Source organism: Puccinia triticina, chromosome 12A (genome assembly GCF_026914185.1).
Source record: "Puccinia triticina chromosome 12A, complete sequence".
In the NCBI taxonomy this organism is placed as follows: Eukaryota; Fungi; Basidiomycota; class Pucciniomycetes; order Pucciniales; family Pucciniaceae; genus Puccinia; species Puccinia triticina.
The window spans coordinates 3585222-3655917 of NC_070569.1; the positions used below are offsets into that span (position 1 = coordinate 3585222).

The 70696-nt window shown below is 46.9% G+C and overlaps 9 protein-coding genes across 9 annotated transcripts; 7 read left to right on the forward strand and 2 right to left on the reverse strand.

The window, feature by feature from the left end:
• Nucleotides 1-210: 210 nt before the first annotated feature.
• On the forward strand, nucleotides 211-5909 carry PtA15_12A325 (uncharacterized protein; the record flags this gene model as incomplete). The annotated part of the gene is made up of 11 exons (XM_053161922.1): nucleotides 211-1553; nucleotides 1668-1939; nucleotides 2031-3674; nucleotides 3745-3854; nucleotides 3936-4074; nucleotides 4154-4287; nucleotides 4375-4521; nucleotides 4603-4775; nucleotides 4861-5401; nucleotides 5490-5780; nucleotides 5844-5909. The coding sequence occupies 11 exons, from the start codon at nucleotides 211-213 to the stop codon at nucleotides 5907-5909; spliced, it is 4860 nt and encodes a 1619-aa protein (XP_053025891.1).
• Nucleotides 5910-6833: 924 nt separating this feature from the next.
• PtA15_12A326 (uncharacterized protein) lies at nucleotides 6834-8261 on the reverse strand (the record flags this gene model as incomplete). The annotated part of the gene is made up of 2 exons (XM_053161923.1): nucleotides 6834-7858; nucleotides 8237-8261. The coding sequence occupies 2 exons, from the start codon at nucleotides 8259-8261 to the stop codon at nucleotides 6834-6836; spliced, it is 1050 nt and encodes a 349-aa protein (XP_053025892.1).
• Nucleotides 8262-10005: 1744 nt separating this feature from the next.
• PtA15_12A327 (uncharacterized protein) lies at nucleotides 10006-12302 on the forward strand (the record flags this gene model as incomplete). The annotated part of the gene is made up of 9 exons (XM_053161924.1): nucleotides 10006-10286; nucleotides 10375-10425; nucleotides 10490-10640; nucleotides 10740-10808; nucleotides 10886-11511; nucleotides 11588-11651; nucleotides 11731-12034; nucleotides 12135-12224; nucleotides 12298-12302. 9 exons carry the CDS (start codon nucleotides 10006-10008, stop codon nucleotides 12300-12302), a joined length of 1641 nt encoding a protein of 546 aa, XP_053025893.1.
• An 877-nt stretch (nucleotides 12303-13179) lies between these two features.
• Nucleotides 13180-14957, reverse strand: PtA15_12A328 (uncharacterized protein; the record flags this gene model as incomplete). Its single annotated transcript, XM_053161925.1, has 4 exons — nucleotides 13180-13955; nucleotides 14029-14580; nucleotides 14660-14686; nucleotides 14753-14957. The coding sequence occupies 4 exons, from the start codon at nucleotides 14955-14957 to the stop codon at nucleotides 13180-13182; spliced, it is 1560 nt and encodes a 519-aa protein (XP_053025894.1).
• A 294-nt stretch (nucleotides 14958-15251) lies between these two features.
• Nucleotides 15252-16801, forward strand: PtA15_12A329 (uncharacterized protein; the record flags this gene model as incomplete). Its single annotated transcript, XM_053161926.1, has 3 exons — nucleotides 15252-15376; nucleotides 15621-15879; nucleotides 15947-16801. 3 exons carry the CDS (start codon nucleotides 15252-15254, stop codon nucleotides 16799-16801), a joined length of 1239 nt encoding a protein of 412 aa, XP_053025895.1.
• Nucleotides 16802-23630: 6829 nt separating this feature from the next.
• Nucleotides 23631-24150, forward strand: PtA15_12A330 (uncharacterized protein; the record flags this gene model as incomplete). The annotated part of the gene is made up of 2 exons (XM_053161928.1): nucleotides 23631-23959; nucleotides 24021-24150. 2 exons carry the CDS (start codon nucleotides 23631-23633, stop codon nucleotides 24148-24150), a joined length of 459 nt encoding a protein of 152 aa, XP_053025896.1.
• Nucleotides 24151-27958: 3808 nt separating this feature from the next.
• On the forward strand, nucleotides 27959-29700 carry PtA15_12A331 (uncharacterized protein; the record flags this gene model as incomplete). Its single annotated transcript, XM_053161929.1, has 5 exons — nucleotides 27959-28075; nucleotides 28185-28604; nucleotides 28716-28746; nucleotides 28843-29022; nucleotides 29108-29700. The coding sequence occupies 5 exons, from the start codon at nucleotides 27959-27961 to the stop codon at nucleotides 29698-29700; spliced, it is 1341 nt and encodes a 446-aa protein (XP_053025897.1).
• A 739-nt stretch (nucleotides 29701-30439) lies between these two features.
• Nucleotides 30440-32300, forward strand: PtA15_12A332 (uncharacterized protein; the record flags this gene model as incomplete). Its single annotated transcript, XM_053161930.1, has 8 exons — nucleotides 30440-30482; nucleotides 30560-30599; nucleotides 30802-30890; nucleotides 31074-31150; nucleotides 31248-31573; nucleotides 31649-31929; nucleotides 31997-32154; nucleotides 32253-32300. The coding sequence occupies 8 exons, from the start codon at nucleotides 30440-30442 to the stop codon at nucleotides 32298-32300; spliced, it is 1062 nt and encodes a 353-aa protein (XP_053025898.1).
• A 37168-nt stretch (nucleotides 32301-69468) lies between these two features.
• On the forward strand, nucleotides 69469-69723 carry PtA15_12A333 (uncharacterized protein; the record flags this gene model as incomplete). Its single annotated transcript, XM_053161931.1, has 2 exons — nucleotides 69469-69635; nucleotides 69666-69723. 2 exons carry the CDS (start codon nucleotides 69469-69471, stop codon nucleotides 69721-69723), a joined length of 225 nt encoding a protein of 74 aa, XP_053025899.1.
• Nucleotides 69724-70696: the final 973 nt, after the last annotated feature.

Below are 70696 nucleotides of genomic sequence, written 5' to 3' on the forward strand. Positions count from 1 at the left end.
TGCCCAGCACTATCATGACCGGCAATATCGTCTCTCTGCGAGGTTTGGAAATAATCATCCAGTCAGTAAAAGTATGTCCAACTTTCCTTTTTCATATCTAATTTCTGCACAAACTTATCCAGCGTTACTGACCGAGAAACTTGCGTTGACAGCCTTTGTATCGTGACTTGATTCCATCCCATCCAGTTCGATTGGTATCCCTAGTCTACCATGTCGCGTGCGCGCGATCTCCGAGCCTTCCAACAGCAGACACCACCCAATGCCCAACCGAGTGAATCAGCAAGGCCTCAGCAAGGTTTTCGATCACCGGCTTCACTCACGTCTGCCCATGACTTCCGAGAGCGAGAAGACCCATCCCTGCCCCCTGGTTCGGCACCGCCCATGAGACCACAACGCAGTGCTGCCCGACAACCTGGTATCATCGTCAGTAATCCATCCTCTGTCGCAAACTCAAGTGGAACCAAGCATTCCTCACCAGCACCACCTCAAGGTGCCCCCTATGAAGCTCGCTACCAACACACTCGTGGCCGTTCCGATTCCTCTAACCGACTAGCTAGCACCAACCTTCCTCGCCCAACGCCTAGTGGGAGCAGCAACAAACTTTATCAAGCCATCAATAGTCGACCGGACATGGCACGTGCCCCCAATTCAACTTCAAGAATACCAGAAAATGGGAATGGTTACCTTGATCGAAATTATCGAGCACGAGATGACGGTTATCCTTCTGAGCCTCGCAACCGTCTTTTGAATGATAATGAGCAACGTCCATCAACTGCTTCTTCCACTGGATCATTTGATAACGAGGGAAACCGTGACTTATTATCAGCAAACGATCTGAGAGATGCCAAGAGGATGCATGGCGCCCGCAATATCATCGAAGCCTTCTCAACTCAAGCTGATAAACGATCTAATCAGAAAGCACGTACTGTTCGCAGTCCACCTCCCATGGATCAATCCGAATCTCGCATGATTCCCAGCATGTTCCACGATCAATCATATCCCCGCACACCCGGCTTTGGAGAGATCGAACGAGTACTCCAGAAAATTAAGCTTTCCTGGGATGCTACCGGAATTGCCGGATCCTCGAACCAGGATGGACCATTTGGATACTCGGTTACTTCTTCTACTACCGTCCCCTTTTCAGCCGTTGGCCTAGCCTTAGACCTCCTAGACAGCGAGAATCCGGAGCTCGCAAAGTCTGCGAGTAGAGCCAAGGATATGATCAATAAGAAGGGTGGCATGGTACCTTCACTATCAGCATTTCTTCAACTCAAAGCCGAACTTGAGAAGGCCTTACAATTGACGATCCAGGGAAATTACCGCCAATTCGACGCATCAGTCAATTGTTACAAGCTTGCCAAAGTTAGTGTCGATAGCAACTATAAGAAGGTGGCTGAGCTCAAATCGAAATTGGTGGAATGTAGGGCTACCTTAGGCAATGGTAGCCCATCATCAGCCTTCAACAACGCCGTGGGTGGAAAAGGGACCGAAATGAAAGTACTTCAAGCAAGAAGGGAGGTACTGCGGGAAATGCTGAAACTGATGGATACCATGTGCGCGCGTAGTCTGATATTTCACGTCATCCTCACACCAATCACTCTTCCACCTTGAAGTCGAATCTCGCCTGATCACGTTTTTATTCCCTCTTTCGAACAAACATGGCGCAGTGAACGGCTGAAGCAAGTGCCTGAAAGGCTCGAAGGCTTGATATCATCCAAAAGTTTTCTATCTGCAACTGTCCTCCTGGTAAGGTCCTTGAAGGTTATTAACAAGCCCGAGCTAGCTGAAATTGGTGGTTTGAGCGACTTACGGAGTTATTTGGTCAATCAAGAATCTGTGATGTTCGAGATGTTGATCGAAGAATTGCACAATCACCTGTACCTCAAAAACTACTTTTGCAACTCGAAGTGGCGGGCCTATCGACCAGGTCAAGTTACCCGTCAGTACTCATTCTTCTTCTTTTTTGCCTTTTTTCATGATGTGAACCTTTGTCATGCAACCCTCTCTGAACTTTCGGTATTTCATTCTAGTGCCAGTAATTCAGACACCCGATGAGTCAGCTACAGCCCCCTTTGGTTTCTCTTTTGACTCGGATCCCACAGCCGCTCATCCATCATCGTATCATGCTTCAGCGTCATCTAGACAGCACAAAAACACGGAAAACTGCAATGGGCCCTCTAGCCCAATACCTTACCTGCGAAATTACTTAAACGACCTCATGACACAGCCACAATCAAATCCACTCGTAGAAGAAGCTGATCTCTTTTTAGAGCTTTCTTCTACGTCTCTTCACTCTGAAATGGGCACTGAACACGCCCGGAAGGTGTCCACATCGACTGGTGGAATGGCCGCCAACAAGCGAAGAAACCAGTCCGCCAATCCTGAACTAGATTCGTTCAAGTATATCGAGAGTTTGATTGAAAGTTTCGCCGTTCTTGGAAAACTCAGTCTAGGTCTTGATACCGTCCTTCAACGGGTTCCTGTCGAAGTTTATACACTGGTCGAGAGTACTTTGAATGAAGTTGATGAAAGACACGAGAATACGAAACGATTCTTTCGATCCTCATCTACGAACAAAAACGCTTTGAAGAGCAACATGAACATGATTGTCTTGATGATTACCACCAGTCAAGCATCACCGCCTGGAAACCCAGAGCTGAAGTCCACGTCTATTCGGGCAAATCAACGGTTCTCTCTATTCAAACTAAATAATAACGAGTTGAGGGAATTAGAATCGGTCATTCACATCCTTCAAGACTTTTTTTGGACACTTTATTCTAAGTTTGACGCCACCTTACAGTCTTTCAGAGTCCTCCACGAGGTCTCCTTGCGGATCAGTGAACGGAAGAGTTTCAAAGAAGAAGGCATGGAATCTAACTTGGTTTTGTTTTCATTACTAGAGGTTTGGAAACCTATCCAGAGTGAATTGCTAGCGTTGATCCATGCGTATTTGACGGAGTCGGGAGACGATCAGTTTGCAAGTACAGACAAAATGCAAGCAAACTCGATCAATAAAAGTTCTGCGACTACTTCCACCACTCGAAACCCGATGGCATCTATCGCAGAGGTCCTGAAAATCGGCCTTGGTGGAACCACTTCGACAAGTAATGCGAATACGGCCTGGAAAGATTCGAACAAACAACTGTTCAAATTCAAGGATGCAGGTGCCAAGCAAACACAGAAGGATTTCAAGGCACACGAGGCCAATTTATATTCGGCTTTGAAGGTCTCCGTGCCTGGATTGGTGCTCGATTCAACAGCTTCAAATCTCCAAGCAAATGGCGCAGTGGTGTTGACAACCGGGGTGATGATGACCGATGACAACTCGGGTGCACGTGGGAACAGTACTCATAAGTTGCTAGTCCAGCCGGACGCATTCCATATCGCCCACTTATTCAAGCCGACCTTAGAGTTTCTGAAACGGGCCAAGGAAGTCTTGCCGAGTGGTGTGGTCATGGTCTCAAATGATGACCCCTCACATTCATCTGCTCCCATCTCTGGGGCTGATGAAACCGGTCTCACTTCTATCACGCGTGAGGATTGGGACGAGAATGCCCAGATGAATCTGGCCCAATTCGGTGGATTTTCGGGGTTCCTAGACGAGTTTGTTTTACACACTTTTCTACCTCAACTAGAGGAAAAAGTAATTTATATGTTCGAACACTCGGTCAATGGTCCGTAAGGACTTGTTTTTTCTTAGGCTCCGGATTTTCTGTAATGCTAACTGAACCACTCCTTTTACAGCACCTGATGCATTTCAAGACGACACATCTCAGCAACATGAAACTAACGCGCCGGCCATTAACTCAGTATCAAACCGACAGAAGCAGAGTTCGCATGTGCCCATTGCCAAAGTAAGGCCCAAACCTCTGTTTACGTGTCCTTATACTGTCTCCTTGGCAACCCAATGTCTCGATACTGATTTGAAGGTCCAGTCACTTCGAGCTATAGTGGCACTAATTGAATGTCTAGTCGGCTTGCTGCAATCCACGTCATTTCATCAAGAGAAGTATGGCCGACTGATGATCAGTATCGTGGTGCAATATTATCAAAAGTGTCTCGAACGCTTTAAAGGTTCATTCTTCCCAATGATATATCTCACCATTCAGGCTCAACTGCCACGTCTTACCATTAGATTGTTTTTTGCTCTTAGAGTTGGTCGTTCGAGAATCGACGGAAACTGCAGCAACAATAGATGAGACTAACCCTCACGCAAATCTCAAGCTTGCAGCCGATTGGGCTCAGAAACCAGAAATCATCAAGCATTTGAACCTATTGAAGTCTTCGGTAAGTCAGCTCCTCTTTCAAGTTATGTTTCATAATTTTGGGAATAAAGCACCCTGGGGCTTAATATGTTTCCAATCGTATCCATAGACAGACAAAAACAGTACGAAAAAGCTACTGAAGAAGCTGTGCAAGAGAGAGGAACGATGCCTGACGTCTCGAGCTGATTTAGCGCCGATTGATTTAATCCAGTCTTCTAAGAAAGTTGCCGCGTTGGCTCATCTTTACAACACTCTAGTCAGTATCCGTCATATCATCAATTACCCGAATTTAGGGAGAGAATCCTGATTGCAATATTTAATCATTTTACTCGGATAGCTATCATTTATGTCTTTTATTCGCCGACTGGGTAGTACAGTCAAACCAATCCCAGATGCAGAAGGGGAATCCCGTCTCGAGATTGACCAATTGGAGGCCGAATGGTCCAAAGAGTTCGGACCCTCAGCCAAGAAAGCAAGCTTTCAGATGCCTTTGACCCATTCATTGATGCGGTGAGTAATTCAATTCAAAAATAAAAGGGCAGGGGGGCAATATCAACTAATAAAACAATCAACTGGGCTTGTTTATTGAGCTCAGGCGATTTCAAATGGTCCACCGGTCATTCTCTGCTTTGGCACAAACGATCATGTTCACGATGCATCTCGAACTTCGATTGGAAACCTACTATCACATCCAGCAAACGTTTGTGCGAGGAAATTACTTCTTGAGTCGCTCAGATTCAATCGAGCCGGATGCGAAGATCATCGAACTCAACAGCCTGATCAGCAGTTATTCGGAAAGCTCGATCCTCAAGAATCTCGTGCGAACTGAAGATCGAAGGTTCCCTTTTCTTGGCCTCGTCAACCTTATTGACGATCTAATGATATCGAATGTTAAGAAACTCTCGCTCGCCAACGAGATCGGGTTTAAGAAGTTGGCCAAAAACGCGATCGCTCTCCAACAAAATATGAAATCGGTCCTGTTAAGTAACCGTCTCCTCTATCCTCAAGAACCATCAAACGATCTTCAGATGGATTCGAATATTATTTTGCCCATCGATGCAAAATCATCTCTCACGCTTGATCTGAATTTTGAGAGGTGCAGGAAGTTTTGGGAGATTGCTTCCAAGGGTCCTCAGGTGAGTGATCGAAAGCATGGTTATCAATTAATTGGTAGTTATATTGACCAGGGTTTTGATCTTCCAATCGACTACTCTGTAAATTTAGGCGGTGATGGGATCGATCCGAAGGGGAGATAACTACAAATTCGAAGAATATCGACAACTGCTAGAGTTGCTCTGTCTGAACGACAGGAGCCCGGCGGCGGCCCGGACGTCATCTGTGATCGGCCACCAGCACGTGGATGAAACCCAACGCAATAGCACGCGACAGGATGATACCGAGTCGAGTAGCAGAGCTTCGCTGAAGTTCCCAGACGATTTTCACGACCACACTAGCCCGTCAATCGAGAAGCGTAAACGGATCTACAACGAGTGTCTTATTGAACTGCATGCGCTGGTCTTGGAGGACGACGACGACGAAACCGACGACGACAACGAAATCGACATGGATAACACTCAGGGTTCTACCAACAAGCAGGCGAATGCCCTTCGTGATCAGACCGTCCATTCTGATCATCCGGAATAACATGTTTACAACCAACCAAATGAATCGCAATTGTATCAAGCTTGTTCATCCTTCATTTTCCATTAGATCTTTCTTCTTTCTGTTCAAACAAAGCATGATCTATAACCTTTTTTTATTCTCATTCTTGTGTCGTACATTATTACTTTTTGCTACATGTTTTTTTTTCTCTAATGATGATTATCATTTACTGTTGGAGTCTTGCGAGCAAACGACATGCTCATATCAAATCATCAGTCCAGTTTGCACTGAGAATGATTTCCGATCCCTTTTCATTGTGGTAGAAAAGAATGTAAGATTGGATGAAATGTAGCAGCAAATCTTGTTTGTCCATTCCACTTCCTTCTGTTCTTGCCTTTCAATCAAATCTCTTCCTTTTTTCATAAATAGACTGACAAATTCAGCAATCTTCTCATCATTTGAAACTTTGCATCCTAGGTGAGGTGTCTTTTTCTCCCCTCCCTGGAAATATACATACATAGTCTAAAACGGTAACACATGAAAGACATGGCTGTCTCCCTATAGATGGCTTATAAAATTCCAGGTGAAAGATGGCCCTGTATAATGATCTCCTGTCAGCAAAGCCTAGCCTCATGAGCCAGCTGAACCCTTCTCTCGGGAAGGAATGATTAGATGGAGTCTACTCAATAAAAGCTGTTATAATCAGATTAAGATCATTATTATTTTTGCTGCCTTGAAAAAGTTTCTGTCATTCGAGATACGACGGTTGAAATATAAACGGATTGGAGAGGAAACAGACGAGGTAACGGGGAGGAAAAGAACCAACAAAAACAAACTGAGTAGAGGAGAAAAACAAAATGAAAGTTACAATTCCAAAAAGTCCAATCTAGAACCTCTTTGGTGGCGATTGGCAAGATGTTGCGCACGATTCCAAGAATGTTGGTAGAGGAGAAAACAGAATGAAAGTTACAATTCCAAAAAGTCCAATCCAGAACCTCTTTGGTGGCGATTGGCAAGATGTTGCGCACGATTGCAAGAATGTTGGTTGGATGATGCTACACCGGAAACAGTCTGGGAGGCAGGCGAGTAGATTTTTTGACTTGAATCGCTGGACGACGAACTATGACTTGATCCAAACGATGAGGACCGCGTAGGATGTGGGTGCTCTGATACGCGAGGAACCATTTTAAAGAAATTGAGAGTTGCCTTGGCTGGGTTTCGCAATTGATCTTCATCTTCATTGTCTTCATCATCCAAATGGTCCCCGGCATTCTTGAGAAAGGCCGTCAGGGATTCCTTATCATCCTCGTGACATTGACTCCGATACCTATCGACAGCCTTCTGGATGGTTGGGGAGCGGGATGCTGACGGTGAAAAGTTTACACGCTCTTGCTTTGCCTTCGATGCGCTCTTGTTTTGAAGAAAATTGGGGCGTTGGAATTTGGGAAGGATTTTGATCGAGTCACCACTGCCGAGTCGAGAAATTGAAGACAAGACCATGACGGGGAACGAGAGGCATGGAGCCAGTGGTGCGCGAGAATGAGAGGGGTTGTGGACAGCTTTGGTTTTCTTTTTCCATAGCAGCCTTGAAGTTTCCTTGGCGTTGACGGTCTTTTGTTCTTCTGGTCGATGAAAAAGATCGCACAATTGATGTCGTGAAGGAAGAACGCCTTGAAAAAATCGACTTGGTTGCACTTGGGCAAGTCGAGTGGAAACGTGTTGCTGTCCAGATTGGCCGAGATGAGGGACTGGATGCGGGCTAGAGGTACCAGAATTTTTTTTGGCCTGCGGATGGATGTGGATGGAATAATGGCGGTGTCTAGCGCAACCTCGACGGCTTTCAAGTTTCTCTGTTTGGGAGGAGGCTCGAATAGAACTGTGACCGAGGGGGGCTTTGACCGAAGGTCTGGGTGGAGATGGGTTTGGAAAGCTTTCTAAACTCGAAGCCATGTCTGGTGACGCTACTCGTAGTAGTGAAGAGTTGCCACTGACTAACCAGATATCCAGAAAAAAATCAATTATTGAGAGAATACCAAGGAACAAACTCAAGTGTCAGAGATACTAACAAGGTGCGCGGTCAAACCTCTCAAGTTTATCAAAGATCGAAAGCAAACAAGGCGTGCCAGAGGAAACAGTCGCGGTTAGAGTTCGAAGTGAGCGGAGAAGACGGTGTGAGAGAACAGGTGAGGATGAAGTGTTTGTGTTTGAGGGTAGCGAGTCAAGGGTTGAGAGCTGAACGGGTAGGATGGTGAAAAAGGAGGGGAGGGGAAAGAAAGAGCTCATTTTAATATAGACTCGGAGGTTCACCTTGGCCTGAATACGAGTGCAATTTTTTACGGTAGCAAGCCCACTCGAAACTAGGCACACACCCGTTCCTTTGCAGGCCAACATCATCGGGCGGTTGGCTGGAGCTTTTCAGGCGAGATCGAAGCCTGCGAATGGGGAGAACCCGGCTGGGGACCGGGTCCTGATTAGTCGGTCTTGGTCTTTTGTTTCAAACCGCTTGGTTGGATCTCCTCACGGGATAAGCGTCCAGAAGTGGCTACAAGCCCGTTCGGCTTGATTATTATCATCCAGTTTTCGTCACTCATGTCGCAAAACTCCTAAGCCTGGAGATCTGGGGATCTCTGCGGGGGCGGCAGAGATCTGAAAAATATAAGAATAACTCGGTGACTTGGAGTTGGGTTTATCATTTATGATTGAGCTTTGCGGCTAGGGTCAACATGCCTCACTAATAGCTTAGACCAGCCCGCCATCTCAATGACTTGCATTCAAAGGTTATGGGCTTCTTCAACTTCTTTTCGTTTTTTTTCTCGCCGAAGTATTCAACTTTGTCCTGCGTTGAACATGCTCATGATAGACCCTTTGATAATAATCCAGTCACGAGTGTGGGCAGGAGGCGCACCTCGCGCTGGCAGAGATCCTGGGGCTGGACCTCTGGTTAGAAACGGGAGATACAGTATTTGCTATGCTCGGCCGCTGCCAGGTGACGAAGGTGCTAACCGCCATGTTGCAGAGAGTCGCGGGGGCAATAGTTTGTGTAAGCCGCTTGACTCCGGGGGGGGGGACCCCCACGTCCTGAAGGGACTCTCCGTCCTCCTTCGGAGGTCGCGCTTCGCGCGAGGGCGCTTCGCGCCAGCCCAGGCTGTACCAGGGCCCTCCGAAGTGGGGGACTTGTGTTAAGTTAGGGTCGGCACTACCGCGAGACAACCGGTACCGACACCGGGAAGTGCTGGGTGCGTCCGTCGCGACGCCGCTGTGAAAAAATACATGACACGACCGAGACCACCGATCATTGATGCCGGCAGGTTATGCGGTCTGCAGGAACTTGGAAGTAAATATGTACTTCAAAAACCAACATAAACCGGAATAAGGGGCATTGCCCTACATAAAGCTTCTTTGGGCGCGAAGTGCCCCCTCCCTCCGGAGTCTGGAGAGCGTGTCATGGACACGCGGGGTCCCGAAGGAACTGAAAGCTGTTGGAGCTACTGACATATTTATCATCATACATAAATATCTATATTACATTGCCCTATATTTTTCGCACCGGTTGCAAAGCTACCATGTATCACCGCCATCAGCAGGCCAGGTGTTTGCGCAACAAAGCTCTTCCGAGCCCTCGGCGGACCCGACAACGATTAATGATTGAACAAAGCTAACGAGAGCGTCAACGTATTGAGGATTCCCTTGGATGCCACATAGCATTGTTCGTATCGCGGAGAGCGTTGATGAATTGAAGAATGTCCTAATCACTGCTTCCTCTTGATTTCCCATCCCAGAGCCAGTCGATATGTTATCGCCAGTCCGGGAATTTTTTACCAGAGGTTAACTTCTATTGACTCGGCAGATCACTACATCTTACCTGTTGCTCTTCTATCAAGCTTCTCTGCACCTACCGTTTCGAAAGCCAACGGAGAAGCCATACATCGATCTCGAGGAATGCTCGGACAGGTGTGATTTTATCAGTCAAATCGGTTGTAGTTGCTCTATCTTCAAAATAAGTTTGATCATACCGGAGCGGGCTCCTCATCAAAAACACTTGCATCAGGGCAACTACGAAAATTCAAACTGCTCGGTCGGAATTTTCAGCCTCTAATCTATATCCTGGATATCAGGCCCGGCGGGATCGATCTTGCCAATGGGAAACGAGTCCTTTCTAGTGCGTGAGCTTAGCGGCCGAAGACTTGTCTTCAATCTTATCTTTTGGGGAGGCCACGCCGCGGTTTTCGCCTACGGATGGTGGTCTCAAGTCTCGAATGAAAGACTATGGGTATTGAACTTGTTGAAGTTTTCGGTATGGACTTCCAGAGGGGCTGGAATAGTCCTCGGAGTCGATGGCTTCTTGCTTCTCTTACCTGTCTGTCGAAATCTTATAAGAATCCTGAGGCCTCAGCTTGCATGGCTCATGCCACTAGACGAGTTGAGTGTCTGACCACTTGGGACTTGGTGTGATCTTCCTCTGGGAGTTTATATAAACCCTTCACTGACGCACAATTTTCTTACATAGGAACATTTGGTTCCATCGTCAGGTGGCCTACGCAACAGCTTTCTTTTCCATGTTAGTATTATTGAATTAATGATACTCCTTGATCTCGAGAATTGAGGATTCTGCCATATTGTAGGCTACACGTTACAGCGCATTATGTCAACATGTTTATGGTTGAAAAAACCCAGGTCAGACCTAATACTGCTATTGGCATCCATTACACTGAGCCTGGAGGCGTCACCGGCCATGTTATGCTGTTAATCATGGTCCTGATGTATACCACCGCTGTAAGATTTTAAGATCCACATGTCCTTCCTTTCCCATCCGATGGGATATGATCTAGACTTTCATTCACTGATGCGGGATACCTTTTATGTTGCTTCAAGCACCACAAAATTCGGAAGCAATGCTTCGAAGCCTTTTGGTATACTCATCATTTGGCATTTTTTTGGATGGTGAGTGGAATCCCTGATGTTTTTTCGCATTGAAGAATATCAGAGTGTTTATCAGTAGTGTGCGTTTCGAACGATAGCTGGGGCTCTACACCCATTCGGTGGGCTGCTTTGTGCGAGGAGCACTGCCAGGAGAAGAAGTAGAATGTTACGCGTACAACACGGTCCGCTTTACCGTTATTTCCGGAACTCTTTACTTCATCGAGCGTGTTTGGCGCGAGGTTCGAGCGCGCAGAAAGACGCAAATCGTCGGTGTGCTCTTGCATCCATCGGGGACTATGGAGATCCGAATCCGGAAGCCGAGTTTCAAATATGTCGCCGGCCAGTGGCTCTTTTTACAAATGCCTGACGTCTCGCGTTGGCAGTGGCATCCATTTACCATATCCTCCGCTCCCGATGACCCGTATGTTTCGGTTCACATTCGCCAAGTGGGTGATTTCACGAAAGCGGTAGGAGAACGGCTTGGAGCAACACCCCAGCTTGCCTCCAGCCTGACGGATCAATCCAAGGGCGGCATGAGCGGCCAAGATGCTCGCAATGGTTCGTTTGTCGATATCACCGGGGCTCGTGTAAATTCACTGCCGATGATTCGGATTGATGGTCCCTATGGAGCTCCGGCCGAGGACGTTTTCAATTGTGAAATGGCCATCTTGGTTGGAACTGGCATTGGTGTAACTCCCTTCAGTAGTATCCTGAAAAATATCTAGTCAGTTACTGGTTCTTGATGCATCGTGATTTCAAGAGCACTCCTTGATAGTGGATGTTTTCTTTCCTCTCTCCAGCTACATGCAGCAGAAAGGTCGTCTTGGGGCCCTCCGCCGTGTTCACTTCATTTGGATCAACAAGGTGAGCTCCCCTTCAATTTTTATACCTTCCGGCTCCTCAAGATCCCCAGTCGTTATCTTATCTGGTACCACTTGATCAGGACATCGCAGCTTTCGGTTGGTTTCGAGCTCTGTTACAAAACTTGGAGGACATCCAAACCGATCCACGCTTTCTGAGGATGGATATGTACCTCACCGGTAAGCTTGATGCAGATACGGTGTCAAACATCGCCATCAACAATGCAGGGGCGGAGTACGATGCCCTCACCGGTCTCAAGTCACGGACTCATTTCGGCCGGCCAAACTTCCCCGAGTTCTTCAACCAGGTGAAAGGTGGTATTGAAAATGGAAGCCTGCTTCCTGGAAAAGAAGCCAGCTTAGAAACTAGAGTCGGTGTCTTCTACTGTAAGTGACCTCAAAAGATGAAGCAGTGACCAAGCTTCAATGAATAAAAACAGCAGTCGTTGATGCTGAGCTTGATTATCTTCAAAAAAAAAAATGACAGGCGGGCCGAATGCTTTGGCGAAACAACTAAAAGAAGAATGCTCAAGGGTCAGCAGCGGTACCATCAAGTTCGAGCTGCACAAAGAGCACTGTGAGTCTGCATCGATTCCCCAACAATTGACTCGGCTGACCTCAACCCTACCCATGTGTTTGCTCCTACCCAGTTTGATGTTTCTATTTATGGTGTTCAAAGTTGGTTTATGCATGCATAGATCATAAAATCATAAACCCATCAAAACCTATTCAAGTTTCTCCTTGTTTGTTTAGATTTTTTATTTATTTCATGGTATTGCAGATATCATGTGATTCGAGCTGCCTGACCCTTGTTCCCAATTGGGCTTGCTAAGCTACTACATAAACTAAAATGGGCCAATAACAAGTGGTATTGGTACCGTAAAATACAACTTTAGCATAGTACTAAATGGGCTTGTGGAGCTTTGTGGCTGTTAATTTTGCTGTGACCTGATTCATTTTTAGCAAAGCACTTGCTACAGAAAGTCGGATATATAGCTTGAGATTTCTGGTTTCAGTTGAGCTCTTTTCAACCAATGCAATGGCGCGGGGTTGGAACCTCGAAGCAAGTGACAAATGGATTAACCTCTTTTATCCCTTGAAATGAGGGTTACACTGAAGGTCTCGAACCATGTGGGCAAACAGTGGGGGCTTACTTGATGTTGAAGCATGATGCATCAACTGAGAGTGACTGCATACACCATGAAGAAGATCCCTTCCAAATTATTTATGTGGGATCTGATTTAAAGCCAAGGATTTTTGATAAATAAAAGATGATCAAGGATTGGAAATTTAAAAATGAAGGTATATCTCATACAAACTGAGTCTTTCCAGGCAGGTTGTTTTCCTTCTGAGAGAAATTGGAAGAAAGATTATGCTAACATTAGGGAAATAAAATTTTACTTGAATCTACCAAAAACAAGGTGGAATCAATCAGAATCCCACTGATTTTGGAGGTATGTCTGATAGGGATTCTGCTTGGAAGACTCCAGAGACACAGATTGACACGATCTTCATTTTATGTGAGTATAAAATCATTTGAATGAATGTGTGAAGCGGTAACTCAAAACCCTGATCAGCTCTTTAAAGATCTCACGGCGTGAAGTTTTCAATACTGGAAGCATTGTTTTGACTGTTGTATATTCCACTGGCTGTAGCCAATCATTCAAGACCAGAGAGGTGGCTTCCTTTTCCTGGAAGCGCCCTAAGAGTGCAGCAATCCCAGATCTATGTACTAGTCCTTCTTCCACTTCTAGTTCCCCTAGGAGGCTCTTGAGGGAAGCAAGGCTTTCCAGGTACTTTTGGGCCTCTCTTTTACCGGTTGGGAGCCTGAAGTTCTGGATCCGCTCCGCGTTTTGGACGAGGACGGTTTTCTGGTCCCACTGGAACCACCATTGCTGGGCGCAAGCCCGGTTGAGGATAGCGTGCAATCCGAGGAGGGTCTCTGTTGCCTCGTATTGGAGCTTGAGCTCTGCATCTGCTTTGAACAGCGCTTCACGCATGTTGCCGGCATGGTAGCGGAGCACAAAGCGGACAACCCAAAAGTCTGCCAGAAATTCTGGCACGTCGTGCGTCCGGGATGCTTGCGTGAAAAGGTTGAGCAGATAGGGGATCATGGAGTCGCTGTTGCCCACTGCAGAAGAGGGGACGGTCCCTTTCCAGCGGAATTCATCCATGAACTCATCACTGCGGAATCTTTCCCATGTGGCTGAGGAGATTCCGTCCTGGCTGTCTTCGCGGAGGCCCATCTTTGAGAACAGTGCTTGCATTGATCTGTAAAGAATTCTCCCCTCCGTGGGTGTGTCCAGCACTTTTTATTCGAAAAAGGTGTTGTGTAAGTCTCCAATCCCCTAACAGGAAATAAGATGCAATCCTCTACTCACTGTTGAGCCACCAATGCATAGTGACGGTCCTCAAGTCGTGTTTCAAGAACTGCATGTCAGGCTTGAAGTTCACGAACCTCGTGAAGTGAGGGTACTCTTCTCCATAGACATCCACCAGCTGTTTCCCGACCGCCTTTACGACGCCTTCAGTGCTGAAGAAGGCCCCCACTTCGTGCGCTGTGATCAGCTGTTTTCTGTAGAGGATGAGCGGAGCCTGCAGGCCCGCTTCCACCAGGCTGAATGCGGTTTTGTGGAAATGTTCTTGGGGACGATCTGCGGCGAGACATTCGTTCACAGCTTCTAGACAGGCTGATCCGGTGGACCGCTTTGCCTCCTGTGCCCTTGCTGAATTTGTGCCCTGGCCGTGGGGGCTTCCTTCCAGCAGAAGTGGCACGATCTCTCCTGTGAAAAGACCACACAACCTGTCAACTGCTGGCTTCATGAGCATATCATCCGGCCGCCCCAGCGTGCCCAGCTCTTCCGCGTACTGCTCTGACAAATTGACCAAGTACAGCTTAATGACACTCATCCACATTTGATTTTCCTCAGTCACTGAAAAGCCATATAAATCAGTTGGATATGGTAATTACCTTTTATTTGGGGGGGGGGGGGGGGGCAAAAGGTGACTTACAATTGTTCATGATAGATTCATATCTGTCTTGATGATGGGCAGACAGGTCAGCTTGCAGAGAGCAAGATTGAAGAAGAGGATGTGCAAGCTCACCGGGATCCCACATCCCTCTCCACACTTCATCAACTGCTTTGGCTCTCCGTTCAAACGGGCTTTCAACTCGGATGTATTCTTCTTCTTGAGGAACTATGGAGCCCAAGGCGAGCAGCTCAGATCCAGATGCTCCCAATCCCTTGTCTAAACCTAGTAAATCGGATGTGCCACCAGGATCAGCACAAGGCCCTCCAGCTGATGGCATTGATTGAGGTGCGAGTCAGTGCTGCTGGAAGCTTCGGTCATAGCTCGCGAGGATAGACTCAACCTGCAAGATGTGCCAAGCTCCTTCCTCGGATATCTTGGGACTCCATCCTTTTATCTAGCCATCTTCCGTGCGCGGGTCGCTGGAGGAGAACCCCCAGGGAAATGCAGAGGATCCAGGTGCAGCAGCTGAACATTCTTGGACAGCTTGAATCTTCGTGAGAGTAAGATCAGTGCATTTTTTTTGAAGATCAGGTTTAGCGCATGTTAGAGCTGGTTGCGCTGTGCCACAAAAATGGGGGAAGCTCAGGTCTCTGCGTCTGGACGTTTCTTGCCCAGCTTCGGCCAGACGTTACTGCAACTCGCAGGTGTGGGCGAGACGAAGCGTTCGTTGATTGCTGCTTCGATTGCTGATGCAGTGTGAGAGGGATGTGGGTTGTTAATAAAAAAAAATCTTGAGCAAGAGAACGAGGCCATGGCGTAGCTTGGGTGTTATATGCTCCCCAGCAGTGAGCTTGGGTTCGAATCCGAGTGGTGCACCCTCCAGCTGGACTCCCCCGCTGCCCACCACTCCCCCCATCCACACCATGCCCGCCTCCCTCACCCACCACCCACTCACCACCACCACCACCCCCGCCGCCGAACAGCCACAAGCATCGACTAGCCATGCAAGCCCAGACATCACCAGGCCCACCCTCAAGCGCCTCACCGCAGACCAGCAGCCGCACACCCCAGACACCGCAAGCCAGATCTGGAAAACCAAGCAGCCGCCCAGCAGGACCAACGGCAAGCAGCCCAGCACCCAGCCAACAACACCCCTGGCCAACAACCCCAACAGGATCAAGGGCGACAGGGACGTGCTCATCCACCGCGTAGAGCGCGGCCACTCGCTGCCCGGCATCGCACTCAGCTACGGCATCTCGGTACAGTCCCCTCTGCTCCCGATCGCCCGTCCCCCCAGCCGCTGAACACCCCTCTGCATGCCCACAGCTCCCCGCCCTGCGCAAGGCCAACGCCATGTGGCCCTCCGACCCGCTCACCCTCAAAACCACCCTCCGCATCCCGCTGGGCCTCTGCAACCTGCCCCCCTCGAAGAAGATCGAGATCGAGCAGGACTCCGGCCAGGCCCTCGTCTGGGAGCACGAGCCCGAGCCGCCCCCGCTCCCGCACCGCCCCTCGCTCGACTGCGCGGCCTCCGACTCCTCCGACCATCTGGCCCAGCGGGCCGCCTCCTCCTCTGGCCCGCGCCCACCGCACACCACCCAGCTCGGCCAGCTCCCGCCCATCTCCAACGACGGCTCGCCCCCCCCGTCGCCCCAGCCCACCGTCGCCGCCCTCGAACGGGTGCCCGCCGACCAGCTCGGCTTCTTCACCTCCCTCGCCCCCTCCGACCCCCGTCCATCCCCCTCCACCCACCCTGATGACCCGCTCCCCATCCCCGCCCGCAAACCCTCCCCCGCCTCCTCTAGCCTCCGCCAACGATCCCTCCCCGCTCCATCCTCCAAGAAACACCCCCTGCCCATCGCCATCCCCTCCGCCGGCCCGTCCCGCACTACCGGCCTCTCAGACACCCAGATCTCGCCCGACTCGCAGAAGAAACTCGCCGTCCCTCGCGCCTCGCGCATCGCGTCCCAGCCACGGCCGGACCCGGGAGGTACGTCTCTGCCCCCCCCTCCCCACGCCCGCTCAGACATTGAGCCCACCCCCATGTCTCCGAACAGCAGGCGACGAATGGGACGATGTGGGCGGCGGAGGCAGCCGGAGGACGAGCGGGACGAGCGGGCGATGGACGACCGTCCGGCCCGGCCGGCCGCCCCCGCTGACCCGGCAGCTGCAGTTCCTTGAAGACGCGGCGACGGCGCGGACGAACAAGCTAGCGCACGCGGTGTCGGCGGCCTTTGACGGCCTGTTCGCGCGCCCCGGCCCCGCCCGTCCTCCGGCGTCGCTCCCGAGCGACCCCGCCCATCCCGCCCCGGCGCCCACCAGCCGCGCCCACATGCGGCTCCCCCCCGCCCCGGCCGCCCCGCGCCCCGCCCCGGAGGGCCTCGAGCACGAGCCCGGCCCCGGCTGCGACGCCGCCGTCTGGTCCGTCTGGACCCGCCTCTTCGTCCCGTCCTCGCCGGCCCCTGATCACCCGTCCTCGTCGGGCCAGGACCCCCCCTCCTCCTCCACCCATCATCCTGCGGCGCCGTACCGCTGACTCGCCCCTGCTGAGCCCCGGGCCTCTTCTCATCCCCAACCCTCTCCGTGCTTGTATATAGACTCAGGGGCCCGCCTCCGCCGCGCCTTCCGCGCCCCGCCGCGCAATCGGACTCGTACATATAGACTCGATTTCTCCCCGCCTTTCGCCCTCCGCGCCCCGGAGAACACGGCCGTGTTTGGCCGCGTGATGGTGCACAGCGTCATGCTTGGCACACGCTCAGCGGGGGTCACGGCGCCAATTTGCGTACCTTTAGAGGGCGGAGTTTCAGGTGCTTCTGGACCACTTATACGGAAATTGGTACGGATTCATCCGCCGCACTTCCATGCATACAGGTTCCCAGAACTTGCTCATTCTGCTCATAAACACCCCCTCAGATTGGCTCCCAAGTCTTGTGAAATTCGTCCGTGAACAGCCCTGTTGTAAAGCACATCTTTTTAGGATACTCTTTCGGAAGCAAGCGGGCTCAAAGCGTGCCAGTTTGCTTCCACACGATCAGGCCAAAAAACGATGTTAATGTAAAGGGACATGGGGTGGTTATCTATTGTGTGATGATCACACTGCCCAACACAGCCCAATAAGTTGATAAGAAAAACATGGCTATTCCTGCACCCTTGGGGCCCACACCTGTGTCTGGTCCCCTGATACATGACAGGGGACAGACAGGCACCAGACATGGCTGACTGACAAGTGCCTCTTGAACTGTCACAAAACATACTCTCCCAAGACCAGAGGGAACGTATTTCGGCAAACAGCCACACCAGCTGATCCCGTGAGCACCACCACTGCTGGCCAAGAAGGAGCCAGGCTACGGGCGGCCAATGGCTGCATAAAGAGGGCCCTTTTCTTCCTGAAAAGCTCCCCTGAGCAGCTGCTTGCACCCACACATCAGTCTTGCCGCTTTTGGCGGGCTCTTCTGGTTGGAGAGCTGTGTTGGTTGGCTGGATCCTGTGTTCAAGCAACGGTGCAACGGATGCAATTGCATTGTGTTGTATTTATTTATGGTGTTCAAAGTTGGTTTGCATAATTTTATGCATGCATAAATCATAAAATCATAAGAATATTTTGGTGAGGAAATTTGGTATTACATAATCAGACAGTCATATCCCCTGCAAAAAGATTTTATGATTTTATGATTTATGCATGCATAAAATCATGCAAACCAACTTTGAACACCATAATTTTTGAGTGCACAATGTCTTGGCGTATTTGTATTGCATTGGTCACCCACCCAATACAATACAATACATTTCAAAAAAAAAAACATATTGACTGTGCCAATCCACAAAATATTACATTTGGGGAGGGCAATACATTGTATTGTATTGGATAAAAAATACAATACAAATACAATGTATATGCTATACAAAACAATACAATACATGCCATATACAAATACATGTATCGTATTTGTTGCACCATTGGTTCAAGCCCTGGCCTATCCTCTCCCCTCCCAACATGCAAGAAAAACTCTAGAAACTGCTTGCAGTTGAGATGCAGCAAGCTTCAATCAAGCTTCAGCTCAAGCTGGAGTCAAGCACCCAAATTCCATGCAGGTGCACCTTGTGTTGAGATAGTGTATTGGCATTTCCCTATGTAGTATGCTTCTAACCTCTACACCCACAAATTAGCCTATATTATGCATGTATATAGTCTAGTTGTTCTTCTTACTGTTATCCTTCCTGATAATTATGCTTTGACTCTCTGTACTTGGACTCAGTCCTTGACACTCCATCAAACCTCTCTTAGTCTTGTGTCACCAAGTTACCCTCAACACCTTGAGTGTGTACCTTGTTCAGCATCTCAATCTTGAACATGCTGTAGTGCTCATGCAGTAGGCTGAGGCAAATGAGCATCCCCCTGAGCACCCTTTTATTTTCATTTATTACACACTCCATGCACCATTGAATCCAGCCAGAATCACATTAAAAGGGTATGTACACATGAAAGGGATATGTGCAGATGAAAGAAATATGTACACATGAAAGGGGAATGTGAGGAGGTGTGTTAACACATAAAAGGGATATGTACCCATGATGAAAGGGGTATGTATGCATGAAAGGGGTATTTATGCATGAAAGAGATATGTGCAGTAAGGGGTATTTGCGCATGAAACATCATCAAAGGGGTATGTAAACCTGAACAATAAAAGGAGTATTAAAAGGGATCTAAAAAACTCAAAGGGGACATGTAAACATGAAAGGGTCATGAACACATGATGAAAGGGGTATGTACACATTTTGGAAGGGATACATGCACATGAAAGGGATATACACACATGAAAGGGGTATGTGCACATAAAGGGCTATGTGCACATGAAAGGGGAATTTGCACAGGTATCAACTCCTGTACTTAGTTTTTTGTACCTTAGACTCAATCTTGCATAAATTAGACAATGTGCATGGAATCAACCAGTGCTTGATTCTTGCAAGAATTTTCTAGAGTTTTTCTTGCAGTGATACTTGGAAGGATCTCTTACCAGTGGAAGTATGCGCAGCCCCATTCCCCTATCCACTCTCAGATTACATCTAGCCCTGCGCCCAGACCCCAGCTACATCACAGAGGGAGCCAAACCACCCCTGCTTGCAGGCCTCTTGGTTTTTATTTATTTCCATTTCTTTTTTCTTCCATATAAAGCCTCACTAACCCTCTCATACATTCTCCACCAACCTGTGTTGCTAGAAGAGCCCGGCTCTTGGCATCACCACAGCTGACACTAACACACACACACTCTCTGCTCACTCGCCCTTCTGAGATATCTAGACCCATTTGCGGACACCTTTTTGCACATATGTCTCTCTCTTGTTTTGGACACACTTCCCTCCACCTTCCTTCCCATTCTTCTACACACACACAAGAACTTCTTGTTTAAATACTGCCCTCTCTTGCCAATAATCCTCCACAAAAATGACACACACACACTGCTGTTTGCATTATCTACCTTGTGTTTTTTTGGAAGAAATAAGTGGACAGGGCAACGGGTGTGTTCCACAAGATGCATGCATCTGGCCCAAGGAGGGGCACACCAAGCAGTATACAGCATGGGCAGGTCACTGTTTCCTCTGGCTTCAAGGGTCAACACCACTGACTTTGGCCCGCTTCAGCCTCTGTTTTATGCATGTTTTTTCAGCACAAAGACACTTCCACTCCACTTCCCTCCTGTTGATAATGGTACAATGGGGCCACATATGTCCAGAGATCCTGGGCCCAAAAACTCAACTTCTCCCAAGCCAACATGTTTCCACAAAGCTCTCAACCAACACACACAGTCATATTTAACTCCTTGGCCCCTCTGCGGCTGGGGAGCACCCATTTGGCCTGGTCAATATGCATAGCATTGAGATCTCTTCTGCAGGGAGAGGACTCATGTCTAATCAGGATGTTTGGCCTGAGAGAATCTGCAAGGTTTGGTGGTGGAAAATGTCCTCACCAGCTGCAGGCCACATTTTTTGACATGTCAAGCTTTGGTCTGAAGGATTTGAAGCTTCTATTTTTCTGAATCAAGCTGTGTATTCAGAATTTGGGTAATCTGTCCCCCTCATGCCTGAAAAAAACATACATACAAACTTTGAGATATTGCTTGGCCGCTTGCTGGCAACGGTGGCATGTCATTAATTAACATCTAATTTAGGCAGGAGACAAAAATGTAAATGTTGGACAAGTCTTCATGATATAGAATGTCAAAGTAGACCTGGGTATCCCCCTGATTTTTTGGCCCAATTTGGGACCTGGTACTGCACCTGGCATGGCTTGGCGGGTACCCCAGGTACCACCCCGGCTTTTTTTCATCAGAAGGTGGCCTTGATAACTGCAATGGATAAGTCATCAAGATTTCATCCCCTCAATTACCAGAACAGGTTGGTCATTGATGGGAGGACCTCTTGATGACAGGAAAAGCAATGACCAACCTGTTCCAGTCATCAAAAGGTTGGTCATGGTCATTGAGGGTACTACCCTCAAATACCACCATCCTTTATTCTCACAACGCACTGTTTTTCCCTGAATTATCAAAATTCCCTGGCTTTGCAGGGCCCGGGGGCTTGGGATGGCGCAAAGAGCAACCTCCAAAGGAGGGACTTGCTGGTAATCCCAAAATGTTGGTTTGAGGGTTTCTGCCCTTTTGGTGGGAGTTTTTCCCCACCCCCTTTTCTGTTGTCTTCACCAGATAAATACTTCACACCTGTGGTACCAGATTAAAGGCCTAAAATTTCTCTCCCTTTTGGTTCAAATCAGAACATTTTGCCTCCTCACACTGCCCCCCCTTTCCCCTTTCAATGTTTCTCATTTTTGGGTTTTTGGCCAGAACTGTGTATGTAAATCGCCCAAAGTTCCATGTGGATAATTTGATTGAGATACAGAATTATATCTTCTGCACAACTCAAGTGCTGGAGAAGGGCAAGACTTCCCCTCTGGTGTACCTTCTATCATTTGTGGAGTACAATGAAGCTGAGATGCTCAAATATCCTCTGCACTTCAGCTTGCTGGCTCAAAATGAGTTCACACTGTGTAAAGTCACTTTGGTTCAAAAAGTTGGCCAAAGGCCACAATTTTTCTGAAGCTCTCACCAGGAAAAATAAACTTTCACTAGACTACAGGTGAAATCAGCCTCAGTCCACTGAGCTACCCACCAGCTGCACAGTTGGCCGCATGGACAGCCCCCTGTAGGGAAACCAAGGGGCCATTGTAGCCTAGTTGTGGTAGCACCAGAGCTGGAAAAAAGTGACAGTCATTGTTGCTTGATGTCACCTGATGTCTGGTGACAATTGATTTTTCCTGGTGGATCTCACATGGAAAAATGCTGATGACTCATAAGCCTCCCATTGGAAATGGGAGATGCTTTGTATTGGGGTGCTCTGCATCCCTAGTCCAAGGAGGCTTAGTTAAGTCAGTTTTTTCCAGCACAAAAAGATGTAAAGAAGCAAACTGAACACAAGTTTACCCTCCTTGTGGGAGTGTAGCAACCTCTGAAAGAGGGACTTGTCTCTAAAGGGGCATGTCTTGACCTACTGGATTGAGACAAATGGCAGGGAGGGTGCCACACTCCCCCATTTCTCCAATATCTCCCTCTATACTTCCAATTCTCACTGTGCCTTTCGCATCATTAGAATCACCAGGATCTTAGCTAATTTTCACCCATTTCAAACTCCTCTTTATCCCTACCCTCTGGCAAGAAACATCCTGTAAATGTTGTTACATGGTGGATTTCTGTAACCAATTCGCCCCCTTTGAGCCTGTGCAAGCTCAGGGAATTTCAAATTTTGAGCTCAAAAATGCCTGGCACCACAGTAGGTGGATTGGGCTAGTAATTATGAGGGCAGTAAGCTAAAAAAAACATAGAATGAAAGATGAGATAGCAGGTACACATCTGTCTGGTCAGTCTTTTTAAACCACAAACTACAGTTTTGAATCTTTTTCAAAAAAAAATACTGCTTTTTACAAGAAAAAATCAAGTCTGTAGGGCCAATGATGTGACATCAGAGGTAAAAGCCTCTCCTTCGGAGACGCTTCGCGCCTCCTCGCAGAGGTTTTGTCAAGCTCGGTGGAAGCTGGTGTGCACAGTGGTTTTCTGGGCAAGCCCGAGGCGGGGTGGTCTAAAATATGGAGTACCAGGGAGTCGAATCCTGTACCTCTCGCATGCTACTCAGCGGGATGCTAAGCGAGCGCTCTACCGATGAGCTAGAACCCCTAACGATGAGTGATGGGAGCCATTTCTCAATTATAAACTGCCGTGTGTCTTTGCGTCTCCCGGTCCTCTCATTCATCTGAACCGCCGACATCGAACGGCGTCTGGACCCGGAAGGAAGCGTTGGCACGGAATGTCTCGATCCCTCCCCGTTTCAGGCGGCGCTGCTTCGCCTCGTACTGGAATGCGAGGCTTGGGCTTATTAAGCACTAGAAGAGGTCTTGGCATCCAGTACTATCTGGTTCGAGCTAGTTTGACACTACATGAGTTGATAGATTAGAGACGGGGCTTTAATTGGCCGGCAGGGGACGTTTATTGCACACTATAGTTCCCAGCAAGGATGTGGCGGCGCGCTAGCCGGTAGGCCGCCGGGATTTTCGCGCGGAGTGAGGCTGAAGGACCAAACACATCTCCGCTTACGTTCCGGTAATCGGTATTGAGCAGCTGTGGCTCTTCGAGGGTCCTTGGGACTTCTTCTGCTGTACTCCTCCAGTCGTTTACGATAAAGAGTGCCGCTCTTTGGTGTCCATCAGCCTCCATCCCCTCCCAGCACAACCACTCTTGCTTGCTAGATATTTATCCGTCTCATAATTTCCTCGTCAGGCGAATAGTAATACTACATTTACTTTATCCTTCACTCGCGTCAAAGTTTTTTATACTCTCCTCCTACTACCACCACTTCGACTTTTTTCACAAGGTACATGATCTTGTTTGCTTGCGTGAATCAGCTCGATCACACCTGTCCATGTTGAGCTGACGCCCCTGATTTCTGCACCGAAACTGCAGCGAGAATGAACGGACCGTGCAAGATTCTGCTTTTATGTCTGCTTGGCCTGATCGGCATGGACGTAGGTTTGGCGAGCATAATCAGACGGTCGGGAAGCTACCCGGGCTCGATTTGCACGGCCACCTTGAAGAACAACCACGGGCACAACGCCGGCGCACGGTTCTCCTGGATGCTCTGGAAGACGAAGACTGTGCCGTGGCAAAGGATGTTCCCCCCTGGAACGCGAGGGAAGAAGGAAGTCGCCCTTTTCCTGAACGACAAGATGCAATGCACGGCCACATTCTGGGTGGACACAAAGACTTGCTCCATCAAAGATGATCACTGCCATCAATCGTATGTCCTCCTTTCATCAGCTTACAACAACGCCTCGCTCACCATTCGCTTATCCTTCCAGACCATCGACATGCGAGAAATTAAAGCATACTTCCCAGCCGTCTCTTATGGTGGAGGAAGGAACGCCGACTAAAGGTCCCATCCAATGGAAAAACTGTCCTGCCGGAATGTTCGTTCATGTGGATTTCTGAATGCCAACTCGACAATCAGTCGTTCTCAATTCTCCGTTTCTGTAATCCTTTTTTTATTATTTCATTTTCCTTTTCTTGACCTAGTCTTGATCAACACCCGGACCCCCTCTTGTGCTATGAGCTTCTTGACAGGAAACCAGTTCAACCTCCTTTCTATTATGATTATCTCTTTTACTACTATCATTCGAGAATCCTCTGTCTTTCCTTCCAATGCTGAATCCTAATACACGCTCTTTGGTATACAATATAATCTTATGACATGGAGGCGCGCCCATCTCGTTATGCGGTGGAACCCGAGTCCGCGGGCCTCCAATGCCTGCCAAATTACATCTTCCTGCCTTCCGTCCGGTCGGCCCATCATGGAAATTGGTGACACGAATTTCGCGCACAGCTTCGTCAAACCATGCGGCTATGGAGCCGCGCCGAGCGAAGCACATGAGAGGACTATAACGCCAATTGAGCGCGGGTATATGGAGAGTTTCTTTGAGAAAGAGTGACGACTATGAAGTCGTTGGAAAACAAATGCTCGTGGGGCCAGAAGACTCTGCGCTGAAAGACCCTGGACCAGCGGGCTTTGAGCGCTATGCCAGACGTCAGATTGCTCCCCTGTCTAAACATTCCTTCTCGTGCATTTGGAACAGTGGGAAGTACTGGCTCTTTTTAAACCACTTTTTTCTTTACGTCAGTTGGAATATCAAGACCGCAAATGTTCCGCTACAGTATGTTTAGTGTATGATACGATCCCCAAAAATGAAAACAAAGATGCCGCAGATACATATGTTATTTTTTTTTATTCTTGATCCTGCCAGAACCAGAAATCATGTCCGCATTTCTGGCCTCTCTGCACTGGGGGATCTGTCTTTAAACAGCTGGAATTACAGCTATTGATAGCTGCCCCTAAAAATAGTGGTAGTTCCCGCTGTTTCCAGGATTGAAAGACAGATCCCCTGGTGCAGAGAGGTCAAAAAAACAGATTTGATTCTTGATTTTGGCAGGATCAAGAATTGAAAGAAGAAGAAAAAATGCATCACATCTTAGGTCTCATTTTTGGGTATACTTGGGTGTTAGTATTATGTATTTCTGCTCTCTGTTTTTTCATTTCTCCATCATTATCATACATTTCTAGTTGATAATAGAATAGCTTCATATTTTTTTCATCAGATTTGTTCCTCTATTTATAGTTTGAGTTTGCTGAACCAGAAATATGAACTCATTGAGTCTTTCCCTCTTTGTATCTTTCTCTCATCAATTAACATTGTTCAAATCTTTGAAATGTTCTGTTTCCTAAGATTTGTCCGTTTTGTTGCAACAGAGGACGTGAATGGTCACCTTCCCATAGACTCAGATATGCGGGCGGTAGGATGGAAAAACCAAGGGAACTGGTAGTGATTGCCAGGTGAGATGAAGCTCACTCAAGTGATTATTCAAACCATGAAAATGGAGGTGGATCCCACTGATAATCAAAAATAGGCCATTTTTATTCAAGAGATGTGTCTTAATGTCAACAAAATTCAATTTTCAAATCACTTCTTCCAAGGTTGGAGCCTCAAGAATCAATGTAGAGCCTGAAAAGCTAGATTTACCTGCAGAACTAGAATTTTTGGGTCTATATTGTAATCTCTGAGGGACCCAGATTGGAAGAGAAGTCATCCAACATCTGACCTTGCCAGGGCTTATTTGAAACAGTCAAAATATTATAATTTCATGCAATCTTTTTTCATATCTAACTCATCAACTTTCACTCATTCCTTTGAGCCTTTCAAATGTTTCATTTTGTAGCATTTCCTCTCCCATTTCCTCTTTTTTCTGTTCTATTTATCTTTCAATTGGTGCAGCAATTCTAAAACAATACATAAAAAATCATCACCCAAAAGATTTGTGATTTTGTTGTTCTGAAATTTTCTGATTTCAACTTTGAACACCTTGATTACCAGGTACCAGCACAATGGTATTTCTATGTTTCAAAAAGGCGTTTCAGAATTGTATTCTTGTCCGCATGTCTTGGAGCTCCATTCCTCCTCAGCCTGAGCTACCCATCCTAGCTGGAAAAGTAGGGGGTTTCAAAATTTAAATCAGGTCCGCAGGAGAGGTTCCAGGTACATTTTTCTTTCTGATTTGTGAACTGATTTTCAACTTTGAAAACCCCTAGTATGCATGTGAAATTGTTGGGTTTTTCCAAACTATGTAGGGAACTTAACTAAAAAAACGAGCCCTTTTTCTGAATGAGATATTGGAGGACTTCCCGTCACCTAAATGGCTTGTTTCAGAGGGGTCTGCTAAACCTTGTTTGCTGGTGAAAACTTGATCTCAATCAAATTTCACCAGCCAGTAAAGTTTAGCCTGTCCCTCTAGATTAAGCATTTTAGCCAATGGGAAGTCCTCCATTATAACTGACAATTAGATATCCATACACTGCAAGAAAAAGCCGTGCAACTGCTATCCGTTGAAATGCAGACAATCAAAGGCAGGGGGTGGTGTTTAGTTGAAACTTTGCCACAGGTTACTTCAACCAAGCTTCAATGCACAGTCACTGTGCCCAGAAATACCATTATGTACTTTGGTGGTGTTTTACTTTCAATGGCCATTATCATGGTCCCTGGAGCATCTCACATGTCAAATGAAGTCTGACAGCAGTTGTACAACTTGGAATTTCTTGCAGTGATAACTAGAAGATAATGTAACTTATCCCACCACTGGTACCAGACACCTTCTGGTGGGTACCTGCAAGGTCAGACAGGTACCCTCCAACAGGTACCAATTGCCATCCCTACCCAGTTGCCATGGTCACATCTCATATTCAAAATCCAAGAGGGCTCTAGGCAGTTCTTTTTGAGTCCATTCAAGTTCAAAGGCACAATAGATTAAGAGCCCAAAAGGCTTGGCTGCCTCACTCAGTATCCATAGAATCCTGTTGATGCCTGATTTCTGGAACCCACCCTTATTGTCTAAAGAAATAACAGCCAGAGAGTGATAGAATGTGGATGCCAAGATCAAACACAATCTTATAATGAAGAACCTTGAAGCTTAATCAAAGATAAAGTTCAAGTATGCAGAATTGAGCTCTTGAGAGGGAGGCTACAAGTGTTGGAGTCAAGCAACAGTGTGGTTAGAACTGGTTATCAATTTCTGTTGAAATATGATGCACAAGCTTAATTAATCTAAATACAAGGTTGAATAAGACGTTGAACAAAAATATGCTTGTCAATTGTTTTGGTGTTCCATCAGGTTGGAAGCTTACGATTTTATGCAAGTCAACTTTACCCAATCACCCCTGCAACCGCTTCAGGTGCCGTTTAGGTGGTGACTTTGGTAGCAGGACGGCGAGTGCGCCGTCTCATATTGAGACCGCATCCCCTGGGGGCCTGAACGGCACCAGTCGCAGGTGGTTTCCATGGTGGTTACTGCATCAGCAAATGGTTGCCCCGACGCCCCAGGACCCACATCGCCCGCGGGGCGGCACATGCGGCTTTTTTCTCGATTCACCCCGCTGTGTACAGCAGGCTATACAGACCTTGAGGCTCATTTCGGGAGCGGCTGGAGTCGGTGAAAAGTTGCAATTCAATCTGTTTCTAAAACGTAAGATTTCTCCGACTGGTTATGGAATCGTGACCGCAAAATTGGCCGGAGCATGTAGGGGCATAACCGGTGGGCTCTTATCCTCGTTGTCCTGGGATTGCTTCGTTTCATTCATGTCCTCGAGCTCCGATTTCATAAAATCCTTGTGCCCTCCAAAGCTGGCCACCCATTCTTCGTTTTCGTAGATTAAGACATTTCTTCATTCACTCGTTAGTAATCCAAACACCTTCATATGATTCAACGCCTATTCGCTCGGCACTGTTGTGCCCTTCTTGCGCTTTCAAGTCGCACACTAACTCAATCATCTAAAAATCCCTTTGGGGGCCTCGCGTCGAACCAAACGAGCTTGGTGAGTTGATGTCATTTGTTACTCTTCATATACCTGATGGGATTCCTCAGGAGCTGAAGAAAGAGATCCCTCGCTGATATCCTGGACGGTTGGACCTCATTGAAAAAAGGCTAACGCAGATGCCCATGCAGGTGTCTCTGACACGTTCAACGTAGCTTTACATGATCCATCAGTAGCACTCAGCACCCCGGGGACAGAGATCGGCATAAATTGCCCGGCGGGAGTAAGATGGAATGAACAATACGCACGAAACCTAACGATGAAAGGCCCAACGGACGAAGAAACAGAACAAGCATGGATTTGTTCTTACCTGGCCCGACACCCCGACCAGACACTTTGGGAATTATTTACCACCACGCTTGATCAAGACTTAGAAAAATGGAAACATGGCCCAAACCCAGCGGAGAAAGCGGCAGACGGTGTTGTTCACTTTACGGCGGAAGTTCTCAAAGATCTTATTGAGATGATGTGGGCCGCCTTCAAGTGGATCGTGAAGTTTCCTTTTGAATACAAAAAGGAATGGAAGCAAGTTTGTCTATCTCAAAACTCTTACCCGTACTCGTTTATTTGAGCCTCTTGGCCAAAATAGTCAACTTCGACTCGACTGATTTGTTGACTTTTTCATGGGTAAACCTTTTAGGTCAAAGACCTGGGTGCCGAGTTGTGGGATGGTAAGGGCCTCTCACTACTGATTTCTGGAAGATTCAGTCAACTAATTGATATATACATTACGGTCCATCATCAATCCAATAAATAAAATGACAAAGGGAGCAAAATAGCAGCGCATCTTTTTTACGAAAGCCCAATAAATGGACTCAAAGCCATCACTGGTGGATTATTTTTACATCTCTTGTTGCATCCGGAGGAATTTACAGCGGAGTCAATCCTGCTAGTTACTGCTGGATTCAAAGTGATTCATCTTTTAATTGATGGCGTTGAGGCGATTGGTAAGCAAGCACTTTTCGACGTTACCTAGCAAGCAGTGATCGAATCCTTGTGGCTGATTTTGTTCCATTGATGATGCTCCGGTAGCCGGTAGCTTACCACCAATAGTGGGCAATACATTGATGAGTGTTCTATGGTTCATCCATTCGTTGGACGATCCGCTTTTGATCCTCACACCAATTTTCACGAACACGGCACAAGCTCTCCAAGCGGGGAAAGGGACTCTATTATTGGATGGATCAAGTGAAGACGAGGGTGGATTTACGTCGGACGATGGAAGTAAATTAGTCACTCTACCCGCCAGCACAATTATCCCAGCCTCAAAACAATGCCCACTCTTACCACCGGATCTGGGCGCGCCACCCTTAACATTTGGTAACTTATGTCTAAGCCCAGACACGTCCAAAGTTCGAGAAATCATCTTTGGTACTTCAAAGCCATCCCACGAGTTTACTGGTGAAGAACGAATAGAAGCCTTCAACCACGTCCAAAAGTTCTGGTGTTGCTACGGCGATAATGGAACCAATAAAATTCCCCTTCCCGAGGCAATCTTGCAGGGTGTTCCGGGTAGAGAGCAGTGGGAAGGTAAAACATTCTGGAAATCTGTTGATATTGATTGCCAAAAAATCCTCAACGAAAACCCCAGACCTTCCAGTGGTAGATTAACTATTGCATTGTAACCTTTTCTTTAGTCCCCTTGCTAACCAAATCTTAGCTATCTTTCATCCATTATTCTTGCCGAATATCGGAAAATTTCCCATCGGATATATATACTTCATTGATACACTTCTGGATCCCGACACTGCCTTTTCGCTGCTGTTTTGTAAGTCTGAAGTGACCCATTCCCTTCAAATTAAAAGTCTCTCAGCTTGACTTTATCATTTTGCAAATGCCAACATCTTGGGAAACAGTTTCCTACTCTTTGATATTGTCTACTCTTTCAAATGTTCAATCCAAGAGATAGCCCAATCTTAGTGCTCTGCAATAAATTATTCATTGTTTTTACTAATAAAAGCTGTCTATGGATCAAAGTTGCTTTTTTTCACCGGCTTACTTCGTGCGCGGAGGAAAGCTCGTTGCGCACAGGAAATTTTGGACTCGACTTCACTTGATCCTCCGTGCGCGCCACAAGCTGCAAAAAACACTTTGCAGCAAGAGGTTCCCGATTAAGGCCGGTGATCGGTATGAATCGGTCATCAGGCTGAGGTACAACCGGCCATCGGGAGGGATCGACCCTCTCGATGACCGATTGACCTCCCCCGATGACCGGACTTGTTATCTGCGGCAAGGGGGGTGTTATGTCCACGGGCCCGCAGCAGCGGATGAGATCGGAAGAATCCCAACGTCCTCAAATTTGCCACCGGCCACTTCTCCAGACATAACCACGAGTCAGCCTACATACATCCCTCCAGTCGCAACATGATGATGGCCAGCAAACAGGGTGGTGTCAAGCTGATCACTGGTCAGTCCTTCACACCTCTCAATCTCTTCCAAAATTGGTAAAACTAACACCCAACGACCTCTCTCCTCCCTTTACAGGTAACAGCCATCCTCAACTCGCACAGGCCGTTGCCCAGAGGTACGCCGTTCACCTGACGCTTCCAAGTTCACGGAAAATTCCCGGCGAGACAGCAGACGGATGTGATGATGATGGCTGAATCAATCATCACCATCATCCCTGCCCATCCACCCATCCATCTGTCCATCGTCCATGCGAACCATATCAAACCTTTTTGATACTCTTGAATTCCTTTCGTCGTTGCCCTCTTACGGTTCACAAGATTAGGCATCTCCCTATGCGGCTGTAAGGTCAAAAAATTCTCCGACGGCGAAACTTCGGTAGCAATCGACGAATCCGTCAGAGAAGAAGGCTTGTCAAATTTATTCAAATTACTGTCTCCCTTCTTTTTCGAATATCAGAATGGATTTCCATCTATCTTCTTTTTTTGTAAAACCCTGAAGAAAAAATCCCGCCTTTGCCATGTTTATTTGAGTTTCTGTCATTTGACTATTTCTATCATCCAAACCTAACACTCTTTCGTGACTTTCACAGATGTCTTCATAATCCAAACCGGCTTCAATCCCGGAGCTGGCGCCGGCAGTCCATCGGATCCAAACGATCTACTCATGGTAAGGACAAGTTTTGATTTAACGGGCTAAAAGAGTAGTTTTTTTTTTTTGAAAAGTGTTCTTCCTGACTCCTTTTGGAATTTGAACAATTTTGCAGGAGCTTTTGATCTTAATCTCTGCATGTAAGACGGCATCAGCCAAGCGGATCACGGCGGTGATCCCATGCTTCCCTTACGCAAGAATGGATCGGAAGGACCGATCGCGGGCGCCGATCACGGCCAAGCTTGTGGCCAACATGCTCCAGGCCGCCGGCTGCGACCATGTGATCACCATCGACCTACATGCCTCTCAGATCCAGGGTTTCTTCGACATCCCCGTCGATAACCTCTGGATGGAACCTATCATGGCCAAATGGATACGGGCCAACGTCGAGGATTGGAAGAATAGCATCATCGTCTCACCTGATGCTGGGGGCGCTAAACGGTCAGCCGCGATCTGCAACCTCCCCTAGAAAAAAAAATCCCGTATAATAATCAGACTCGAAATCCCTGGACATAGAGCGACGGCGTTGGCCGACAACCTGGATGTCGATTTCGCGTTGATCAACCGGAAACGGGCCCGGAAGGCGGGCGTGCTTCGACAGTCACTCAGTGGGCCTAGCGGCCAAGCCGACCCCACCGAGCTCGTCGAGGAAAAGATGGAGATCCTCGTCGGAGACGTCCGGGGCAAGAACGCGATCTTGCTTGACGACATGATCGATACCGGCGAGACTCTCACCCTGGCCGCTAAGGAACTCGACCAGGCCGGCGCTAAGGCCGTCTATGCCATCGTCTCCCACGGTTCGTCCTCTTCTTGTCTTTAAGATAAATTTTGATCATCTCGCTTACACCTCCTTTTTTGACTTAGGACTATTGTCCGGCGATGCCGTCTCCAAATTGGCTCATCTACCCGTCCTCAAATTGGTCGTCACAACCACCATCGACCAACGCTCACACATCTCTGAGTCTTCCGGAAAGCTGGAGACGATGGATATCAGCCCGGTGTTGGCGGAGAGTATCCGACGAGTTGAGTGTCCTCTTTTTCAAATTTTTTTTTGGCTTTTTTTATCATGCCTTCCCCTGACATTCACCCTTTTGCTTTATGGACTGCTTTGGATGGGCAGACTCATAATGGAGAGAGTATCTCGATGCTCTTCTCAAATCCCTCTTGAGTTCCGCTGCTCTCTTCTCCCAACATTCTCTTCTTTTCCCTCAAAATTCACCTCATCGACCCATGATCACCATATGTATATAGATGTGGCAAGACAACACTAGCATATTCCTTTTCTTTTCCCTTTGCCTTTTCAGGCAGATTTTATCCCCACATATATATGAATAGACTTTCTGTTTTGTGTTGCTCGTGTTATATATTTAGGTAGATGACATTTCCATATCATCATAAAAACCAAAAAGCAACCTCTTTACCCTTACTTAATTTGATCATGTTATCTTCTTTTTGTCAATCACTTGCAACATCAACAGCAGCATCTTATTCTCCCTCTCATCAAAACATTTTTTTTTTGAAATACACCTAGATGTTCTTGCCGGGTTCCTAGTCCCTTGCTTCTGTTTTTCATTGTGTGTTTGTGTTGGACAAGTGAATTGAATTTGCTGAGGAATGCAAGAGGATCTGGACAAACTATTAAACATGGTGTAAACTATTCAAACAAACCCTTCAACCAAAGTATGTACCTCAGCTTAGCCAATCACAGCAAAAAAAAGGTTGTGCAACTGCAACCAGTTGACATAAAAGAACTCCAAAGAAGCCTGCAGTGCAACACAAGCCTTTGTCAAAGGTGGACCAAGCTTCAATGCACAGGGACTGGAAAAACAATCTGTTGCGCCCTTGGTCAGAGCTTCAATGGCCATCACACAGGAGGATCTTGCATGTCATCAACATTTCTTTTGGGTTTAATTGTCATGGTTCCTTTAAACCCTCAAAAAAACCTGAAGATGTGCACTTTTCTTTGAATTTGTTACCAGGTTTTCCAAGAAAGATTCAGCTCATAATTCTCAGATATTTATGTAGCTAATATTGAACAAAGTCTCTTTCTTTGAGGAGGGGGGGGGGGGGGGGGGGGCTCCCCTCCCTCTCACTTCAATGATACTCAAATTCCCCAAAAAACATTTAAAGTTTGAGGTTGGGGAAATCATGGAAAAAAACCACTCCCTGCAGAAAAATATGCTAAACTGAGCATGCTCAGCAAAAAAATAGGGGCAGCCTTTATGCACACCAAAAATACACCATGCGCACGCCAAAAGGTCCTGCATGCCCAGAATTTCTGGTGTGTAGCTTCAGACAAGCCAAGAGGATGGCGTGAGGAGGGCCAGACGCCAGACCTAAGCATTTTTTTGGCGTGGCAATTGCTTACACCCCATGAAATATGGAGTGCACATGCAGTGCACTCCAAAGCTCTGCTAATCCGGCCAGCCAAAGATGGTGTGCAGTACTGCGTACGCCACATAGCTCTGGATTATCTCCACGCGCACCCCAAAGCACACAACACCATCACCCCCATAGGAGCTCTTCCGCACGCAACTCAACCAACCACCCACCACAAACCACCACCATTTCCAACAAATCGCAGACAAACAGCGCCGGCGTGACCGTTCCCCCAGAGATATGGGCCCAGATGCAGCAGCTCCTTGGAATGTTTCCATCCCTTTTACCTTCATCGGTACCTCGTCCGTCTTCTCCAGCTCATCTGGCCTTGCCATCCCTTCTGGCTCCACCAATTGATCCTCCAGCTCCACCCCTTGTTCCACCTCTTGTTCCGGCTCTCGAACCGTGCAAAGAAGATGAAAATTCGGAAACAACCAATTCAGACCTGCCAGAAAATACCAACCCCAACTTGGATGAAGAGGAAATCAAGTCAGACATAAAACATAGAGATGTTTCCTCAGATCTTGCTGTAATTACAAATTTTGACAAATATGACTTTCTCACCGGTGGTAAGCTGTGTTTTTTCCCTTGCTTATAGTGTATATTACTACTCACCTGGCGTCCGGTAAACGTACACGCCATTACTGTGGCGTCTTGAGTCCCACACGCCATTATTTAGCAAAGTTTTGGCGTGTGGGACCCAAGACGCCGCAGAAATGGCGTGTACGGCTACCAGACGCCATATTCATTGGCGTGAGAACATTGGCACACCAATCTATTTGGCGTGAAATGAAGATCACACCATTTCCTTGGCGTGCATGTGATGTTTTTTTGGTGTGCATAAAGGCTTGCCCAAAAAATATGAATGTGTCAAACTGAGTAAAAAACAATGGGGCACATTTTTTGGGGGATTTTTTTTTTTCATGAGGCCTGCATGAGGCCTGCATGGACCAACATAAAGCCCATTGGGTCCAAAAGGTAGTCTTGGTTTGGAAAGCCCGTTCTCAGCAAGGTCTCAATTTTACTTATGGGGCAAGAAGGTTGAGTACAATGGTCCAACACTTATTGCTAGTTACAGGACTCACTGCAATATCAAATGGCAGAGCTGGGACCAGGCCTACCGTAGTACCAGGTTCATGAGGTTATTGACAAGCTGATCAAGAATGAGAAAGACCAACAAGATTGTGATAAGACCAGGGCCAAAAACTTCTTCCATGAGTATGAGATCACTCAAAGTGACTGGGATGTTTTCAAGAGACTAAACAACATATTCACTTAGCATGGGTATTCTAATCATATTGTTGATATTTCAATGTGATACATTTACTGACTGTTTTTTTATGTTTAAACAGGAATTCTACTTCATTACCACAAATATGGAGGGATAACATTCCTGAGGATCTCTCATGCTTTGTTAGTAAAAGCACCTAATTAACTTCTTGGAAAAACAATGTGGCTCCACCTCCAAACCTGAGTTTGACACTATGTGGGATAAGATGATTGAGAATACCAAAGCCTATCTCAATGAGGCACTTTCACTAAACCTAGCCAAAATCTAGAGATGGCAACTTTGCACCTGTCGCGGGTACCTGCTATCCGCTGGCGGGTACCCCCAACGGATGGGGGTGTCTGAGATTCCGGGAAAAAGCCGGCGGGTACCCGGGTAATTAAAGTCACACCCGCCCACTTCTTTGACCGGTGTGGTAGAAGAATGTGTGGCTCCGTCACATAATGAACACAGCGCCCTTCCTCCCGCAAGATTCCCAAGTGTATCAAGGGTTCTCCAAACGCGGCGGCGTATAAGTACTTCTGGAAACTCCGCTCAAGATTAGAGATGGCAAAGGGGTACTTGTTGCTGGGTACCCGGTACCTGTTGGCAGGTACCCGTTTGGCCCTACAGGTACCCGCCGGCGGGTGCCGGGTGTGGGTGCGGGTGTCCAGAATTCTGGTGGGAAGGACGGGTACCCGCCGGTCAGCCGGTCATCAAAGAGGATACCTCTCAATGAGCGGCTGAACCGGTCATCGAAGCGGATAAAAGCTCTTGATGACCGTTCAGCCAGTCATCGAAGAGCCTACAACCTCTTGATGACCGGTCAGCCGTGTTAAAGTTTGTGCACTTTTGAATATGCATATGCAACAAAACTCCAATTCTCACTCGCATCGTGAAGATCCTCAAGTTAAACCTAAACCTAACCCAAAGCCCCCCCCCCCCCCCCCCCCCGACATCAAAAGCAATACCAGAACCGCCCGAGCCATCTAGTCTTTTTCCTCACGCGTTACAATCATTATTCCAACTCGTGAGGAAAGAGACTAGTAAGCAAATCCCGTTTTCACATCATCAATAATCAAGACACAAATCAAACCAATAAACAACTAACAGAAAAATCATGTTTCCTTATATCATATTATTCCCATTTCCTTTTCTCTCATAGATTGAATCTCTGCTACGCGTCCCTCCCATTCCATCATCATCAAAAACAATCCCACTCATCAAAACATCACTGCGTTCATTGCAGGTATGACAAAATCTTATATCATTCAAATATCTTATTTTCATTCCTTGTCACTCAACTAAAAATGTTTTATTTTGATCTTTTGTCATGTTTCTTATCAGGTGTGTGTGTGCTTAAGAATTTGTCGTCGTTGTCATCCGAGTTGTTCATTAAGATTCTTACTCTTTGTCAAAAGGTTAGCTAAAATAATAAAAATTTACGCGTTACAATCATTATTCCAACTCGTGAGGAAAGAGACTAATTGAATCTCTGCTACGCGTCCCTCCCATTCCATCATCATCAAAAACAATCCCGCTCATCAAAACATCACTGCGTTCATCGCAGGTGTGTGTGTGCTTAAGAAGTTGTTGTCGTCATCATCCAAGTTGTTTATTAAGATTCTTACTCTTTGTCAAAAGGTGTGTGTGTGCTTAAGAAGTCGTCGTTGTTGTCATCTGAGTTTTTCATTAAGATTCTTACTCTTTGTCAAAAGATATACCACCCTATTCGAATTCTGCTGAAAATTACAAGCCGGCCATCGAGGAGGATAAAACCTCTCAATGACCGTTCAGCCGGCCATCAAAGAGCCTACAACCTCTTGATGACCGGCTGACCGGTCATCAAAAGGGATACAACCTCTTGATGGCCGGCTGACCAGTCATCAAAGAGGAGAAAAGCTCTTGATGACCGTTCAGCCAATCATTGAAGAGCCTACAACCCCTTGATGACCGGTTGGCCGGTCATCGAGGAGGCTACACTCCTGATGAACGGTTGGCTGGTCATTGAGGAGGCTACACTCTTGATGACCGGCTGACCGGCCATTGAAGAGGCTACACTCTTGATGACCGGCTGACCGGTCATTGAAGAGGCTACACTCTTGATGACCGGCTGACCGGTCATCGAAGAGGCTACACTCTTGATGACCGGCTGACCGGTCATCGAAGAGGCTACACTCTTGATGACCGGCTGACCGGTCATCAAAGAAGCTACACTCTTGATACTAGACAGTCCGCGCTGGATTGCCTGGACTGAGAAAGTCCGCCCTGCTCCGCACGCTCCGCGCCTAGCCTCTGCGCTCCGCCTCTCCGCTAAAGAAAGCCCTGCGCCGTCCCAGGGCATCCGTAGCCCCTTTTCTCCGCAGCACCATACACCCGGAAACCCTGCCGGCCGCTCTGGCGCCCCGTGCCCGTATTTGTCACCACACCCGGGGGCTGTATCCCTTCTGGTTGCTGAGGTTGTGCAACCTTGGCAGCCAGAAAGCTCCTCCCTGTTGCCAAGGTCATACAACCTCTTTGACCAGGGGGGATTCCTTCCGGTTGATGGGGCTGTATCTCGGCGACCAGAAGGAAATCCTCCTGGTTTCAGAGGTTATACAGCCTTGGCGAGCAAGAGAAAGTCCTCCTGGTCCAAGAGGTTATACAGCCTTGGAGACCAGAAGGAAATCCTTCTGGTTACAGAGTTTATACATCCTCTGCAAACAAGAGGGAATACCCCTGGTTGCAGAGGCTATACAAGCACCAGGGAAGCTTTGGGGGCACTCCCCAGGGAGTGCCACAGCTTAATTTGGTGTTAGTATTTGTCTGAACTGGGGTGGAATTGCTTACAATGTGATGTTAAATTGTTTAATGACTGGGTAAGAAATATAGACCAATCTAATTTGGAGTGATATGTAACTATTCAACATGAACTATCATTCAAATATGTTTAATTCATCTTGAAGTAAAGTTCATGTCAATCACAACTTAAGTTCTACATTTGAAAATCAGGTAGCTCTTGCATCTGAAATTTTTTACATTGGGGCAAACTGCCTTCATCAAATATATATCATGCCTGAAACACAATTGCCTAGATTTGGATAAAGAAAATATCAGAAGTGCAAAAATGTTTAGTATTTGCACAAGTGCAGGAGAAATTTATGCCGTCTGGGTACATGAGGGTGACACAGTTCATAAATCACTCAGACGCAAATCCTCCTCTGGTCTGAAGAATGTGTGATTTGTGTCTGATTTGTCACCCTATTGTACGCGCGTACAATAGGGTGACAAATCATAGTCTATTCAGGGCAGTTACAGCTAAATATCTTTTAAATTTTACCCTCATTTACTTGGCAGAAATTCCCCTCTGGTATGAAAAGTGTGTGATTTGTCACCCCATTGTACGCGCGTACAATAGGGTGACAAATCACATACTTTTCAGACCAGAGGGGAATTTCTGCCAAGTAAATCAAGGTGAAACAGTTTGGAAAATATTCAGCTGGACATGTCCCTCTGATCTGAAAAGTGTGTGATTTTTCACCCTAGTACAATAGAGTGACAAATCACACACAATTTACAAACTTTCCAGACCAGAGGGTAATTTCCAGCTGAATTATTTCCAAACTGTGACACCCTTGTTTACTTGGGAAAAATTAACATCTGCTCTGAAAACTGTGTGATTTGTCACCCTATTGTACGTGCGTACAATAGGGTGACAAATCAGGCACTTTTTATCCCAGAGGGGAATTTGTGACGAGTAAATGAGGGTAAAATTAAGGAAGATTTATCTGTAACTTCCCTGATGGAATATGATTTGTCACCCTACTGCTCGCGCGTACAATAGGGTGACAAATCCCACACCAACCAAATTCTGTTTAGGCCACAGCAACAGGTACATGAGGGTGAAATGGTCCCAACACCATTCAGATTGATGTCACTCTCCGGTACAAACAGTGTGTGAGTGGTGCTTTACAATTTAGTTAAACTTGGTTACAGACACGTGGTCCAGTTGAGTTACTACTGAGTTACAGAAGAGTTCCAGCTGATTTATGGATACTTCATATATATTTGTATATCATTTCATGTTTGATTATACATATGATTTAGTAGACATTGCACCAAGTTATGAAGAAAATTCAAGGTAGGGCACTTGTCAGAATTCTGGCTCATCTTCTTCGCTCACAGTCTTCCTTTTTCCATCACTGATTAGTGATGCCCTAACCCCCCCTTTTTTTTTTATCATCTTCCATCACAATGTGTGATGTGGTATTTATTTCCATCAATTATTTATTGATGCTTTCCATCACAAGATTGTGATGTGTATTTTCTCTTTCCATTGTTAAGTTACAATGCCTTCCACATGTTAATGTTTCTTTAACATGTGTCTATCCCTCCTTCCATCTCATGTGAGATGTCTGTTTTGTTTGTTTTGTCACTTAGGCCCCCTTTGGATCTTGCAAGGGGGCTCTCTAGTTGTGACTACATATTTCCTCTGCTTGTATTTGAAATCAAATCATCAAGTCAGAGCACAAACTACTCAGACCCATCTTTGCTCCTTGGTCCAATCTCAAGACCCCTCAAGATTGAAACTCTCACCACATCGAACCCCTTTTCTCTGACTGAAAATCTCACAGCACTCCCTGGGGAGTGCCCCCCAAGCTTCCCTGGTGAAGGTGACCAGAATTAGATTCCTGGTTGCAGAGGCTACAGAAATTCTGCAACCAGACGGCAATATCCTTGTTGCAGAAGCCACACAACCTCTGCAACCAGGTGGCAATATCCTGGTTGCAGAAGTTATACAACCTCTGCAACCCAAAGGAAATTATCCTGGTTGCAGAGGTCATAATGCAACCAGAAGGGTTTCCTTCTGGTAGCCAAAGCCATAAGGCCTCTTCAACCGGAAGGGATTGCTTCTGTCGCCAACACAGGGGCGGGTACACCACGTGGCACAGGTGAACTTTCAAAGTTTCATTCCAGGAATTTTACCAGATGGTACAAAAAACCAAAGTCCAATTGGAATCATTCCGGTATGGTCAAAGGACCAAAAACCAATCGGAATGCTTCCGGTATGGTCAAAGGACCAGAATCATTCCAATTGCAATTTGGGTTACAACCAAACCCCAAAAAAAGGTTCACATTGGAGTGAAGGCAAAAAAGTTTTGACTTCATTCCAGGAAATTCAGGCCAGAATATCATTCCGGTTTTTTTCCCTGCATTTTGTCCAGAAAATATCTGTATATGACCAATCATGCCTTGCAGATGCAGGGTCGTACACAAAAATGATGATGTTCCTTGTGTGGCTTGATTAGTGTAGTCCCCAAGGAGCTCTGATGGGGGTGGATCAGCAACCTGGTGTTGGTTTGAGCCCCCCTTTTGGCTGGGTGATTTGTTTGGTCCTCATTTTGAGCCAACCACCACCCGCCACAGCCCAAAACCATTCCAAATCCATGATATTTTTGGATTGCCCTCCAGTAGATTTCCAGAAAAATTTCAGTGGAAACACCAACTGTCTGACAATGGCCCCCCCTTGCAGGCAGAAACCTTGAAATGATATTGGTTGACAACCAAAATCATTTTGAAGAACTTCACCCGTTGTGTACCCGCAGATATCCGCGCGGTTACCCGCCAACAGTTCGGATGCGGATAGCCCGTTGCGGGTATGTACCCGCCAGCGGGTGCGGGTGCGGATGCGTACAGCAAAAGCGAAAAAGCTTGCGGTCCGGCAGGCCCAATTTTGGAATCTGAGCCACTGCCCTTCAAGCCTGTATAGGTCCTGTATGTCAAGCTGCATACAGGAATATCATTGGAAGAAAAATGCTATTTCCTTCATTATGGGGTATTGAGGGTTGCACCATTGGAATCCTGGTGCAATTTTACCCCTATCGACCCCTCCGCCAGGACCAAGCACCACACCCAACAGTTGGCCCAACACGCAACTCAAGCTCAACCAGTCGCCCGGAGGCGATGTGACATCCTGTACAGTGGAGCTGTACAGGTGTGTGGCTGAAATGCAGCAGGCAATTTTCAGCCTCCCGCACCCGCAAGCTTTTTCGCTTTTGCTGTATGTCTGAGATTTCGGGAAAAAGCCAGCAGGTACCTGGGTAATTCAATCCACACCCGCCTGCCCCCGCCCACCGCTTCGACTGGAAGGCCTGATCCCTTCCGGTTGCCAAGGTTTTACAGCCTTGACAGCCAGAAGAACCCACCTGGTCGCCGAGAACACATAACCTCATCAACCAGGAGGGATTCCTTCCGGTCGCCCGGGCTGTATCTCGGCGACCAGAAAGAAAAAATCCTCCCGGTCGCAGAGGTTAAACAACCTCGGCGACCAGAAGGAGATTTTCCTGGTCACAAAGGTTAGAAAACCGTGGCGACCAAGATGAAATCATCCTGGCCGCAGAGGTTAAATAACTTCAGTGCGCGACCAGCAGGTAACCTCCAGGTCGCAGAGGTTACCTCGGCGACCAGAAAGCAACCTCCTGGTCGCCGAAGTAACCTCGGCGACCAGAAGACAATCTTGTAGTTTCTGAAGTTCCCTTGGCGACCAGAAGGAAACCTCCTGGTCGCCAAAGCTACCAGAAGGAAACCTCCTGGTCGCCAAAGCTACCTTGGCGAACTGAAGGAAACCTCCTGGTCGCAGAGGTCAGGCCCTTCTGGTTGTATGCCAAGGTCATCCCTTGGGCGACCATATGCTCACGGAAACCATCTGCGACTGGTGCCGTTCAGGCCCCCATGTAACGACCCGGAGTGGTTAGCATGACTTAGTATGAGAGAAACACGCTGATTAAGCCTCAAAGTTTGTGACTTTGTTATGCGGCTCGATCGGCATCGGGATTTCTCCAATGAACATTGATTTCATTTAGCATGATCATCTCTATGATGTGTTGGTTTTTTCAATGATGTCATTGGCACTTTGTTACTCCGTTGGTTTTGTTGCTCGCCTCATTTGTTCTTTCTCCCCCTTTCTTTCTTTCTTATCCCATCGGGATGTTCTTTGTTATAGTCTTTCTTCACATTATACTTTGTTATTCGAGAAATCCAAACTCTTATAAACTCTAAAAACTCAAAATATAATCCACATTATATCATCATTGTGACCAAAGACCTCAAATCTTAAATATCCTAAGTTTACTAAACAAGCAATTGGCAAACTATCCTCTTGGATAGTTTCATAGCCACTTATAGCGAACTGTTTAGTAGGCCAGGCTTCACAATTATATCCCAATCTTTTCAAAATATTGCCTATATTGTATAAAGTTTAATTTTTTTTTCTCATACAACCATGTCCGAGGTCTCTGAAATCGATCCAATCACTCCACTCCAAAACTCACCGAGATTCAGTCCAAGCCCTCCACCGGCTCCCCCTTTGCTTAATCCCAACTCTCAACACCCTTTGCCTCTTCCAAACCCGTTTCCTATTCCGGCAACCACTTCAGCTCCTGAACAAATGGTACCCACTGGAATCGTTGGTCAATCCGTCAATGATCTTTCAACCTTGCTCGCCAATCTTTGAGTTGATAATTCTTCCCAATCCACACTTCTTCAAGCACAAGCGGCCTCAATTGCACTTCTGAATGCGCAAGCCCGACAAGATAAAAAATCAATTTCTTTGCTACAATCAGAAACCAAGAACATAAAGGACGTTTTTCATAACAAGCTGTTGAAGGCGAAGTCCGAAAATTTTCAATCTTTGACGCACTTGCGCGGATTACTTGAGGGCTCAAATGAGACGTTGGGCAGTAGACTAGGAAATTTGGAGGTCGCCAATACACACTCAATGACGGAGAGACCGAGGATTTTCATTGAGCCCCCTCATCAGTCTCACATTTATTTTACCGGGGCGCCTAAGGAGACTAATAACTTCTGCTTTACTATGAGGAATGCGTTCAAACGATTTGGTGAACAGTTCAACACAGAGAAGCAGAAGATTTTATGGATTTCGGGATATTTTTGTGCTGGCTCTGGTCAAATTGAAGGCAAAGTTCCGTCGTACACGTGGTGGCGTGGTTTACTCTTGAAAAATGTGGCGGTCTTGAAATTGCCGGCTCTCAAGGCTTCAGCTAGGATGGAATATGTTATAGCTGAGCTGCAGGACATTGACTCTTTCATTGACTCCATCAAGCGCACTTTTGCTAACCATCATGATTTAGAAGAAGCGGAAGCTGACTTTTATGCGGCTTGCCAAGGCAGTAAGACGATTGAGGAGTTTAATATCCTCTTCAACTCCTTACTTTGACCTTTGGTGTTAGACGACCGTTCTAAATGTAAAGCCTACGACAAGGCTATTGATCAAAATCTTGTGAAATTGGGGTTAATCAGGGGCCCGTGGAATGAAGTGGTCTATCTGGAAGCTAAGCAGGAAATTGCTGTTTGGGTTGCTAAAAATGTTTCTGGTGTCACAAAGATTCTCAACCCTAAGGCTAACCAGTCTCGCTCTAGCAATCAGCCGAGTCACCCGCCTCCTCGCCTTCCTCAGACTTCTTCATCTCAACCGCAAGCAAGAATGCCGGATGGCGATGCTATGGATTTGGACAAAGTCTCTGCGGCAGCAAAGGACACCGTTTTTCTTATGCCAAATTTTGCCAAGAATGTGTTGATTGTAATATTTGTATTTGATGCGGGGGCGAATTCGATGATGCCCATTATTGAAAGCAAGGGTGTACTCTGGGCCGTGACATGAAGATGGATTTGTCAGATATGCTTCAAATGTGGAAGCAATGGGGTCAATTGAGTCGAAAGAAGAGCTCCAATCGGACGTTCTTTGGGTTCCACACCGGCAAGAACAGCGCATGAGGACGACAGGAGCCAATCTGTTTTGCCAGTCAATTGTCCGGACAAGGGCAAGAAGCGACAGTCCGTGGGAGAGGTCGACTTGCCGTTCAAGAAGCGATCTTCTCTTCCTGTTGCAGATCCGGTTTTGTCGGCGGACTCTATTGCCATGGAGGAGATGTTGGCCGGGGAGGTGTTTTTTAACACGTGTATGTCAGAGAAGATGAGTGCTAAGGATTGTAAGCAAACACGTTTTGTAAAGAAGGTTTTTTGCAAAGATGATCGCCCTTTCTTTAATGGTTCTTTGCTGACAGGTAATAATAGTAAAGCTAATGCGTATGTCTTGGTTGACTCGGGTGCTCCCTCTTCCTTTGTTGATATTTCTTTTGCTAAGAGGGTTAATTTAGATATTGTTGATCTTCCGGTCAAGGTTCAATGCAAATCGTTTGGCGGATTGGCAGCAAAGTCTGGCTTGATTTTGTCTTACGCAAAAGGGGTTGTTTTGATCCCCACCACGTGTGGTTCTTTCCTTAGTACGCATGTTATGTTATATTTAACTCAATTAGCTTCGGCAGATATTATATTAGGAGTTTCATGGCTAAAAGATGCGGGTGCTTTTGTTGGAGGTGCTGATGGTGATGTTGTAATGTATGAGAGCGTGCAAGAGATTTGTAATGAAGCCAAATTGCTTACAGATGAGTTTGCGGACGTTTTTGTCACAGAGTCTTTGGCAATGCTTCCGCCCCATCGAGGTCAGTTTGATTGTCATGTTAACTTGAAAAGCGGGGCTGTGCCTCTGTTTGGTAAGATGTACAATTTAAGTAAGGATGAGAGGGACAAGTTGAAACTTTATGTTGACGAGAATCTCTCTAAGGGTTTTATCAGGTTGTCATTGTCATCCGCCGCCACCCCTATCTTTTATGTTGAAGTGGAGGGGAAGGCAAATTGGCTTTGTGTGGATTATCACATCTTAAATAGTATGACAGTACAAGATTCCTATCCTCTTCCGGTAATTGCGCATTTATTAAGGGTCAGCCTAAATGCACTCCAAAAAAATCCCAAAAGCACTCCAAAAGTGAGTGTATGGAGTGTGCACCCCAATGATTGTTGGAGTACAGACTAGAGTACTCCAACTCAATTGGAGTGCAGAACTGGGGACTCAAGAATCTTTGGAGTGCACCACAAAGAACTCCAGTGGCCAGGAAATGTAATGAGTGCCCATGAGTCTCACTCCATCAGATTGGAGTGCATTCCCCTAGCACTCCATTCCTGATATTTCTCCTCCTCAAAAGGGGAGTGCAGTACTGTGCACTCCAGCCAGAGCTGGAGTGCCTACAACTTCAACCGGGCTATGTACAAACACACCCCACTTGATCCTCCTGATATCCATGACCGGTACAGACCGGCATTGAGCGGATTAACATCTCCTCTCAATGACCGGTCTGTACCGGACCGCCGGTCATTGAGGGAAATCACACCTCTCAATGACCGGTCTGTGCCGGTCATCGAGGGGAGTAACATCTCCTCTCAATGACCGGTCTGTGCCGGTCATCCAGGGGAGTAACATCTCCTCTTGATGACCGGTCTGTGCCGGTCACTGAGGGGACTCACACCTCTCGATGACCGGCGCGGACCGGTCACACCTCCCGATGACCGGTCATCGAGGGGACTCACACCTCGATGATTGGTCACCACCGGTCATCGAGGCTAATAACACCTCCTCTTGATGACCGGTCATCACCGGTCATGGAGAGGGCTCACACCTCTCGATGATCAGTCAGTCCGGTCATCAAGGGTAACAACACCTCTCGATGACCAGTCATCACCGGCCATTGAGGTGAGTCCCATCTCTTGATGACCGGTCAGACCGGTCATCAAGGGTAATAACACCTCTTGATGACCGGTGATGACTGGTCATCGAGGTGAGTCACATTCCTCGATGACCGGTCAGACCGGTCATTGAGAGGTGAGAGATGGTGTGAGTCCTCTCACACCTCTCGATGACCGGTCAGACCGACCAGTCATCAAGAGTAGCACCTCCTCTCGATGACCGGTCATCACCGGTCATGAAGAGGGCTCACACCTCTTGATGACCGGTCACCACCGGTCATCGAGAGGACTCACACCATCTCACACCTCTCGATAACCGGTGATGACCGGTCATTGAGGTGAGTCACATCTCTCGATGACTGGTCTGTGCCGTTCATCGAGAGGAGTAACATCTCCTCTCGATGACCGGTCTGTGCCGTTCATCGAGAGGAGTAACATCTCCTCTTGATGACCGGTCAGACCAACCGGTCATCGAGAGTAGCACCTCCCTTCGATGACTGGTACACACCGGTCATCAAGAGGTGTTATTACCCTTGATGACCGGTCTGACCGGTCATCAAGAAATGTGACTCACCTCGATGACCGGTGATGACCGGTCATCGAGAGGTGTGAGTCCCCTTGATGACCGGTCTGACCGGTCATTGAGAGGTGTGAGTTCCCTTGATGACCGGTCTGACCGGTCATCGAGGGGTGTGAGTCCTCTCGATGACCGGTGGTGACCGGTCATCAAGAGGTGTGAGTCCTCTTGATGACCGGTCTGTGCCGGTCATCGGGAGGTGTGACTGATGACCGGTCCGCGCCGGTCATTGAGAGGTGGGAGTCCCCTCAATGACCGGGAAAGACCGGTCATCAAGAGTAGCACCTCCCCTCGATGACCGTTACACACCGGTCATTGAGAGGTGTGACTGATGACCGGTCCGCGCTGGTCATCAAGAGGTATGAGTCCTCTGGATGACCGGTCGTGTGCCCCTTGATGACCAGTCCGGACCAGTCATCGAGAGGTGTGATTGTGGGCACTCCAAAAAAAAGGAGACATTGGAGTGCACCCCAATGCACTCCATTTGGTATTTGCCAGCTGGAGTGCAAAGCCAAAATCCTCCACTGAAAAGGTGGAGTGCTTGGGCTTGCACTCCATTTTTTTTGGAGTGCATCTAGCTGCACTCCCCTATTTTGGTCAATTTTGGAGTACCCAGTTGTGTACTCCAATAAACATGGAGTGCCCATCTGGGGACTCCATGTTTTGGGAGTACAAAATCAAGACACTCCAACTTTTTTGGAGTGCTGGCCCCCCAAAGCCAAAAATTTGGAGTGCATGAAGTAAAAGTTTGGAGTGCATTTAGGCTGACCCTTTATAATTAAACAACTTGCAGGGGTGTAAGTTTCTTTTGAAAGTAGATCTTAAGGTGACATTTAATCTCTGCGTGTGGCGGAAGGCCATGTCTGGAAAATGGCCTTTAGGACACCTTGGGGTCTATAGAAATATCAGGTGATGCCTTTTGGTTTGGCAAACACGCCGGCTACTTTCCAAAGGTTTATTCAACACATTTTGAGGGAATACTTAGACGTTTGCTGTTTTGTGTATATTGACAATATTTTAATTTACTCCAAGACGCGAGAGCAGCATTTGTTGGATTTGAAAAAGATCTTGCAGAAGCTTTGTGAATTTTCTTTAAAAGCCTCCTTACACAAGTGTGAATTCTTTTGTTCTAAGGTTACTTTTTCGGGGTTCGATGTTACTGATCAAGGATTAAAATGAGTTTGGGTAAGTTAGATACAATTAATAAATGGCCTTTACCGGTTACAGTTTGCGGCTTGAGGAAATTTTTAGGGTTTACAAATTTTCATAGACAATTTATCCCAAGGTTTTTGTCTGTGGCGGGTCCTTTGAAAACTCTGACGCAAGACAAGTACAGTGATTCTACCGTGCTTAATTCGGCGGATGCAGTGGTCGCATTTGAGGCTCTCAAGAATCTTTTCATGAAGGAACCGTTGTTACTTCACTTTGATTTTGACAAGGATAGGATAGTACATGTTGATAGCTCGGGCTACACTATCACGGCTGTACTTAGCCAGCCTAATGCTGACGGTGATTATCTTCCACTAAGCTATTTTTCCAGGAAACTTTCCGTCAGGGAGCGCTCTTGGAAAATTTTCGACTTGGAGTTGCTGGCAATTGTATCAGCTTGCAAGGAATGGAGAGCTTGGTTAATGGGAACCCGGAATGCGGTATCTATGTTTTCAGATCATTCAAATTTGCTTTACTTTTGGACTGCAAAATACTTATCACCAAAACAAGCTCGTTGGGCTTTATTTTTGGATAACTTTAACATACTTATATATCATATTGTAGGATCGAAGAATCCCGCTGATGGGCCAAGCCGCCAGGACTACTTTTGTGATGGTCAAAGGATAACAGGTGATGTGGATTTAATCACAAGGAAAATGGTTTCTTGCGATGAGGTGTTGGGTAATAAGAACAGCTCCCCTATCTCCACTCATGATCTATTTTTCCAACGACCAACTTTCACCTTGTTGACGTATTTTAAGAAGTTTTATTTGCCCGCAGAGGTCGAGCAAAAGGATATTTGGCTCATCAATGGTGTTTATTGGCATAATTATAGGATTTTTGTTCCGGCCTCTTTGCGTACAAGGATCATGATTTGCCGGCGGTGGGTCACCCAGGGATTGCGCGAACTTTGGCGACTTTGACACAAACCTTCTCATGGCCGGGGATCAAGAGCTCTGTGGTACGTTACGTCAACAGCTGTGACTCCTGTCAACAAGTGAAGGCAAGACGCCAAGCGCAGGCTGGGAAATTGGTGCCAATTGTGGCGGACCCAAAGCCGTGGAGCATTATTGGTATGGATCTGATTGTTAAGCTCCCTTTATCGGGGGGGGGGGGGGTTTGATTATATTTTGGTTGTTATAGACTTTTTAAGCAAGCTGACGCACTTTATACCTTGTAAGGAGGCGTCCTTGTTGGCGGTTTTGGCGGGGTTGTTTAAGAAGCACATCTTTTGATTGCATGGATTGCCTGATAAGATTGTTTCAGACAGGGGCAGCACGTTTGTCAGCGAATTTTGGAAGGCATTAATGAAGACACTGAGTATTAGGTCGGCTTTGTCGACTGCGTATCACCCCCAGACTGACAGTCAAACGGAAAGGATGAACCAGGTAGTAGAGGACTACCTTTGCCATTTCTGTTCGTATTACCAAGACAACTGGCATAAGTGCCTGGATATGGCGGAGTTCTCTATTAACCATGCGGACTCGGCAAACTTAAAAATTTCTCCTTTTTTCTTCACTTATGGGTTCCATCCACGTTTTAACATTTGAACTGAAAATACGGGGCGAAAGGGGTTAGATGATTTTATAGTGGCTTTACAGGTTACGCAGGAAACTGCGATGGATTGTTTGCGCCAGGCGCGAATCAAACAGGCGGAGTACTACAATCGTGGGAAATGAGATGCTCCTACATATCTGAAAGGAGAACAGGTGTTGTTGCTTCGTAAGTTCATCCAATCAAGGCGAGTAAATTCCAAACTTGATTATAGATACATCGGACCCTTTACAGTGGTAAAAATGGTGGGTCCGAATGCAGTAGAGTTAGATTTGGCGGCTGATTATCCCAAGTTGCATCCAGTATTCAATGTTTCATTACTGACACGCTATGTGAGTCCAAATACTGTGCAGGGCCGTTTGTCAGATTTGGGTATAAAGAAAAAGTATTACAGCAATGAACAGGTCGTGGATTGGTCTAAGATCAAGGCGGTTCTGGACGTCAGGAGTGCGGGGAAGGGAAGATTTGATTATTTGATATCCTGGCTTAATTCTACGCCAGGGGAGGACACGTGGGTGTCTCAAAATCATATCCCAAATTCCGCTAACAAATTTTTAGAAGAATCCCGCCGTTTGGCGGATTTGCAAAATAAAAAGGGTAAGAAGAAGAAAGGTTAATAATACATGGAGAGGTAATAGGCAAGGCTTATTTTGTAACGACCCGGAGTGGTTAGCATGACTTACTATGAGAGAAACACGCTGATTAAGCCTCAAAGTTTGTGACTTTGTTATGCAGCTCAATCGGCATCGAGATTTCTCCGATGAACGTTGATTTCATTTAGCATGATCATCTCTATGACGTGTTGGTTTTTTCAATGATGTCATTGGCGCTTTGTTACTCTGTTGGTTTTGTTGCTCGCCTCGTTTGTTCTTTCTCCCTCTTTCTTTCTTTCTTCTCCCATCGGGATATTCTTTGTTATATTCTTTCTTCACATTATACTTTGTTATTCGAGAAATCCAAACTCTTATCTAAGTTTATTAAAGACAGACAAACACAAAAACAAAAATCAAGGGTTTCCCCCTACTAAAAAATCAAACAAAAAAACAAATAAAGCCTGCTCAAGCAACACCACCAGGCGAATACCCATCCCCTTCTAGAGAGGCTGCAAGTATTGCGCCGATGACCCCCAGCGCGCCGCATTTAAGGCAATTGCAAAGGGGGGTCACCAATCATTAAACCTCAAACTGCGCAAGTGCGACAGCGGAGGGGGTTGAGTCGGCCACTGGCTGGAAGTGCAACACAGTGACTCGACTGCTGATCCATGTTAGCCGAGGCTCCTCTCTTTATACACCATCCGTCACACCCCGCCTTCCAAACATTCCATCCCTCCCAACAACGACCCGCTCGACACCCCCCCAACTGCGTCCCTTATTGGTAAGCTTGCGCCTCCAGTCCCCATGGAAACCGCAACTATTTGCCGGTCAAGTCCGCATACTGACTACACTTATACAGATCCTTGACGCCCCTATCCGCCGCCCTGCCAACCCCAACTGGTGACCCCAGCCTTGACTTCACCCCACCAAACGAACCCCGCGGCCTAAGGACTGTATCCCATCGCCAGGAGATTGCATCCAAGCACCAGCCAATGTAAACTCCCGCCAGAAAACAGTAGGTTATTTCCATGACCACTGTGGCTTGCCAACTATTAACCCCTGACCCTCCTCCTTGTCATTTTATTTCAGCGCTGTCTGGCACCCAGCCCCCACGGTTCAGTGCCCGGTCTAAATCATCTTGACTTCAACTGGACGACGCTTAGCAAACGTCGTGCATGTTGCCCAAACCAAGCCAATCTCGCATGCCTGACTCGCGGTCGGGCACCCAGCCTCTGCGGCGCCGTGCCCGGCTTAAACCATCAACTTCAACTGGACGATGCTTAGCCAACCTGACGCATGTTCCCGAAACCAAGCCAATCTCACGTGCCTGTCTGACTGGCCCAGACGTTCACCCTGCGTTGCCTCCCACATCCGTTCTCTACCCTACAGCCCACTCGCCCCAATATTGATTGGTCGGGGTCTGCAAGTTTAATCGGGTGAGTCAACGCGAATTCTTCGCCTGGTTATGGCCTTAGGCCAGAATGACTGGTGCCTTTGGTCGGACTAATTATCTTCTGTGTATATTCTCAGGTGTCCAGCGTATCCTCGCAGGCATGTTAGAGGGCTGTTGAGTTTGTGTAAGCATAATTTTTCGTTTGTGGAACATGATGATGATTTTTCCTGATATCATAACGCTTGATGAGCGTATCATAATCTTTAACTTGAAAACAAATTTGCGTGCGAAGTCAAACGTGACTACGGACCTTAGATTTGAGCTTTGGCCCAGGTTAAGTGAAAATCCGTGGCCAAGTGTGCGTCTCGCGTGAGGATTGAATGTTAAGACGGGGTTTGTTGTGGATTCAGATGGGACTGATTGATCACAATCAGTTGAAGACGGCGGTTTTACTCGGCGCTAACTCTAGCAGGGATCCTGCCCTCAGCCAAGTAAATTTTGATTACCTTTCATTTAATGTACTTTTGAGTTTGCCCCATGGACTGAGAAAAAGCGGCCCAATACTTGAACAACACTAATGTTGTCTTGCCTTGTAATCATTTGTTTAAGTGTCCCCGCATTTGTGAGTAAATGTTAGGCTAATCATTAAACATACTATAAAAAAATATGGGTGGCATGCAACAATGCGTGAGCTTGGGCCAAGGAATGTTCGCAGGCAGGAGTGAGTTGGTACCTAGATTGAGCAGCAGTATAGTCGTGTCGGGCTGACTCATTTTGGCTCCTGCCACCTCATGGCCCATATGCAGATTAGACCATACATCATGTTTGTTCTTGGAGGTCCTATCAGCCCACGCCGTTGCTAGGTGGCTGAAGTAATCTTTCAAATCTGCAGCGGCGCAGCCGCCTTGGCCTCTAGTAAACTCTAAAAACTCAAAATATAATCCACATTATATCATCATCATGACCAAAGAACTCAAATCTTAAATATCCTAAGTTTACTAAACAAGCAATCGTCGAACTATCCTCTTGGATAGTTTCATAGCCACTTAAAGCAAACTGTTTAGTAGGCCAGACTTCACACCCCAGGAGAAATACACCCAAGTGCCTCAGAAGGTGCACTCACCGTCCTGCTACCAAAGTCACCACCTAAACGGCACCTGAAGCGGTTGCAGGTGACAGCTCTGTTTATGAAGCTTAGGGCAAAAACCCGTCAAAATAAGGGTTTTTTGGGCCCTAGCACTATAACTGTGCTGATTTAAAACTGATAATGTAAATTACCAAACCTGTTACGTGGTAAATAAGGCCACTAAAAGGTTTTTAACACTCTGTAACAGAGGAGGAATTAATTATGTAATTAATAACATGTAATTATTAAGGCCCCGTTTGGACGCCCCAAATTCCGTTATAAGTCGCGCGACTTATAACCGGGGGTGCTCGGGGTATAGCACCTGCTTTATTCATGTTTGGTGCGGCCAATAATATTGTAAAATTCATCACCCCATATTGCAGGCCATTTATATCCCCAGCCATTTCGGAAATAGAGGTCCTGACCTCTATTTCCGGGTGATATGTGGCCATGGCCCGTACTACACAACCTATCAATGACCGGTCAACCGCTCATCGAAGAGGACACAACACCTCTTGATGACCGGTCTACCGGTCATCAAAGAAGACACATCACACTCTGGATGGCCAATTGGACAGGCCATCCAGAGGATACAACCTATTCACCTCCGGATGACATCGAAGATGACTTCAACTCTCGATGACCGGACCAGTCCTTGAGAGGGACTCTGCACCCACTCAATGACTGGTTGACCGGTCATCGAGAGGGACTCTACACCCTCTTGATGGCCGGTCAACCGGTCATCGAAGAGGACCTCACCTCTCAATGACCGGACCAGTCATTGAGAGGGACTCTACACCTCTTGATGACTGGTCCAGTCATCAAGATCTAGAGTCCCTCTTGATGACTGGTCCGGTCATCAAGAGGGACTCTACACACGTCTCGATGACTGGTCCGGTCATTGAGAGGGACTCTACACCTCTCGATGTCCGGTCAACCAGTCATTGAGAGGTGGTTCAACCTCTCGATGACTTCTTGACCGGGCATCGAAGAGGACTTCACCTCTCAATGACCGGTTGACCAGGCATTGAAGAGGACTTTCCCCTCTCAATGACCGGACCAGTTATCAAGAGGTGTAGATTCTCTCTCAATGACCGGACCAGTCATTGAGAGGTGTAGAGTCCCTCTTGATGACCGGTCAACCAGCCATTGAGAGGGTGTTGGGTCCCTCTCAATGACCGGTCAACCAGTCATCAAGAGGGTGTAGATCCCTCTTGATGACTGGTCTGGTTATCAAGAGGTGTAAAGTCCACTTCAATGACCGGTTGACCAATCAACCAGTCATCGAGAGGGTGTAGAGTCCCTATTGATTACCGGACCAGTCATTGAGAGGTGTAGATTCCTTCTTGATGACCGGTCAACCAGTCATCGAGAGGGTGTTGAGTCCCTCTCAATGACCGGTCAACCAGTCATCGAGAGGGTGTAGATCCCTCTCAATGACTGGTCCGGTTATCAAGAGGTGTAAAGTCCACTTCAATGACCGGTTGACCGATCAACCAGTCATCGAGAGCGTGTAGAGTCCCTATTGATTACCGGACCAGTCATCAAGAGGTGTAGATTCCCTCTCGATGACCGGTCAACCAGTCATCAAGAGGGTGTTGAGTCCCTCTCAATGACCGGTTAACCAGTCATCGAGAGGGTGCAGATTCCCTCTCAATGACCGGTCAACCAGTCATCAAGAGGGTGTAGAGTCCCTCTCAATGACTGGTCCGGTTATCGAGAGGTGTAAAGTCCTCTTCGATGACCGGTTGACCAATCAAAAAGAGGTGAAGTCCTCTCAACCGGCCTCCAGAGGTTGTTGTGTTCTCTTCGGCGACCGGTTGACCGGTCTGTGCATTATGCTTTGCCAAACAGACCTGTGATAAGTGGACTCCAGAAGTGTTCTGGAGTGGATGCGCCAAACAGACAAATGATAAATTTGCTGGCAGCATAATTAGTTTTATGACACCTGAAATTCATTTTGGGTGTTATGTATTCTATTACACCATTTATAATATCACACCAGGCGTCCAAACGGGGCCTAATTACAGAGAATTAATTTGGCGTAAAAGTAGGTGGTAAGCGCTTAAACTGATTGGCTGCTTGAAAGAGGCGGTGGTCTTACAGCAACTACTTATAAGGATAAAGTTTTAAATATGCTAATAAGGGATTTTTAATGATTTAAAGGGTTTAATCCAGTGATTTTACGTGCTGGGGATGGTTTATAAGGGAAAAGGGGCTACAATAGTAGCAGAGGAGAATATTCACGGCAAACTTACGGTTTATGGGCGGTGAATGGTCTGGGGGATCTTTTCCTGAGGGCCAAATAGGCCTCTATTTATAGAGGGGACTTCAGTGGGCGTAAACACTGGGTCCTTTTCTCCCTATGGGAGTATCCAGGGGTGTAGCTGTGAAAAGGGCTTGGCTGTGGGTAATTTAATTGTATTGTAATAGACTAATTTCCCTGACTCTGTCACATGACATGTTTATAACCAATTGTCATGTGAAAGAGCTTCAGTAGACGTCTACATAATACTTTCACGGGGTATTTTTACACGAGTAATATTACTCATTAATGTACAACAGTTTAATTTTATGTACATTGTTTGTTTTACTAAATTTTTGTATGTAATACTATTTTTGGGCGCTTTCTGGGGCCAATTGTTATTTATACAATTAGTACATGAAGGAATAGGAATAAGGGGGTACTTTAAGTGGGTGACCCCCCTTAATTTATGATGAGGAATCTGATTCTGCAATAATAATTTAATAATTATTATTATTTACTAAGTTATTGCAGTCTTTTGGATACTTGATGTATCTCTAAGGCTGACAGCAGGGGTGATTGGGTGGAATCCCAGATCTTAGGGTGTTCAAAGTAGACTTGCATAAAATTATAAGCTTCCAACCTGATGGATGTAAACCACCACCTTCAGTGTGGTTTCACAAGGACTATCACATGATTAGATAAGCATCTTGTACTTAGTCTTGCCTCTCTTCTCTCCTAGTCCAGTAGAGAACTTGGACCCTTCTCTCTACTGGCTAGGTAAGTCTTTCCCCTTCTCTTCTCTCCCCTTCCTCTAGTTGTACTTACAGAGAACTTGGACCCTTCTCTCTACTGGCTAGCTCCCTGAAATCCAGTATACGTTGGAACTAGAAAGCTCCAAAGGCTCCGGCCTCGTCCCAACTCGCCCCTTTCCTCCTCGTCTCCAGTGAGGGTCCACCGGACCCTTACACTTGTCTCTAGTGAGGGTCCACCGGACCCTTACAATGGAACACCAAAACAATTGACAAGCATATTTTTGTTCAACATCTTATTCAACCTTGTATTCAGATTAATTAAGCTTGTGCATCATATTTCAACAGAAATTGATAACCAGTTCTAACCACACTGTTGCTTGAATCCAACACTTGTAGCCTCCCTCTCAAGAGCTCAATTCTGCATACTTGAACTTTATCTTTGATTAAGCTTCAAGGTTCTTCATTATAAAATTGTGTTTGATCTTGGCATCCATATTCTATCATTCTCTGGCTGTTATTTCTTGAGACAATAAGGGCGGGTTCCAGAAATCAGGCATCAACAGGATTCTATGGATACTGAGTGAGGCAGCCAAGCCTTCTGGGCTCTTAATCTATTGTGCCTTTGAACTTGAATGGACTCAAAAAGAACTACCTAGAGCCCTCTTGGATTTTGAATATGAGATGTGACCATGGCAACTGGGTAGGAATGGCAATTGGTACCTGTTGGAGGGTACCTGTCTGCCCTTGCAGGTACCCACCAGAAGGTTTCTGATACCAGTGGTGGGATAAGTTACATTATCTTCTATTTATCACTGCAAGAAATTCCAAGTTGTACAACTGCTGTCAGACTTCATTTGACATGTGAGATGCTCCAGGGACCATGATAATGGCCATTGAAAGTAAAACACCACCAAAGTACATAATGGTATTTCTGGGCACAGTGACTGTGCATTGAATCTTGGTTGAAGTAACCTATGACAAAGTTTCAACTAAACACCACCTCCTGCTTTTGATTGTCTGCATTTCAACGGACAGCAGTTGCACGGCTTTTTCTTCCAGTGTATGGATATCTAATTGTCAGTTATGATGGAGGACTTTCCATTGGCTAAAATGCTTAGGCGCTGTTTGGCAGTGTCATATTACGCAGCGTAATAATAGGAAACATGCTACATTACATATGGTAAAACATGTCTTTTTAGGATAATCTTTTGAAAGTAAACCCTCATAAGTCTTGGCAGTTTACTTCCAAAAGATCAGGCGGAAAAGTGGTTTCTTACACAATGTAGGGGGACATGGCAAGATTATTTATTGTGTACTAATCACGCTGCCAAACAGGGCCTTAATCTAGAGGGACGGGCTAAACTTTACTGGCTGGTGAAATTTGATTGAGAACAAGTTTTCACCAGCAGACAAGGTTTAGCAGAACCCTCTAAATCAAGCCATTTAGGTGACAGGAGTCCTCCAATATCTCATTCAGAAAAAGGGCTCCTTTTTCTAGTTAAGTTCCCTACATAGTTTGGAAAAACCCAACAATGTCACATGCATACTAGGGGGTTTCAAAGTTGAAAATCAGTTCACAAAGCAGAAAAAAAAATGTACCTGGAACCTCTCCTGCAGACCTGATTTAAATTTTGAAACCCCCTAATTTTCTAGAGATGGCCTGTTGCGGGTACCTGCTATCCGCTGGCAGGTAACCGCCCATGGTCGGCGGGTACCCGCCCGGCGCCAGCGTGTGCGTGTTTGGGTGCGGATGCTGGATTTCTGGGAGAAATTGAGGGGGTACCCGCTCTTGTTTGGGAAGGTAGTGGCTGCCACAACGACTGGAAGGACTGGGAAGGCCTTCCTTCCGGTTGAAGAGGTTTTGTAACCTCTTCAACTGGAGGGCCTTCCTTCCGGTTGAAGAGGTTTTGTAACCTCTTCAACTGGATGGCCTTCCTTCCGGTTGAAGAGGTTTTGTAACCTCTTCAACTGGATGGCCTTCCTTCCGGTTGAAGAGGTTTTGTAACATCTTCAACTGGATGGCCTTCCTTCCAGTCAAAGAGGTTGTAACCTCTTTGACTGGAACAACGTTGTAACAGCTAAGCTTCAAAAAGCGCAGCGCAGCGGTTTTCTGCACCGCTGCGCTGCGCTAAATGGTAGCGGTCAGACCGCTAGCGCTTTCGCTAAACAAAATCCCTAAGAAAAAAATTGTATTTTAGCGCGCTAAAATTAGCGGCCATGTAGCGGCATACCGCTAATAATTAGCGGTAGCGCAGCGCTTTTCCGCTAATTTTAGCGGTAGCGCAGCGGTCAAAAACCGCTATTCTACATACACAGGGGGAAAAAAAACTTAGGGAAATAAAGAGGAAAATATTGAGGATAACAAGAACAAAGATACCAATTTTTTTTTGGGGGGGGGGGGTTTATTTAGAGCATGAAGAGAAATCAGTCAAGGGAAAGAAAAGGCTAGCATTTTTGTTTGTTGGTTTGTTTAGGTTTTGGTTTGATTTTGTACCTGTCAAACTTTGGGTTCCTCCTTGCATCGTCAATTACCTTTTGACAATCTGAGAATATTCCTTCAAGTCTGACTTCGTTCCGTATCCACATATGGCTGCTGATACAGCGTTCGATCGTTCGTATTGCCAGTGCGGACCTACCTGGTTCGCAAACTTTGGCTGCTGCGGAGAAAGTCCGCTCGACTGTGGCTGAGCTGGCTGCACATGCTAGATATTCCCTGGCCAACGACGCCAAGGTTGGGAAATCTTTGCAATTTACCTATGTTTGATTGGAGAAATAAAGAAACAGTTAGAATGTGCAGCGAGTTGGATAAATAAAAAAAAATCAAAATCACCTTCCACCAGCTCAATACACAATCCTTTTTATCCATAGGAAACGCTCCATTAATGTAGCGCTGTATTTCCGTGTTGGCTTCGACAGACTCGGCGTTTTTTGGGTAGAAGTTGAAATCTTTGCCATCAGATTCTGATTCGGACGAGCTAGTTTCTTGAGTTTGTGATTGTGAATCACCAGGAAAAAACAATGATCACTTGCCTACAAGTGACATGAAAAATTACAAAGGCCCCTTTGTACTTTGCTATGTCACTTGCAGACAAGTGATCATTGTTTTTTCCTGGTGAATCCTTTGGAGATGGGTCCGGCTGAAGCGACTTGAGGTGGGATTCTCGATCTTCAAATATTGATTGGATCAACTGGGTGATCCGTCGGACTTGAGAGTTGAATCGCTTATTAAATAACATCATTCGCCACGCTGGATGAAGAAAGGTGGCGAGGATAACGGCCTCACATTTGAGGGCTAGGTTGACATACTTCTGGGTGATTGTGATCATCGGTTCAAACATAGGCTCCAAGACAGTCAAATTTGCAGCTTCTTTCTTCTTTTCGAGAGAGTCGAGCATCCGCACATATTCATACAAGACCATTGCAAGCTTGGGCCCATCTCCTTCCATTCGCTTCGTCATGTCCAAAAATTCCTAGGATAAAAAATATAAAGATATGAACCACTGTTATTCTCGACCGCAACAAAGCCCAAAAAAATCATTACCTTGAGGACCTGGTTTAAATAATTGACATCTTTCCATTCGGTCTTTGATAGCTCATACGCCTTGAAATAGTGACCTTCTGCAGCTCGCCCAGTGTGTCGGTCGGACTTGTTATCAAGGAGCTGATTAATGACCTTGCGTGCGTCGTAAGCCCGGCTTCTGCTCTCGTATGCAATATTCCATCTGATCCCGTAGGCTGCGATGATACCTGGTCCTTTGTAGTTGAGTTTGTTGGCCCAAAGCCGATACTCGGCTTGCTTTTGCGGCGAGGATGCAATCCGTCGGCAAATATAATTGATCTGCTCGTTTTTCCGGTACAATGGTAGCTCTGTCAGCATTGCTTTCATGTGTGTATGGATTGGAGAGTTACAAACCTTTTTCAATGTGAAAGCAATACCTGTTGGTTCCACGTCCTCGTCTGCTTCCTCGTCAGTATTGTCATCACCCGACTCCCAGCCGGGCTCTTTACAATTTGATTTTTTTTTTGGCGTCGTCTGGATCAACCTCCTGTTCAGCTATAGCTGGCGCAGGCTCAACTAACTCAATGTCTTCACCGGATGAATCCTCGACCAATACCTCGATGATTGTGCTAAGCTTCGGAAAGTATTTGTCCGCTTTCTCGGGGCAAACAATGGTCTTTGATAGGTTCAAAGCCTTCAGACCCGCTCCCAAAATAAGAGCGATGACATGACAAGTACACCAATGGTGATTTGATTGAACTTCCCAATCGGTAGCATCGACCCGACGAAAGATCGAGGCAACTCCTCTGGCCATCGTAAAATTATTACTGCCGGAATCGGTTGTCTGGGCAAGGATGTGAATATTTGTGCAAAAAAGTAAGTGTTGTGCAAAACCGAGGAAAAAAGGGAGAAGCAATAAAAAGACTTATCTTTTTATGGAGGCCATGCTTCACCAATACATTGGCAAATGGTACTGCAAGGTACTCGCCATTGTGATGCCACGAGACATACTTAATGGCAAGGTGTTGGCACACATACTTCCACTCTGGGGTAATGTAACAGCAAGCCATACCAAGGAAAGCTTTGTGGCTTCCCTTGGTGGTCCATACACCTGACACGAGTGATACCTTTGAGTCAGAAGCCTAAACAGAATCAGAAGTGATATCGATTTATCAGCTTTGAAGATGTTTTGGCCTTGTTTGTAAATTAACCCACCCTAATTGCTTTGAGAACCTGGCTTTGCTGTTCGAGGTAAAGTTGATGAGCATGTGAGGCGGCCCAAACCCGAGAATTTAAATCGGCGTTTGGAAGAGTGTAGTCAAATGAGACCCGTAGAAGAAAGTCCTCGACTCGTAACCAGGGCAAAGAGTGTCGGATGAGCCAGAGGACAAGCAGCTTGTTCAGAGTTTGATTATCGAACCGGGACTTTGTTACGTATGCAATTAGGGTACCCTCGCCGTTATTATTGTTTGAAACCTTCGACTGCTCCGCTGCAGTGGGAGGAAGGTGAGCTCCAGCCTTGATGGCGTTGGCGCGACCTGGGCATGCCGATTGAAGTGAGGAGCCCTTTAACTGTGCGCCATCCCGATGCGACTTGAGATTGTAGTACGATCCCCCGGAAGTTTTGAATTCATTCGGACACCATCGGCACGCCCACGCAGTGTCTGTAGGATCCTGTAAGGTTGGCACAGTTGGATTGGGATGGATTCAATGTAAATTATTTTGGAATATATGATTATATGACTTACCTGCTTTGGACCACCACCGGGTGGATAAAAATAAAGTCGCGCATGATCAAACCCATCCTTGTCTTTATTTGATTCCTTTTTCTTCTTATTCGCATCACTGCACTTCTTGTTTTCCGCATCAGAATCTTGAGCTGTATCAACAGTGACTTGAGCCCCAGTACGAACGTCGACCTGTTTAGTTCCGGAAAAAGGATTCGTTGGGGTGGTGTCTTGGCCAGTCGGGTGTGGTTCACCTTCGTCTTCGTCTTCTGAATGAATGGTAACTATTTTTTTGTTGTTCTTTGGAACACGGCGCCGTTCAGTGTTGGCGGGAGCTGGACTTTCAGGGACTAGCGACCGGCGAGAGTCGCCTTGGATCGGTATGAAGCCTGGCCGGTGGCTTGGAGTACAAACACAACTGGACTCCCGGCGATGAGATGGAGGTGGATGATTTCCATTTCCGGTATCAAGCGGGGTAGACGGGTGATTGATATCGGATTCCGCTGGTATGACAGATTGGGACCGAACCATGATGTCGATGAGCGTCGAGACTGGTGGAGAGAGATTCTCGCGGACCTGGTGCCTCTGACATGCGACCCACGGGCTGGGCTGGTGGTCGAGCTTGTTGCAGCCGGCGGCAAGTGCGCAGCTTTTAGCGGTGGCCGCAGCGGTTAGCTTTCCGTAAGCGGCCTTGAAGCTTTTTTGCGCTGCGCTGCGCTATTTCGCAGCTTTAGCGCCATATTTTCCGCTGCGCTAAAGCTGACGCCTCTCAAATGAAAGCGGTAGACCGCTATAAATTAGCGCTAGCGGTAGCGGTTTTGTGACAGCTTCCGCTAAATGCCGCAAGGAAGTAGCGGTGTGACCGCTGCGCTGCGCTAAATGGCCGCTTTTTTTAGCGAAGCGCAGCGGTTACATCGTTGACTGGAAGGAAGGCCATCCAGTTGAAGAGGTTAAAAAAACTCTTTGACTGAAAGGATTCCTCCCAGTTGAAGAGGTTACAAAGCCTCTTTGACTGGAAGGAATCCTTCCGGTCAAAGGGGTTACAGAACCTCTTTGACTGGAAGGCCTTTCCAGTGAAAGAGGTTTTTTAAACTCTTTGAAGGACTGGGAAGGCCTTCCTTCCGGTCAAAGAGGTTCTGTAACCCCTTCAAACAGAAGGATTCCTTCCAGTCAAAAAGGTTTTGTAACCTCTTTGACTGGAAGGAAGGCCATCCAGTTGAAGAGGTTACAAAACCTCTTCAACCGGAAGGATTCCTCCCAGTCAAAGAGGTTCTTTAACCTCTTTGACCGGAAGGATTCCTCCCAGTCAAAGAGGTTTTGTAACCTCTTCAACTGGAAGGAATGCTTCCGGTCAAAGGGGTTAAAGAACCTCTTTGAATGGAAGGTATTTCAAGTCAAATAGGTTTTGTAACCTCTTCAAAGGCCTTCCAGTTGAAGAGGTTTTGCAACCTCTTCAACTGGAAGCAATCCTTCCGGTTGATTTTTAGGGGCAGGTACCCACCTGTACCTGCAGGTACCCGCTTTGACTGCCCCAGGCAGTGCGGGTGCGGGTGCAGGTGTCAAACTTTTGGCAAAAAAGCTGGCGGATACCCGCATCCAAACAGGTACCTGGGTTCATAGGGGCCATCTCTAAACATCAGTATAGATTGTGCATTACATGACCTGGTCTTCGAACCAAGATCAGACCAACTTCAAACCAACCTCACCCTTTAATATATAAGGAGGCCTCTTTCCCCCCCCTCATCAGATCTTTACAGAGGTTTTGTCACAGTGGTTAGCTTAGTTACATTGGTAGTTTAGTGGTAGTGGTAGTGTTAGTGTTAAGTTAGAGTCAGTAGTAGTAGTAGTCAGGAGCTCTAGTAGTAATTAAAGTGCCTTATCAAGAGATTGTTAAGGAAGAGATTATTACCAACTTCATCATCAACAATTATAAAAAACAGTAGTGGTAGTAGTAGTAGCAATCAGGTGCTCTAGTATTGATTAAAGTGCCTTATCAAGAGATTGTTTAAGGAAGGGATCATTACCAACCTTCTCATCAACAACCCATCATCAGCAACAATTGTATTTTACATAATTAATCCCCCTGGATTACATTATCCCCCATCATCAGAAGTTTTAACAGATCTGCAAGATTAGTGATTTGAGGTATCTAGGTCTGATAGAGATTACTATACAAAAGTAAGATCTATCTTGGAATCAGCCACATCTTTATAAATATTGATTACAAGACTCTTGGGCCCTGTTTGGCACCAATATAATCAGTGATATATTTCACAAATATTTCACGATTATATCAGTAAAATGCCGATGGCGTTTGGCAAACCAACATAATCAAAACATGAAATAATTTATAATTACAGTTCCTACATGCAGATATATTGGCAGCAAAATCAGACCCACCCTTGCAACTCCCAACCTTGATTATTGACCTCATTTAGTGGATACATCATAAAACACTCCACTAGCTTGATGTATCCACTCAATGAGTGGACTCATATATCCACTCAATGGCCCGGTTGGTCATTGAGTGGATTATATAACACTACACTTGCTTGATGACTCTTGATGACCAACTGGGTCATTGAATGGACTTATCCACTTGATAGCCTGGTTGGTCATTGAGTGGATAAATACTCCACTCGATGGCACGGTTGGTCATCAAGTGGAGTAGGTATCCACTCAGTGACCCGGTCAGTTGTCGAGTGGAACATACTCCACTCAATGACCAACCGGGCCATTGAGTGGATATAAGTCCACTCAAACCATCCTGTTCATTGGGTGGACTACAATACATCCACTCAATGACCAACTGGGTCATCAAGTGGGTGAAGTGGGTCATAGGCTGTAGCCACTCAATGACCGGGTGGGTGGTCATCAAGTGGAGGACGAGTTTGTCCATTTGCTTTCTTGGTTGATCGAGAGGTGGGTGGTTGGCTGGCTGGGTTTATACCAATGTACTGACAAACGCCAGCAATATATTCAATTACATTTTATTTTGGGTGAAATAATCAAAATGTCACGGATTATTTCACCAATTATATCGGCGCCAAACGGGGCCTTAGTTATTTGCATAGTACCATTAGAGGGGCAGGTCTTTCAAACCACCCGTAAGTTGTAATAGCCTTTCAACCTATTAGCAATTTATTTCCCCCTCAGAGGATATTTTCACCAAATAAACATTTAGTGTCCCACAAGAGTCCCTACAATGGGGAGGGGGAACACGCAACTCCCCTTGATGGCCAGGTAGTTCTGGTAATTGAGCCCCAATGACTGGTCCTTTCCAGCAGCTAAAGCATCCGCTTCCTGGGGAGGCTACTTGGCATGTTGGTCGCTTTTTTTTTGTTGCACTTTTTTTTGCTGTTGTTGCAAATCCACAACCAAATTAAATTTGTGATCTTTGTTTAGGCTACATTCAGGTTTGCATGACCGGTACAAACTGGTCATTGAGGGGAATCACACTTGATGGCTGGTACACCACGGGCCATCCAGGACATCCATTGGTTGGACCAATGGTCGCACCTTTGGCTGTCCAGCTCTTGCGCGGGGGAGTCCATCCTTTGGACAGACATTGTACTGCCCTTGCGTCTGATGGTTTGGACAAACCATCCCATGTACGGACCAGGGAACGTTCAGTGGATGATTGAAGGACCATCCGCTGGATGGCTCCACACTCCAGCGGGAATCAAAAAGGGAGTGGCACGGCTGGCCAGCATGCACCACTGCTTGCGGAGGGGGTCAAACATACAACTTGTGGCACATCTGATCACCTGGGGAGCCTTGCTCTCCCAACTACACCACATAGATAGCACCTTGAAATATCACCACCTTCATCACTAATAGACCACAACGAACGACACCCCTTTGCCCTCCAACATTTTATTGGACACTCAGATCAATTGCACAGTCTTTATCAAGGGTGTCCAAGTGTTTTTTTTTGGTGTCCATCAGACACCCTCATGAATCAAGGGTGATGCACAGTGTTTCTTGCAATCATTGGACACTCTCAAACAAGAGTGTCCTCTGGGCAACCTGTTTGGTGTCCATCGGACACTCCGGCTGGAGTTTCCAATTGTCATAGCGCACATTTACGTGAAAAGCGTCCATCGGACACTCCTGGAGGAGAGTGTCTGATGGATGCTATTTTTTGGGCGTGCAAATGACACTTTGGCCAGCAAAGCGGCACTTGGACACTTTTTGAAACCATCCAAGTGATGCTTTTGCCCCGTAGCTTCCATCGGATGCTCTGGGAGCATACTCTGGGCGCTTCCAGGGCAAAAGCTTCCATCGGATGGGTCAGTTTCCCAGAAACCCGCCCCGTGGTGTAAAAACCAGTAAAAAACACTCATCACAAGGGTGGATCCCTCTTGATGACCATTTGTACCGGTCATCAAGAGGCTCATGTAGCATCAATTCCTCTCAATGACCAGTCGGACTGGTCATTGAGAGGTTTTATTTCCTCTTGATGAACGGACTGACTGGTCATCGAGAGGCTATATTGTGTTTTGCTTAAGGTTAGACTTCAAGAGTGAAGATGAGTGCTATAGTTATGGGGTTGCCTTGCACAGCCCCAGTTTACTCTCCATCATTCTGCCATACAGACCCCCCTGTACCAAAGTGAAAATGATCATGATGATCTTCATTTCATCAACGTTGTAACCGCTGCGCTGCGCTAGAGAAAGCGGCCATTTAGCGCAGCGCAGCGGTCACACCGCTACGTCCCATGGGAATTTAGCGGAAGCGGTTGAAAAACCGCTTCCGCTAGCGCTAAATTTAGCGGGGTACTGCTTCATCCTGAGGGGCGGCAGCGTTAGCGCAGCGGAAATAAGCGCGCTAAAGCTGCGAAATAGCGCAGCGCAGCGCAAAACCCCTACATGGGCGCTTCCTGACCGCTAAACGCTGCACCCACCGCTATAAGCTGCGGGAGCAGAAGCTGTGCAGTTTCCGATCGGGGAGCGGCGCATATACCGGCATACCTAGTAGTAGTGGTTATAGTATACCCCTTCAACATCTCCGCTTGCTAACCTCGTCAAAGTCACTGCGTGTCAATATCATGGTTGGGTCTCAGCGATCTGCCATACCCGCCCCAAGTTTTTTTTCCCCCAGTGTATGTAGATTAGTGCTTTATTGCCGCTGCTCTACCGCTGAAATCAGCGGTTTTACGCTGCGCTACCGCTGATTTTAGCGGTTGGCCGCTACATGGCCGCTTTTTTCAGCGCGCTAAAATACAATTTTTTTCTCGGGGATCTTGGAAAGCGGAAGCGGCAGCGGTTTGACCGCTACACTGCAGCGCAGCGCAGCGGTGCCAAAAACCGCTGCGCTAACCACTTTGCTGCGCTTTCTGCAGTGCAACGGTTACAACGTTGATTTCATGATGCGAGGCACAAAAAAAAATGAATTATGGAATGCCATGATTTGTGCACAGCAACAGGACCATCTGTCCAAGCATTCTACAAAACACAATATGTTCTCTCAATGACCGGTTAGAACGTTCATCAAGAGCTTTTATGTCCTCTCAATGACCAGTCAGACCCAAACTTATCAAAGTCCCTCCAAGGGGGCCCAAAGGGCCCTCCGCAGGAGGGACTTACAACTAAGCGGTGAAAGTTGGCATGGCAGGGAACAAGTTTGAGGCTCCATGAAGGGGGTTTTTTTTGCATCAGTATTTATACCCCCATGTCATGGTTTTTTTTGCATGGTATGTTACACCAAAAGATAGAGAGGAAGCAGAGCTTCATCTTCATCCTATCCTTATTACCTCAGCTCTACATTCCTGTTTGTCCGGGTGCTCCAAAGGCAAACGTGTACGGACTCGCTCAAAGATACCGCGATGCCATACTCTCACAAACTCACTGACACACACATGCAGTTTCAATTACAAAGCTGAGATCAGTACAGGCTACTGAACATGATATGTCAGGTGGCTGTCTAAACTCTGAAAGGAAAAAAGATATTGGGGCAGTTTATCAAGTTACTCACTCCTCCCCCTCAGGGGGAAGTTGGATGGTTTGTTGCTTTGATTACACAATGAAAAAAGCAGATAATGAAACTTTTAAAACGGCAGTCCCCTCCGCAACATGCAGAGCTTTCATGTACTGAAAATCAGGAGAAATAACTTGGTAAGATGAGGGAGAAATTGTGAGATTACTAAAAAAAGTGTGATTTTCTCAAAAAATCACGTTCCTCCTGTGCCAAAGATCACCGCTTGCGGGCAAGTTCCTCTTGCGGAGGTTGCGCTTTGGGCGACCTCCGCAGGAGGGACTGTGTTAAGTTTGGGTCAGACCGGTCATTGGACAGCTTGAGTCCTCTCAATGATTGGTTTATACCGGTCATTGAGAGGCTTGACTATGTGGTGTCGAGTCCTCTCAATGACCAGTGTGTCCGCGAGCTTAACAAAGCCTCTCCGAGGAGGCGCGGAGTGTCTCCGAAGGAGAGGCTTACCTCTAAAGTCACACCATTGGCCCTACAGACTCGAGAATTTCTGGCAAAAAAACACATATTTTATTTTCAAAATGTTTTTAAAAATGTAGTTTTTATTTAAGAAAAAATTTGAGTAAACAGACTTGTAGCCTGCAATCTCAGCTTCCATTTTACAGTTTTTTACCTAACCTACTGTGAAGTGGTTCTGGAGAGGTGATCCAGCGGTTTTTGAGCTCAAAATTTGAAATTCCCTGAGCCCGCGCGGGCTCAAAGGGGGGGATTGGGTACAGAAATTCACCATGTAACAACATTTACAGGACGTTTCTTTCAAGGGGGGATGGATACGGGGGAGTTTGAAGTGGGGGAAAATAAGGTAAGAAGCTTGCCATTCCAATGGTGCAAAGGGCGCGGGATGAATCAAGAGGAAACAGGGAGATATTGGGGAAAATGGGGGAGCGTAGGGTCCTCCCTGCCATTTGTCTCAATCCTGTAGGGCAAGACATGCGACTTTAGAGGCAAGTCCCTCCTTCAGAGGTTGCTACGCTCAACAATGCATCTATTACGCTACGGTTAGCGTGTAATACCCTAATTTAGCGGTTTTTTAGCGCCGCTACGCTAAACTAAATTGTAGCGGGCCAACTATTACAATTACAGCTAACTCAGATTGGGCAAAAAAGTGCAATTTTCACTACGAATTACAGCTAATTTAGCGTAGCGAGCCGCTAATTAGCTGTAATTTAGCTGTAATTTAGCGTTAGCGGTTTTTAGCGGGTTGGTATTACACTAAAAATTACAGCCCCAGATTATTAGCGACAAGCGTTACAATTTAGTTTTAGCGGCGCTAATTACATTTAGCGTAATAGATGCATCGTTGCTACGCTCCCCCAAGGAGGGTACGTTTGTGTTAAGCTTGGTGTGTCCGGTCATTGAGAGATTGTATGTCCTCTTGATGATGTAGAGACTGTAAAATGAAGATGTGTCTGGTGAGAGTCAAACTCACGACCTCAGCTATGCTGAGACACATACTAGAGTGCTGCCTTTACCAACTAGGCTACAGACGCTTGTGGCTGCCAGCTGGGTGGTTGGTTGGTAGTGCTCATGGGTCGATCCAACAGCCCTCCATACTGCGGTGATACATCATGGTAGCAGACTAACAGACAACTCAACAGATGACCGGTCAGACCGGTCATCAAACAGCTTGAGTCCTCTCAATGATTGGTTTATACCGGTCATTGAGAGGATTGAGTCCACTCGATGATCGGTTTGTACCGGGCATCGAGAGGCTTGACTACGTAGCGTCGAGTCCTCTCGATGACCGGCGGTCTGACCGGTCATCGAGAGGCTGCATGTCCTTCTTGGGGGGAAGTTGGAGCAATGCGGAGCTGGCTGGGGGAGGGATGCGCAGCTATAGCGCTGTTGTTAACCCTTGCTATATTTGCCGACCTTTGTCGACGAAAGCCAAATTTTTTAACAATACCGGGGGATTTAACAACACCGGTGTGGTGTTTCCGTCGTTAAATTTGGCTTAGCGCGGGCTTTAACGCAACCGATGTGGATGCTCTGAGAATTTGTCTCCCCCGCACTCACTCCAGTACCTTGTCTAGAGACCCCCTCTTCCCCTTGAGCGGTCAGGGCAGTAGCCGTAGCCAAGCAGACGGGCCGACGGCGGCCGCGGAGCCACTCCTCGACTCTAGTCACAAACATCGCAGAGCGCATACATTTGCACAAATTTTCACTTGGTTTTGCCGGAAATTACGATTAATTGGAAGGAGTGGCACAGTAAGTTGAGGATGCATTAACGTGTATGATAAGAGTATATCGAAGAAAACGTTCTGGGCAGTGGGTTGGGGCGGGGATGAGGGAGTTATGGGATGTGCTACGAAATAAGATGTTTGCGATCTTTGTCTTTGGACCCATCCGCCTTCCAAAAATTGTCAACCGTGATAATGACTGTTCCCCGTCTAACGTTTGCTGTCCAACCTCGTGCTTAAAACCTGCTAACTTGACAGTGCGAGGGGGTGCAAGGCCGGTTTGACGGCACCCGTGATCCCGCCAAATCTGGACTGTCGCGAGGGGAAATGGACGCCCCCAACGTCGATTGGACGGCCGCAATGATGACAAAGAGGAGACACAATGGGGAACCGATTCCATAGAAGGTCTGCATCTTGCTAGTCTTCAAATCTTCTTGGACTAGGGTTCAGCTGGCTTGGCGGATTACCGGGACAGGTGAACAGGAAGGGAAATTAGTCAAAGCTTGCAGTCATGGGTCAAGAATACGAGATGGCTCACAAATAAGTATCTCGTTGGTTGGTTTATAGATCCCTGAAAGCGCCTGTGTTTGATATACTTTCTGAAGGACTGAGGGCGAGCGTACTAATGTACAATAATGAATGACTGTTGCAAGATACGGAAAATGATTGCGAGCTTGAGTTGTCTGAAGCGGGGAGGCTGCGAAACCATCCGGCTTTTATGCCCCAACGGTTTGCACGATGTCCTCTCGTCCGGAGCGCATAACTCCGCCAACACGCCACACACCACACACCAGTCAACTTATGTAAACTTATTTTAGACAAGTCCAGGAAAAGCCCCAAGACCTTGGCATTCAATTAGCCGATGTACATACAGCACTTTCGGAAAAGGATGTCGCTGGCTCCCAAAAACGAAAAAGCAAAAACCAAAAATGAGAGCCTGCAGGTCGTGCATGCGCCTGCATATGAACTGTGAGGCTGCAGATATCGGACGCTAGGCGCAATCCTGAAAATCCAGCCCCGGCCGGCTCCCATAGGCTCCCATACGCAAATGAGCCATCGACTCTGGCGGGGTACTGGCTTCGCATTCTGCCAGGTACCCCCCCATTCCCCCCACCCGCTGCCTCCAACCATCCGATTCTTCATTCTCGACCACTTCCCGCCACCAAATCAAATCCCAATTCATCTCAACCTCGCCGTCGCCATGGAATTTGTTTCGTATGCACCAGAAATCAAGGCCGTTTACGAGGGACGCGCTCGTTGCTGAAGATGCTAATGATCAGCAAGGATGAGCTTGGTGCGCTGCGAGCCCACCGGGCCCGGCTAGAGAAAGAGACGCTCGCCGTCGATCGTTGTCTGTTGCCGGGACGCAGGGAGGACGTGCTCGCAGCCGACCAGCAACAGGAAATTGTAATCAAGAACGGGAAGGTCGCCGGGTCTAGATTTGATTACTTCTCTATTCGTAGACGGAGGAAGAAAGACAATAATGAGGTCTTGAGGCTCTGGGACCTTGTCGATATGTAGAATCCCTACCTATGTTCATCCACTTCTCTCGCCAGTATCCGTGGTTGTATTATCAATGGTGTTCAACGGTTGTATACACTTTAACCTCTATTGTAATCAGTGAAGCAAACTTGTTTCACTCACGTTAATTAAATATCTGCCGGCCTCTCGAGCAAAAAAAAAAAAAAAACTTAGTTTCTGAGGACACGTAGTAAGGGTGAAGTAACAATTTGATCAATCCTGTGCGAATTTTACCGCAGTGTTTCTTTCTTGTTGAGTGCCTCTGCAGTCTCTCAGCCTTGATTGTGCTCCAAAAAAGATTTGCCCGGGACGCGTCTCCGCCCCATGCAATTGCAAGTGCGAAACCCCTGTCACTGTACCGACTTGCCTGAGGACGCGGGCCAAGGCAGCACTTGGCAATGGGGTCCCATACCACAAGCAAGCTAAGCCTTCTACAATGAAGGACTATCGCGACTGAGGGTTTTAACCATACAATTCCTTGCGTTGTACAAATCTAACTTGACTTCTGACATCGGAGGGAGATACGCCAATGAGTGCCTCTTGCAAAATTAAAATCTGGAAGCGGAAAGACAGGCAGGGTCCACCCGGAGGCACTGACGGGCCGGAGGCCAAGAGGGGCACACGAGAGGAATCAAAGCCTCACAGCTTGCTCAGCAGTGAGGCATGCCGCATGACATACCAGTCTCAGTCCCTTCACCTTGCATGGGACCAGAAGTCACTTTTGGAATCACAAGACAACGGTTTATCAGGAATTGGAAAATGGATAAATGTACAACAACATGCGCCAACATGAATGAAGAGATTCACGGGACTAGTATGATACATCAGTCAAGAAAACTAAGTATTGAGGTGTTATTTTTTGGACAGAAGAAACAAGATTGCCGAGGATTATGAAGACGGAGCAGCGGTATCAGAGGCTTGAGGTATAACACAGTCAAGATAAAAAGATGGGGCCCAAGAAGGGCGGTTGCGT